General features: G+C 45.3%; 1 protein-coding gene across 1 annotated transcript; it reads right to left on the bottom strand.

Moving 5' to 3' along the window:
- Nucleotides 1-13,468: 13,468 nt before the first annotated feature.
- On the bottom strand, nucleotides 13,469-54,973 carry LOC115458938 (antileukoproteinase-like). Its single transcript, XM_030188797.1, has 4 exons — nucleotides 54,847-54,973; nucleotides 42,405-42,545; nucleotides 18,787-18,924; nucleotides 13,469-14,176 (listed from the first exon to the last, which is right to left on the bottom strand). The coding sequence occupies exons 1-4, from the start codon at nucleotides 54,926-54,928 to the stop codon at nucleotides 14,169-14,171; spliced, it is 369 nt and encodes a 122-aa protein (XP_030044657.1). The 5' UTR covers nucleotides 54,929-54,973; the 3' UTR covers nucleotides 13,469-14,168.
- Nucleotides 54,974-72,089: the final 17,116 nt, after the last annotated feature.

Raw genomic sequence — 72,089 nt, 5'->3', positions numbered from 1 at the left:
GCATGTATCAGCTTGTATTTTAGTCCTTTACAGCTGGGGAAGTGTAGATTGAGAAATTTGCGGGATGATCTTATGGCGTTTCTGGGAGGTAGGTCCACGAGGTTTAGCATGTAGGTTGGGGCGTCTGCGTGAATGATTTTGTGTACAATCGTGCAGACCTTGAACGCGATGCGTTCCTTAAGTGGAAGCCAGTGAAGTTTCTCTCTTAGGGGTTTTGCACTTTCATATTTAGTTTTTCCAAATATGAGTCTGGCGGCCGTATTCTGGGCTGTTTGGAGTTTCCATAGAACATAGGTGTAAATGTATAGTTCGGGATCTAACTAGTTCTTTTGTAACAGAAAGAAGTACATTATAGCTGTTTGAATTATTACTTGTAAGAAACAGGAACAGGAGAAGGGGAGGAGGGGGGGCTTGTAAAACTACTGAGAAAGGGAAAAACTTCAGTCAGGTCCCAGAGCTGAGATAAACTGTTGCATGAGACCAGGAGGCGGGACAAGGACATCTGTGAGATTGCAGGGAACTATGAACAAAGAAACTACAGAGATGAAATTAGGGAGGGGGAAGAGAGTGAGAAGTCCCAGCTGCTGTTAAGCAGAAGACTAGCAGACAGGCAGGTGACCATCAGCCATTGAGAAAAACTTAGGGGCAGACACTTAAATGTAACTATAAAATCTGGGGAATCTTACAGAATGTGTGTGTGTGTAGCTCGCAGTTTAGGGACACACATCCATCCTTGCAAGGATGATTTTTGAACAATAAATTGCTTAATTAAGCCTTGGGTCATCAATCTGATTTTGTGAGTCCTATTTTTGTATAGGTTCTCAAGTTATCTGGGGGCTATTTATAACAACCCCCCCCCCCCCCCCCCATCTATCCCGGTAGTCCACTTTCAGCCCTTCCTTTCCCCACCATCCATCCCATAGGTAGGCATCAGCCGTATCCTACCCCCCACCCTTCCCTGCAGTGTAGCATCAGCCCTGTCCTACCCCCTACCTAACCCCCCCCCCCCCATGGTGTGGCATCTCATCCCCCCAACATGAAGCACATCAGTATTAAATATAAGACTTTTTTTTAATGTCCTGTGCATTGAGGAGCCCAACTCCACCCAGAAACCTGCCTACATTAAATTTAACACTTTTTAAATTTTATTTTAACCGGGGCATTGCATAAACCGTCCTCACCCAAAACCCCACCAGGGCACCAACGTGAAAAATATACAACCTTTTTAAAATTTTAACCTGCACACTCTAAAAATGTATTGTTGGTGGGCTCTTCACTGTGTAGGCGGAAACGGTATATTTTTAATGTTAGTTCTGTATTCTTATATCCCTCTGTTATCCAAAAACAAGTTTCAGTTCAAAGTTATGATTCAATATACCTTTTTTTGACCTAGGCAGTGAAGAGCAGAAGCCCACCAGCAGCCAGCATTACACTGTACACAACGTTAACGTTAAGAACATCTATTTATTTGACCTGGGCTGGGCTTCGGTGGTGGTTCAGACTCAGACAGTGCTCCCTGAGTGCAGTTGTGGGCCCGCAGGGGAGAGCCGAGGCCTGGGCGGAATCAACACAAAAAGGTAGATCTTGAATTGATCCAGCAGCTGGGCAGAGTCCCTTCCCATGAAGCATTGCGGCGCTGTCCCGTGCACGGGGTGGGGGAGGAGCAGACTCCGGAGTGAATAGCGGAATAGTAAGTGCGCCTGCATGCAGCATTAAAATGCCCCCCTCCCCAGGGCCCCCACTAAAAAATAGTGTAGGTGAGGAAGAGGAGGACCGGAGAGCTGATCTTGACCCACCCAGGTCCATCGTAGCTACGCCCCTTATGCACGGTTGTGACTATCTTCAGCAGATAGTGTTAACAGAAAAAGCCTCCTTTTCTAGCTGCTTCTACAACCTCTTCGGTCCCTTCCTGTATGATTCGTCAAATCCTGTTTTGTTAGCAAATTCTGGTGGTGAAGAAAGGGATCAGAGCTGTGAGTAATCCCAAGTAGTTGTGTAATTTTTTTTAAAAACATCCAACGGGTTTTCCTCTCGGGCAATTTTTGCTTCTGCATTTGTCGGCACATTAGTTAATGATTCATCATCTATTAAAGCATGTCATCACCCCATGCAAACAGACTCGGCCTTAAATATTTTGTATGTGTAGGGTAAAAACTAAGAAAAAATGTTTATCACGCGCTTTGAGCGAAACATGTTTTTTTAGTTAAAGCTTAGGTACTTCCTCTTGTCAGTCAAAGCGTGAGCCACTGTGTACATGGTATACTAATAAGCAGATGATCAAAAGCCCTGCGCTGTTCCAAACAGCGCTCTAAAAATTGCACTCAAACAGCCCGTGCCTTCACTGGACCTATGATCAGGAGATAATTGCATGCAAATTTAAGCACGCAATTCTCTCTGAACATGGGGTAGAAGTGCGGGAGGAATCTTCCCACACTTGTTTGACAGGTCTGGGCTATCAAAAGCCCAGACCTGTCAAACACAGGCACTGGAGGTCCATTGGACCACCAGACCCCAACTACCCCACTTCTTCACCCCCCTCTCAGCCCCGCCCAACATTAACCAGCACTTCCAGGAATCTCCAGGCTATTGACCCTCCCACCTTATCCTCTAGTATTTCTAATCTCCTCCCCTCCATCATGTCCTCCGAGTCTGTCGACAAGGCTGTCTCCGCTTACAATGCCACTTTCTCCTCTGCTCTGGACACCCTCGCACCATCCATCTCCCGTCCCACAAGGCGTACTAATCCCCAGCCCTGGTTGACCCCTTGCATCCGTTACCTTCGCTCCTGCGCCCGATCTACTGAACGCCTCTGGAGGAAATCTCACACCTATTCAGATTTCCTTCATTACAAATTCATGCTATCCTCCTTCCAGTCCTCCCTATTCCTTGCCAAACAGGACTACTACACCCAATTGACCAATTCTCTCAGCTCCAACCCTCGTCGTCTCTTCGCCACCCTTAACTCTCTCCTCACAGTGCCCTCCGCTCCCCCCCAAACCCACCCCACTCTCTCCTCAATCACTGGCTGACTACTTCCATGACAAGTTGCAAAAGATCAACCTTGAGTTCACTACCAAGCCACCTCCTCCCCTTCACCCTTCAACCCTCTCCCTCAACCAACCAACCCTGGCCCCATCTCCCTCCTACCCTTCCTCTCCAAAATACTTTGATTTTCTTTTCTCCCAGACCATCCTCGATCCGCTTCAATCCGGTTTTCACCCCCTACACTCAATGACCTGTTCCTCGCCAAATCCAGAGGTCACTACTCCATCCTCATCCTCCTCGATCTCTCCGCCGCTTTTGACACTGTCAATCATGATTTACTTCTTGCCACATTGTCCTCGTTTGGGTTCCAGGGCTCTGTCCTCTCCTGGTTCTCCTCCTATCTCTCCCACCGAACCTTCAGAGTACACTCTCATGGATCTTCTTCCACCCCCATCCCGCTCTCTGTTGGAGTTCCCCAGGGATCTGTCCTTGGACCCCTTCTTTTTTCAATCTACACCTCTTCCTTTGGCTCACTGATCTCATCTCATGGTTTCCAGTATCATCTCTACGCTGATGACACCCAGCTGTATCTCTCCACACCAGACATCACCGCGGAGACCCAGGCCAAGGTATCGGCCTGCTTATCTGACATTGCTGCATGGATATCCAACCGCCACCTGAAACTGAACATGGCCAAGACTGAGCTTATCATCTTTCCACCAAAACCCATTTCTCCTCTTCCTCCGCTCTCGATCTCAGTTGACAACACCCTCATCGTCCCCGTCTCATCTGCCTGTAACCTCGGAGTCATCTTCGACTCCTCCCTCTCCTTCTCTGCGCATATCCAGCAGACAGCCAAGAGCTGTCGCTTCTTCCTCTTTAACATCAGCAAAATTCTCCCTTTCCTCTCTGAGCACACCACCCGAACTCTCATCCACGCTCTCATTACCTCTCGCCTTGACTACTGCAACCTACTCCTCACTGGCCTCACACTTAACCATCTATCCCCCCTTCAATCCGTTCAGAACTCTGCTGCACGTCTTATATTCCACCTGAACTGATATACTCATATCACCCCTCTCCTCAGGTCACTTCACTGGCTTCCGATCAGATACAGCATACAGTTCAAGCTTCTCCTTCTTACCTACAAATGCACTCAGTCTGCAGCCCCTCACTACCTCTCTACCCTCATCTCCCCTTACGTTCCCGCCTGACACCTCCGCTCACAGGACAAATCCCTCCTCTCAGTACCCTTCTCCACCACCGCCAACTCCAGGCTCCGCCCATTCTGCCTCGCCTCACCCTACGCTTGGAATAAACTTCCTGAGCCCTTACGCCAAGCCTCCTCCCTACCCATCTTCAAATCCTTACTCAAAGCCCACCTCTTCAATGTTGCTTTCAGCACCTAACCTTTATACCTTTCAGGAAATCTAGACTGCCCCATTTTGACAACCCCTACTCGACTGACTGTACATTTGTCCTTTAGATTGTAAGCTCTCTGAGCAGGGACTGTCCTTCTATGTTAAATTGTACAGCGCTGCTAGTAGTGCTTTAGAAATGTTAGTTAGTAGTAGTAGTAGTACCCCTGCCCGAGCCAAGCGAAACGAGGGGCTGGAGATCCAGTGAGTATCCAGCCCCCTAACCCCCCCCCCCCCCAGCATCCCACTGATGTCCCTGGTGGCCCAGTGGGCCACAGATAAATCGAGTGGGATGGGGGGGGGGACCGGAGGTCCGCTAGACCTCCAGCACCCTGTTGCTGGGGGAGGGGGATCGGGGTTGTTGCCGGGGTTGCTGCATTGGTGAGAATGGGGGGCTAGCAAGCATGCAAATGCATGCTGGACAGGGCTCACCATTCCTCCCCAATGGTCTGCAAACTCTAACACCAGCTCTGAACTGGCGTAGGGTTTGCCACAGCTGTGAGCCAGTCTCTGGCGCGCTGGTTGCTGATCATGGGGGATGAATAGGTTTAGCATGCATTTACATGCTACTTGCGCTTAGAGCCCTGTTTTGCATGCATTTGCATGCTAGTTGCATTTAGAGCCTGCGAGCGTGTTTCACGGGGCAGTAGCAAACTCAGGCACTAATATGATGCTAATAGTCTCTAGCACCTGCGTTTGGTTCTGATCTTCGGCCCGTAAAGCTTGTGACCTTTTTGTCTCGCAAACCAGAAGTACAGTTGCACGTTTATGAGAGTAAAAGCAGCCTCATTTGTTTGGGAGTAGTTTGAAGGAGATCCATATGTTACCGGTACATAAATAGAGACAGAGAAGTTTCTGGCTTTTTAAAAAAAGTTTTAGTACTATCCAGTCTGCCATACTTCACAGATGACATTTTAGTTTCAACTCAGAAGATGTATGAGTAAAGTGTCTCAAAACACATCGCAAATTAATAAGCTGTATATTTTAGTATGGAAATAGGAAACATAAAGCACAGTTTGACAGAAGTAACATTCAGTAGGATTTGGGGTTTGTTGGGGAGATGTGTTAAGTATACAGAAAAAAGCAACACTGGGCCTTTAAGACTGGGACACTTGAAATTCTTTATTGATGACCCGACACGGGCCATGTTTCGGCGTTACACAACGCCTGCCTCAGGGGTCAAAGAAAAGCTCGATAATATACACGTGGGATAAGTTCAATGCCCCAAGAGTTAATAGAGGATATTCACTAATGGCCACACGGGCGGAAGCGAGGCTCAACAACAAAGCCTTTTCTGTCACATCAATTGGCGCTGGTATTAACACTTGGGGCATTGAACTTATACCACGTGTATATTATCGAGCTTTTCTTTGACCCCTGAGGCAGGCGTTGTGTAACGCCGAAACACGGCCCGTGTCGGGTCATCAATAAAGAATTTCAAGTGTCCCAGTCTTAAAGGCTCAGTGTTGCTTTTTCCTGTATAAAATATATAACTTGGATAGTGAATTAAGCGTCTAGAAAAATGACGCGACAGAGTCTGAAATCAGACTCTTTTCCCCAGGTACTTTTTATATGGTGTTTGTATGAAATTAATACCAAAGCTTAAAAGAAATCAGTGAAGGTGCTAGATGTTTCTGGAATAAAGCCAGGAAAGAGTGGATTATTGCAAAACTGTTTTAACTTGGGACTTTACAGCTTTTGAGTTCAGAACAAAGAATCTCCTTTCAGATAACATCTTTGATTTGGATTTGGACAGTTCATACCTGTGGGACAGCATTTTTGGGAAAGTGGTGAACAGGCCAGTTTTGAGGTTGTTAATACATATTTTTATCAATACCTTTTTCTAAACACTTGAACTGGTATTTTTTCCCCTTAATAAAACGTATACAAGTAAGAAATTCATAAAACTGTTGTTCACATGAATTATATTTTGATTACTTTATTCCCAAACAAGGTCAGATCATAACCAGGGGCGTATCTGGAATCCGGCGGTAGGGGGGGCCAGAGCCAGAGAGGGGGGCACATTTTTGCCTCCCTCCCCCCCCCCTGCCGCCGCCGCCTCTCTCCACCCCCCTCCCCGCCGTCAACCCTCCCCCGCTGCTTACTTTTGCTGGCGGGGGGCCCCAACCCCCGCCAGCCGAGGTCCAACCCGCAGTCTTCAAATTTCGTCTTCCTCCGTGGCCATGCTGCAAGGAAGTAACGCTGCAGTGCTGATTCGCGCGTACAACGTGCTGCGACGTCAGACTCCGAACTGGATTCAACGAATCAGCACTGCAGCGTTACTTCCTTGCAGCATAGCCATGGAGGAAGACGAAATATGAAGACTGCGGGTCGGACCTCGGCTGGTGGGGGTTGGGGCCCCCCGCCAGCAAAAGTAAGCAGCGGGGGAGGGTTGACAGCGGGGAGGGGGGCCAGGGCAAAATCTGCGGGGGCCCAGGCCCCTGTGGCCCCACGCAGATACGCCCCTGATCATAACACTCGTCCAGTGTATATGACTACCATATGAGCCACCTCCTCCTCTTCACTCTTTAACCCACTCCTTCAACCAACCAACCAACCAACCCAGGCCTGCTTCTCCTCCTTCCCTGATATCACCGAAGAGGAAACTGCCCACCTTCTTTCTTCCTCGAAGTGCACCACCTGTTCCTCTGATCCCATCTCCACCAATCTACTTAACACCATCTCTCCTACAGTTAACCCCTCCATCTGTCACATCCTCATCCTCTCTCTCTCCACTGCAACTGTCCCTGACACCTTCAAGCACGCTGTAGTCACACCACTTCTCAAAAAACCATCACTGGACCCCACCTGTCCCTTCAACTACCGCCCCATCTCCCTCCTACTCTTCCCCTCCAAGATACTTGAACGCGCTGTCCATAGTCGCTGCCTCGAGTTTCTCTCCTCTCATGCCATCCTCGATCCGCTTAAATCCAGCTTTCACCCACTTCACTCGACAGAAACGGCACTCTTTAAAGTCTGTAATGACCTGCTCCTTATTAAATCCAAAGGTCACTACTCCATCCTCATCCTCCTCGACTTATCCGCCGCTTTTGACACTGTCAATCATAATTTACTTCTTGACACACTGTCCTCATTCGGGTTCCAAGGCTCTGTCCTCTCCTGGTTCTCCTCTTATCTCTCCCAACGTACCTTCAGAGTATATTCTCATGGATCTTCCTCCACCCCCATCCCACTCTCCGTTGGTGTTCCTCAAGGATCTGTCCTTGGACCCCTTCTTTTCTCAATCTACACCTCTTCCCTGGGCTCGCTGATCTCATCTCATGGCTTCCAATACCATCTTTATGCTGACGATACCCAGCTTTATCTCTCCACACCAGACATCACGGTGGAAACCCAGGCCAAAGTATCGGCCTGCCTATCAGACATCACTGCCTGGATGTCCAATCGTCATCTGAAACGGACCATGGCAAAGACTGAGCTCATTGTTTTTCCGCCCAAACCCTCTTCTCCTCTTCCTCCATTCTCCATTTCTGTTAACAACACCCTCATCCTCCCCGTTTCATCAGCCCGCAACCTGGGAATCATCTTCGACTCCTCCCTCTCCTTCTCTGCCCATATCCAGCAGACAGCCAAGACCTGTCGCTTCTTCCTCTATAATATTAGCAAAATTCGCCCGTTTCTCTCTGAACAGACCACCCGAACCCTCATCCACTCGCTCGTTACCTCCCGCCTTGACTATTGCAACCTACTACTCACCGGCCTCCCACTTAACCATCTATCCCCCCTTCAATCCATTCAGAATTCCGCCACGCGTCTTATCTTCCGCATGGACCGATATACTCACATCACCCCTCTCATCAAGTCACTTCACTGGCTCCCGATCAGATACCGTATACAGTTCAAGCATTTGTACTAACCTACAAATGCACTCAATCTGCTGCCCCTCATTACCTCTCTACCCTCATCTCCCCATACGTTCCTACCTCCGCTCACAGGACAAATCCCTCCTATCAGTACCCTTCTCCACCACTGCCAACTCCAGACTCCGCCCCTTCTGCCTCGCCTCACCCTATGCTTGGAATAAACTTCCCGAGCCCGTACGCCATGCGCCCTCCCTGCCCATCTTCAAATCCCTACTCAAAGCCCACCTCTTCACTATAGCTTTTGGCACATAACCACTTACCTCTATTCAGGTAACCCACACTGCCTCCATTTGATTGACTGCATACCTGTCCTTTAGATTGTAAGCTCTTTTGAGCAGGGACTGTCCTTTCTCGTTTAAAATTGTACAGCGCTGCGTAACCCTGGTAGCGCTTTAGAAATGTTAAGTAGTAGTAAGAGAAAGAAAAAAGTATGTTTGATATTTTGTGAGAAAAATCAGTGAAAAAGAACTCTTGAGTTTACCCGACTGTTGTTCAATGGGAAGAGCTGTAGCAAAAGATGGGGAAACTCGTCCTCCTAATTAGGGCTGCATTTCTGAAGCAGGCTGTTACGTGTTTTCTAAACAGCAGGCAGAATAGTTGTATTAAGAAATAAATTAAAGAATAAAAAGTAATGAAAAGAAACAAGTTACAAAATGAACAAATTTTAGATTACAAATGTTCATCAAAATGCAGCCCTAAATAAAGCATCATGATTAATCCTGTGATTAATGGTGCAATTCAAGGTATGTTATTTATTTGTTTTTCTTCCCACTGCAAGTCAATTAACCCTCCATTGTCCAGAGTCAGAAGCTACTGCAGTGGGGGGGGGGGGGGGGGGAGCATACTTTTCTTCCTTTCCCAAATAAAGATATTACTGATTCCCTTCTATTTCAAGATTAGGGTTGAAATATTATTTTTTTCTCTTTTAGCTGGAAGTTTCCCAAATGTTCTCCATTAAAGGTCACCCCCCCCCCCCTACATTTTTTGGCAAAAAATTAATAATGTAGTGGAGGTGTTGGTGAAATGTCTTAAGCAAAGAAACATTGATAGTTCTGTGTTTGATACACAATTTTATTGGCAGCAAATTATCGCATTGTGTGAAGATTAAAATTTAGAAGAAAGTTCTTTGACACACTTCATTTAGCATCTCTTTGGCAAAAGGCCTCTTCTCAAAAATTGTACAGTGCCTCCTTGAATCTTGTCCCAACCCTGTCATTTTTCTTGAATTGGAACTATGAAACGGCTGCTTTACAATCGTTTTCCTTATCAAGATGAGAATTTGTTATACTAAGCTCTACTTTTAGTGCCTTTTATATGTGACTGTGTTTTGGAATCGGGAGTTATTTGTATATATAACCAAATCGTTCTTTTTTTCACTGGCAGGCTATTGTATTATTCCTTTTAGTCTGAGAATTTGCCTCATGGCTCCAAGCACAAATCAATGAATTTGCTGAAATTCAGCCACAACCCTCTGGTCAGCCAGTCACACTAAGGTGAGCCTTTTCTGATTTGTTTTTCACACAGTTGACATAGACTTGCAATACAAACACCTCCTAGAAACTTAACAAATAGAGAAGCCACACTGGTAAAGAGGAGATTTTACTAATAAAATAACTGACTATGCAACACAGTTTGGATTGGATTAAATATCAGACATTAGTATCTAGCCTGGTGGTTTTGCATCTTTATAGAATATTGTTAGATGTGTTACATCACAACATTGTTTAGAGTTTTCCCCAAATTCATGATCTAGTTTGGTAGAAAAATGTGTGGGGAAGAGGTTGGTATACAGAGCATCCCAGTTTATAAACCCCAGTATCAGTCAGGGCATCCCAGTATATAAACCCCAATATCGGTCAGGTGTAATGTGAGGAACATGGAATGTCCTTAGGACAGCAGACAAGAACTCTTAACCCTAAATAAGCACATAGATGTACATGTGGGAAGGGGGGGCATGGTGCCAGGGTTTGAGCAGATGACTGACACAGCACAGTCACCCAGAGATCTGCTTTGGAGAAGGTCACAGCAATTGTGAGTGACAACTCCTAAATTACTACTACTACTACTAACTAACATTTCTAAAGCGCTACTAGGGTTACGCAGCGCTGTACAATTTAAACATAGAAGGACAGTCCCTGCTCAAAGAGCTTACAATCTAAAAGACAAGAGAACAATCTAAAGACAAGTGTACAATCTAGAGGACGAGTGAACAGTTAGTTAATCTGATAGGGTGGATAGATTGGGGCATTCTATATTTCTCAAGCGGTTAGGCGCCGAAGGCAGCATTGAAGAGGTGAGTTTTAAGCAGAGATTTGAAGATGGGTAGGGAGGGGGCATGGCGTATGGGTAAAGGAAGATTGTTCCAGGCATAGGGTGAGGCAAGGCAGAATGAGCGGAGCCTGGAGTTGGCAGTGGTGGAGAAGGGTACTGAGAGAAGGGCTTTGTCCTGTGAGCAGAGGTTACGGGCGGGAACATAGGGGGAGATGAGGGTGGAGAGGTAGTGAGGAGCCGCAGACTGAGTGCATTTGTAGGTAAGGAGGAGGAGCTTGAATTGTATTCGATATCTGATCGGAAGCCAATGAAGTGATTTGAGGAGAGGGGTGATATGAGTATATCGGTTCTGGCGTAATATAAGACGTGCGGAAGCGTTCTGAACGGATTGAAGGGGGGATAGATGGCTGAGTGGGAGGCCGGTGAGGAGTAAGTTGCAGTAATCAAGGCGAGAGGTAATGAGAGCGTGGACGAGAGTTCGTGTGGTGTGCTCAGAGAGGAAAGGGTGAATTTTGCTGATGTTGAAGAGGAAGAAGTGACAGGTCTTGGCAGTCTGTTGGATATGCGCAGAGAAGGAGAGGGAGGAGTCGAAGATGACTCCGATGTTGCGGGCAGATGGGACGGGGAGGATGAGGGTGTTATCATGTGTGAATGTTTTTGGTTGTTTTGGGGGTCACATTGAGATTGCTATTGTCCTTCAAAGAATCCCACTTCAATAGCCTTAAATGCAGGGTGAACTTTGACATCTTCAGACAGTACAGTAGGTTGCACTACTTTTTTGTGCATAATTTCTACAAACACTGCAAACCATATATGTGAATTTAGGTAAAATAGTGGGATATAAAACTGCAACAGGTTAATCACCAGGTGTAGCCTAATGATGAGAATAGGTGCTTAGTATCTTAACTTTCTGGGTTCAACTTCCACTTTGGTAGCAGGACCTCTTTATCTCCCCGAGCCCATACGCCAGGCCCCCTCCCTGCCCATCTTCAAATCTCTGCTTAAAACCCACCTCTTCAATGTCGCCTTCGGCACCTAACCTCTACACCTCTACCCAGGAAATCTAGTCTGCTCAACTTGACATTTCGTTCTTTAGATTGTAAGCTCCTTTGAGCAGGGACCGTCCTTCTTTGTTTATTTTGTACAGCGCTGCGTAACCCTAGTAGCGCTCTAGAAATGTTAAGTAGTAGTAGTAGTGATGGTCATTGCTTCAAGGCTTCTTGCTTTGCAGCATGTAATAAATGTTGTAGGTTTAAAATTAGCCCTGCTGTCTTTAATAGAAGGGATATGGTGATGGTTTACTATAGAACAGAGGGTAAGTGAGGAAATGCCTTCAGCTGCCTATGGAGAGCTCTGCCCTAGTGGTTGGAGTACCTACCTTTGAACTGAATGTTGTGGGTTCAGTTCCCACTTTTGTAGCAGGACCTCTTTATACCCAGGTTGGTTTGTTGTTCCTTTTTTTATGATCATTGCTTCAAGGCTTCTTGCTCTGCAGCATGTAATAAATGTGGGTTTAAAATTAGCCCTGCTGTCTTTAATGGAATATAATGTATTGTACTATTTTTGGATCTTGCCAGTTACTTCTGACCTGGATTGGCCACTGTTGGAAACAGGATGCTGGGCTTGATGGACCTTTGGTCTTTCCCACTATGGCAATACTTATGTTCTTATGAGAATTCTTTTATACCTCTATATTGCACCATGGTGTGACCTGAGTATTGCATTCAGAATTCTGGGTGCTGTATCTCAGAAAAGATATAGCAAAATTAGAAAAGGTTGATAGAAGAGGAACCAAAATGATAGAGGGGATGGAACGCACTTCGTATGAGGAAAAGCTAAAGAGGTTAGTTCTCTTTAGCTTGGAAAAGAGATGGATGAAGGTAGATATGATTGAGGTCTACAAACGTCTTAGTGGTGTAGAACGAGTAGAAGTGAATCGATTTTTTTTAAATTAATTAATTAATTAATTTAATTAAACAGTACAAAGACTAGGGGACAGTCAAAGTTAAAGAGAATAGAAGGAAAAAGACGGGGGGGGGGAGAATAGTGAGGGGAGAAACCGATCTCCATTGTTGATAGAAAGATAGTATTAGTAGACAAGGAAGGGTAGATATGTCTGAACTGCCAGCAGGCCTTTCTTCAGGGACAGTCCTATCATATCAGAAAGGTGTCCTCTAAAGGAAACGTTTAGAAGTCTATTTTACATTTTGTCAATGTGGTCTGCATTCTAACATAGGGGGGCAGGGAATTCCATACCTGAAAAAATGGAGTCACCTGTTGTGTCATAACCTTCCAGATGGTCCACTTTAAGACTAATGGGCCACAGTTATTGCAGTTATCTTTTTCAATTTCTCTGGCCAACAAGTTTGTGTAACAAAATTTGTGCAGTTAATTAAAACCAAAAAATGGATACCCACACAAATCTTTTGTATACTGAACACATTGGGCTAATATTGAGCCTACAGCACTGATCATTTTTTTTAAATGTGGCCACCTTGGGTAAAAATAATCTGAATGTTCAGCAGGCAGAATCCAGTGTCTGTAGTAGAATTATCCAGTGTTTGCAGTTGTGGCTTTCCTGATAATGACCATGTTCAGCTGCTATCTGGACAGCCAGTTGGCATATTCTAAAGACAATCACTGCTATATGCATAAGTGCCAGGTCCACCCACAGACAGTCCCGACACTTTCCGGAGAGTGTCATGGCAGCCAAAACATTTGGGCTGGTTAGCAGGTCCTGCTATGTTGATAAACCCCTTTGAATGTCAGCCCCATTGTAAATAAAAGCTGGGAAATCTAATTTCTTATACAAAGCTGTGTTTCCTGAAATGGCCAGAAGAGAAGGATAAACACAGTTGTAGATGAACAATATAAATTAAAACAAGTGTCACAATAACCAAACAAGTCATGTCTGATGCATTCATTTTATAAATAATCAAAAGCTTCAGTAAAAAAATACTATTGTGTTGCATTACAGAAAAAAGTAACATGGTAGACAATGTCATTCAGACAATGAAATCTAATAATACATCGTTACAGAGACAGATAAAGAGAGACTGCTAGAGAGAGAGAGAGAGGTAACATGAGAGACTGTAATGTCATTCAAACAATGAAATCTCATTATACACAGAGAGACACTGTGTGCGTGGGAGAGAGAGAGAGAGAGAGATTTAATGTCATTCAAACAATGAAATCTAATGATACACAGAGAGACTGTGTGTGTCTGTGTGTGTGTGTGTGTGTGAGAGAGAGAGAGAGAGAGCGCGCGAGAGAGATTTAATGTCATTCAAACAATGAAATGTCATTATACACAGAGAGACTGTGTGTGTGTGTGTGTGTGTGTGTGTGTGTGTGTGTGTGAGAGAGAGAGAGAGAGAGATTGTAATGTCATTCAAGCAATGACATCTCATTATACATTGTCAGAGAGACAACTAGAGAGAGAGAGAAGTTGCATAGGAGATTGCAACTATATAATTCCTGTGATTTCAATGTGGAAGAAACAGATGAAACATAAAACAGTTGAGTCCATCTTCTGCAGAACCCGACATCAGCAGATATTTCATTCATAATGGACCAAATCAGAAAAGTCTCAAAGAGCAGACTTTTTTTTTTAATTAACTGCATAAAGAAGAAAAAGGACAGTGTTAGAAAACAGGAAAATTCAAAACCCCAGCAGGTCAATAATAAAAAGTGCCAAAAATTATATCCTTCCCCTTCTGAATCACAGGCTCAGTAATTGAAGGGCAATTCCATAATTTGGCACCTACAGTTAGGTAGCTGGAAGGCATGTGGTGGAAACCCATTCTATTAAGAAATTAAGTGCACAATTTCATTTATAGAATACAGTACTAATGCAACAGAGTTTAATATTTACTGTTCGCACGAGTGCCTAAATGTAACAGACACCCAAGTATTTTACAGTAATCTGTAAAGGAATTAAGCGTCTACATTCCTATATAGAATACACTACTAGTATAACCAGGTATTTACACACTTCATATTTAGTGCAAACACTAGTGCCTAAATATCACAAGTACTCAAGTATTTTATAGTATTCTGTAACTGAGTATTTACACACTTAACATTAAGTGTGAGCACTAGTGCCTAAATGTAACAGACACCCAAGTATTTTACAGTAATCTGTAAAGGAATTTTCATGGAGGGAGTAGTGGATGCTTGGAATGCTATCCCGCGGGAGGTGGTGGAAATTAAAACGGTAACGGAATTCAAACATGCATGGGATAAGCATAAAGGAATCCTGTGCAGAAGGAATGGATCCTCAGGAGCTTAGTCAAGATCGGGAGGCGGGGCTGGTGGTTGGGAGGTGGGGATAGTGCTGGGCAGACTTATACGGTCTGTGCCAGAGCCGGTGGTGGGAAGCGGGACTGGTGGTTGGGAGGCAGGGATAGTGCTGGGCAGACTTATACGGTCTGTGCCAGAGCCGGTGGTGGGAGGCAGGGATAGTGCTGGGCAGACTTATACGGTCTGTGCCAGAGCTGGTGTGGGAGGCGGGGCTGGTGGTTGGGAGGCGGGGATAGTGCTGGGCAGACTTATACGGTCTGTGCCCTGAAGAACACAAGTACAAATCAAAGTAGGGTATACACAAAATTAGCACATATGAGTTATCTTGTTGGGCAGACTGGATGGACCGTGCAGGTCTTTTTCTGCCGTCATCTACTATGTTACTATGTTACTACCCGCCTTATTTTTGAAAGAGAAAAACGCCTATAGTGCGACCTAAATCGGGAGATAGACGTTTATCTCGCAAAGGCGCCCCAATCGGTATAATCGAAAGCTGATTTTAGGCGTTTCCAACTGCACTCCGTCGCGGAAGCGAATAAAGTTGACGGGGGCGTGTCGGAGGCGTGGTGGAGGCGGAACTGGGGCGTGGTTATCAGCCGAGGAGAGATGGGCGTCTTTAGCTGATAATCGGGAAAAAAAGGCGTTTTGACCGCGATTTTGGGTCACTTTTTTTTTACCCTTTTTTTTTCACGAACAAGTCCCAAAAAAGTGCCCCAACTGCCCAGATTACCACTGGAGGGAATCGGGGATGACCTCCCCGGACTCTCCCAGTGGTCACTAACTCCCTCCCACCAATAAAACCCCACTTTAAAAACTTTATTACAGCCTGTGTGCCAGCCTCAAATGCCGTACCCACCTCCATGACAGCAGAATGTGTTTCATCCTGTCACAGCCTTTCCCTGGGTCAGATGTGGCTCTCGGGTGCAGTACAGGGTCACATCAGCATTGCATTGTGGTGGGTGTAGGGTATTGGGCTCCGTGATTTCATTAGCTTGTGTTACAGTCTCACGATGTTGGTAGTTGGTAGGCTCTTCTCCGATGGTGCTTTTCCCCCTGCCTACTGGGTCAGAGTGTGCCCTGTTGTGTTTCCTGTTGTAGTCCATGCGGTAGTGGCCATTTTTGTAAGCCAGTTTTAGTTCCCTTTCCTGTGTTAGCCACGTTACAGAACTTAGTTCTTACCTTGAATGTGGCTGAAAGAGGGCATTGTACAGCATTCTGCCAGCTCTGACCTACTGCTCATCTCAGTAGCAGGGAGACTCATTGCCAGTGGGGCACAACCTCTGATCTGCAGTTAACTGTGAGTAAACGTGCTTATTCCAATAAAGGACATTTTCGGAGAGATTAGTCTTCAGGTGTCAACTGGTGTGCCAATGTTATACAGCAGCAACAAGTCCTAGAGGCCTGCGTGTATGCAGGTCCCTGGAGCACTTTTAGTGGGTACCGCAGTGCACTTCAGCCAGGTGGACCCAGGCACATCCCCCCCCCCCCCCACCTGCAACACTTGTGCTGGTAAATGGGAGGCCTCCAAAACCCACTGTACCCACATGTAGGTGCCCCCTTCACGCCTAAGAGCTATGGTAGTGTTGTACATTTGTGGGTAGTGGGTTTTGGGGGAGGGGGGTTGGGTGTTCAGCACCCTTGGTAAGGGAGCTACACATGTGGGAGCTTTTTCTGAAGTCCACCGCACTAACCTAGGGTGCCCAGTTGGTGTCCTGGCATATCAGGGGGGCCAGTGTACTACCAATCCTGGCCCCTCCCACGATCAAATGGCTCGGATTAGGACGTTTTTGATCTGGGCGTTTTTAGTTTCCATTATCGCTAAAAAAAAAACAAACGCCCAGCTCAAAAACGTCCATTTTTTCAAAAATACGGTTCAGCCCGCCCCTTCACGGACCCATTCTCGGAGATAAACACCCATGGAGATAGGCGTTTCCGTTCAATTATGCCCCTCTAAGTCTACATTTCTATATAGAATACAGTACTAGTGTAACCAGGTATTTGCACACTTCATATTTAGTGCAAACACTAGTGCCTAAATATCAGAGATACTCAAGTATTTTATAGTATTCTGTAACTGGGTATTTACACGCTTAACATTAAGTGTGAGCACTAGTGCCTAAATGTGACAGGCACCGTATACATATATAGAATTTGGTCCATCTTGTCTGAATGTTTTCCTGAGGATCCTTTTTCCTGTCACAGAAAGTTGTAGACCATCATTAGAGTACAGCTTCTATTTTTCCACATATTGCCCTATGTATCTGAAACCTTCTGGCTTCAAGCCACTTATTGAATTCCTCTGTTTTACGTAATATTTCCTCTTTTCCCATATGTAGAAATGACTTCGGAAAAAGCTACAATCCAAGCCAAGGGCTTGAGTCTCTCTCCAAGCTTCTGGAACACTCTCTGTGCTCCAAAGTTGCTATTGTTGTCTGGGTCACTTGTCCCCAGGTGGATTACAATATCAGTATTAGATTCTTTACTCTCTTCTCGGATCACATTCAGCATTTGATTGGTACTTCTGGTAGCAGAGGATCCTGGAAGGTATTTCACTCTGTAGGAAGCCTTGAATTGTGGTCCTCAGTTAATGTCTCTTGTAATGTATTGAATATGGGTCTGATACTATGTGTGATACTCTGTATAGATCCTGTGTCACAGGGACAGGGAGTATCTGGAGTATAGAAGTGTCAGACTCCCTCTGCAGACAGGACAGCACAGAGCCAGAACCCGTATAATTAACAGTCTTGATTCAGCAAAACTGGTTGCCACCAGCTGAATTAAAACCAGATATTCAGTACCAGCCCTAAACTCCTACCTGCACTGAACATGACCTGGTGCCTAGTAGAGTCTGAGGCTCAATTTCACACAACTTAGACTTACAACATTCCACAGGTTACTATCAGGCTCATTTTCAAAAGAGAAAAATGTCCAAAAAGTGACATAAGTACATAAGTATTGCCATACCGGGACAGACCAAAGGTCCATCAAGCCCAGCATCCTGTTTCCAACAGTGGCCAATCCAGGTCACAAATACCTGGCAAGATCACAAAAATGTACAAAACATTTTATACTGCTTATCCCAGAAATAGTGGGTTTTCCCCAAGTACATTTAATAATGGTCTATGGACTTTTGCTTTAGGAAGCCGTCCAAACCTTTATAAACTCCGCTAAGCTACTACTACTATTTAGCATTTCTATAGCGCTACAAGGCATACGCAGCACTGCACAAACATAGAAGAAAGACAGTCCCTGCTCAAAGAGCTTACAATCTAATAGAACCGCCTTTACCACATTCTCTGGCAACGAATTCCAGAGTTTAATTAAACGTTGAGTGAAGAAAACTTTTCTCCAATTTTGTTTTAAATTTACTACATTGTAGCTTCATCACATGCCCCCTAGTCCTAGTATTTTTGGAAAGCGTAAACAGACAGTTCATGTCTACCCGTTCAACTCCACTCTTTATTTTATAGACCTCTATGATATCTCCCCTCAGCTTCCTTTTCTCCAAGCTTAAGAGCCCTAGCTGTTTTAGCCTTCCCTCATAGGGAAGTCATCCTTTATCATGTCGTCGCCTTTCTCTGTACTTTTTCTAATTCCACTGTATCTTTTTGAGAGTATCACACACAGTATCTGAATTATAAACATTACATTATACAGGTTCTGGCTCGGTGCTCTCATGACTGCACAGGGAGTCTTACACTTCTATACCCCAGACACCCCCTGTCCCTGTGACACAGGGTCTGTACAGAGTATCACACACAGTATCTGACATATACATTACATTATACAGGTTCTGGCTCGGTGCTGTCCTGTCTGCTCAGGGAGTCTGACACTTCTGTACCCCAGACACTCCCTGTCAATGAGTTATAGGCTCCTATATAGGGGTATCACACATAGCTATAGTATCACTCCTATTATTCAGGTACCTGGCTTTGTGCATTCTTGTCTGCAGAACGGAGTGCAGCATTTCATTTCCCCACCGCAGTCATAATCACTCTGGCAAGTAGGTTCGGGCACATCCGCAGAACACATTGTGCTTGGCACTGGACAGTATCCAGGTTTAACTGTAATAAAGAAGAGTTTTACTCGTTGTGGTTATGGTCACGGGTGGTTCCTCTCGAGGGTTCAAGGCTAAGAAATACATTATTTGTTCAGACTAACCAAGCAGCTGACTTGATACTTTTCTGCAGATTAGTAAAAAGTTATTCTGCACAACCATTCAGTTGAGTCATTTACTGTTTTGATCTACTTAGATTTCAGCAAAGCTTTTGACACCGTTCCCCACAGAAGGCTTTTAAATAAACTGGATGGGCTGCAGATAGGACCTGAAGTGGTGAACTGGATTAGGAACTGGTTGACGGACAGACGCCAGAGGGTGGTGGTGAATAGAGTTCGCTTGAAGGTGGGAAAGATGAGTAGTGGAGTGCCTCAAGGATCGGTGCTGGGGCCGATTCTGTTCAATATATTTGTGAGTGACCTTGCCGAAGGGTTAGAAGGTAAAGTTTGCCTATTTTCAGATGATACTAAGATCTGTAACAGAGTGGACACCCGGAAGGGAGTGGAAAACATGAAAAAGGATCTGAGGAAGCTAGAAGAATGGTCTAAGGTTTGGCAATTAAAATTCAATGCGAAGAAATGCAAAGTGACGCACTTAGGAAATAGACATCCACGGGAGACGTATGTGTTAGGCGGCGAGAGTCTGATAGGTACGGACGGGGAGAGGGATCTTGGGGTGATAGTATCTGAGGATATGAAGGCAACGAAACAGTGTGACAAGGCGGTGGCCGTAGCTAGAAGATTGCTAGGCTGTATAGAGAGAGGTGTGACCAGCAGAAGAAAGGAGGTGTTGATGCCCCTGTATAAGTCGATGGTGAGGTCCCATTTGGAGTATTGTGTTCAGTTTTGGAGGCCGTACCTGGCGAAGGATGTAAAAAGAATCGAAGTGGTGCAAAGAAAAGCTACGAGAATGGTAAGGGATTTGCGTTCCAAGACGTATGAAGAGAGACTTGCTGACCTGAACATGTATGGAGGAAAGGAGAAACAGGGGTGATATGATACAGACGTTCAAATATTTGAAAGGTATTAATCCGCAAATGAACCTTTTCTGGAGATACGAAGGCGGTAGAACGAGAGGACATGAAATGAGATTGAAGGGGGGCAGACTCAAGAAAAATGTCAGGAAGTATTTTTTCACGGAGAGAGTGGTGGATGCTTGGAATGCCCTCCTGCAGGAGGTGGTGGAGATGAAAACGGTAACGGAATTCAAACATGCGTGGGATAAACATAAAGGAATCCTGTTCAGAAGAAATGGATCCTCAGGAGCTTAGCCGAGATTGGATAACAGAGCCGGTAGTGGGAAGCGGGGCTGGTGGTTGGGAGGCGGGGATAGTGGAGGGCAGACTTATACGGTGTGTGCCAGAGCCAATGGTGAGAGGCGGGGATAGTGCTGGGCAGACTTGTATGGTCTGTGCCCTGAAAAAGACAAGTACAAATCAAGGTAAGGTATACACAAAAAAGTGGCCCATTTCTTGAGCAGACTGGATGGACCGTGCAGGTCTTTTTCTGCTGTCATCTACTATGTTGCTATGTTACTATGATTAAAACACCAGCTATGTTGGCCAAAATATAAGTACATTAGTAATGCCACACTGGGAAAAGACCAAGGGTCCATCGAGCCCAGCATCCTGTCCCTGACAGCAGTCAATCCAGGCCAAGGGCACCTGTCAAGCTTCCCAAACATACAAACATTCTATACATGTTATTCCTGGAATTGTGGATTTTTCCCAAGTTTGTTTTTGTTATATTTGTACCCCGCACTTTCCCACTCATGGCAGGCTCAATACGGCTTACATGGGGCAATGGAGGGTTAAGTGACCTGCCCAGAGTCACAAGGAGCTGCCTGTGCCTGAAGTGGGAATTGAATTCAGTTCCTCAGTTCCCCAGGATCAAAGTCCACCACCCTAACCACTAGGCCACTCCTCCACTATGTCCATTTAGTAGTGGTTTATGGACTTGTCGAAACCGTCGAACCCCTTTTTAAGCTCTGCCAAACTAACCACCTTCACCATGTTCTCCGGCAATGAATTCCAGAGTTTAATTATGCGTTGGGTGAAGTAAGATTTTCTACGATTTGTTTTAAATTTACTACACTGTAGTTTCATTGCATGCCCCCTAGTCCTAGTATTTTTGGAAAGCGTGAACAGAAGTTTCACATCCACCTGTTCCACTCCACTCATTATTTTATATACCTCTATCATGTCTCCCCTCAGCCGTCTCTTCTCCAAGCTGAAAAGCCCTAGCCTCCTTAGTCTTTCTTCATAGGGAAGTCGTCCCATCCCCGCTATCATTTTAGTCGCCAGGGTCCAGTTTCTGGCCAGGGCTCAATATCCAGACAGAGCGGCAATATTCATTTTACTACTGGATAGTTTTCCAGTTAAAGTCACAACTTACTTTTTCTATCCTAACATTATCTCAATAGCACCTGGTTCAAATTAGGACCCTTTTTCTACATAGTAACATAACAGATGACGGTCCATCCAGTCTGCCCAACAAGACAAACTCATCACATATGGTATGATGTCATAGTTCATATATATATATATATATATATATATATATATATATTTACTATATATATATATATTGTAAGGAGGAGGTAGAAGGAAGGCAGAGAAGAGCTGATAGGGACAGTAAGCGAGGAAAGGAGAAAAACCCTCAGAGGGGAAAAGGGAGTAGGAGACTGATGAAAAGAGAAGAGAACTACAGAGCCCAGCAACACTTGCAAGGGAGGAGGGCACAAGAGAAACAGTACCACAACTCCCAGCAGGTAGTAGAGTAAGGGGGTGATTGGGAGATGGAGGATAATCAGGGGGAGGAGCAGAACCTGGGAGAGAGGGTGGGGGAAGACTCCATGGAGTGGGAGGAGATTGAACTAGGGGAGGAAAGCGAAAGGAAAGAGGTTGGTGAGGAGCAAATGGAGTTCTTTTGCTCAGGACAAAGAGAGGTTGAAAAGGAAGAGACTGCAGAGAGAGAGAAGCCAGAGATTTGAGGCCACTAAGTGACAATGCCTAGATGCGGTCTGGCTTCACGGAACTGTGGGAATTAATTACCTGAAGGAGGTCAGTCTGATCATTTGTGGGAGGTTGTCAGAGTGTTGGTGTCTGGCAAATGAGGGTGGTGAAAATGCCTCTAACTCCTAGGCAGTAGCAGAGAGGAGCGGAGGAATAGACTGAACCACAGGTTTTCCCAAGTCTTTAGCTAATTCTAAGACTGAACTGTTATTTGTTTGGTGTGTTGGAAAAGTGAAGCAAAGTGCACAGAGACCAACAGCTGTGGTACAGTGATCATACTGTTTTTCCCACTGGTACCGCGGTGGAATAAAGTACTCTGCAGGATAAATTTGGTACTGTGAATAATTATTTTTTGCAAGTGAGCAGAAGCAGTTCCTCTTAGGAGGTGGATTAGCCCCAATTGTGTGGGTGAAGACAGACAGCACGGAGAGGTGCGGGTCGAGAGTGGACAGCACGGAGAGGTGCGGGTCGAGAGCGGACAGCACGGAGAGGTGCTTGCTGACATTTGGTGGCCATGGTGGGATTTACAGTGAACTTCCACGTGAGTGAGGAGAGGCCTCAAGGAAACGGAGGGAGTTCCACAAACAGGCCAGTCGAGTTGCCAGAACGAGGTGGTGGTGTCCTGGAGGTTCCAGAAGCCCGTCGAGGGGGCCAACGCTGACAAAGGCGCAAAATCCTTGGCTATCCGGTGAGCATATTGCAGGGCCGGGAGGGATTTTGCTTATGCATGTGTGGTGCTGCAGGGTGGCAGGCCTATAAAAGCAGCTGCACTTGGATGTTGTTTTTCTTTGGTTTGTCTAGGTGAGAAGAAGACTGGCCACCATGGATCCAAAGGAGATGTTTTCCTTCATGGCCCATCAATTCCAAAAACAACAGGAACTGGCACACAAGCTGATGGAGGACTCCTTGGCTGCCTCGAGGGCTCAGCAACAGCCGCTTCTGGAACTGTGTCAAGAGTTGTTGAAAGGAGGAGCACGGGTACAGGCTGGGCCGACAGTGCCAGAGGGAGCTGCAACTAGAGGAGGACCTTTGCCAGGAGGCATGATGGGAATGAACTGGTTAACCTGGGGTAAGCTGTCTGATAAGGACGACATTGAGGATTACCTGGGGGCATTTGAACGGGTAGCGGTGGCTGCAGCCTGGCCAGGGGAGCAATGGACTATGAGGCTGGCTCCGGCGTTGTCCAGGGAGGCCTTGGCGGCTTTTTGCAGTCTCCCTGCTGTAGAGATTGTGGATTATGCTAAACTGAAACGGGCTATTTTGGACAGGTATGGACTAAGTAAGCAGTCATACCGGCGGAGATTTAGAGAATGGAGGTGGGCAGAGGGGGAGACGGCCAGGGCTTTGGCCCAGAAATTAATGGATTTGGCCACCAAGTGGTTAGCACCAGAAAAAAGCTCAGTGACACAAGTAATGTTAGAGCTGGTGTTGGAGCAGTTTCTGGAGGCCTTACCGGAAGAATTAAAAAGGGATTTGATTAGGCGGGGCTGTGGGTCCTTGGATGAAGCAGTTAAAAGTATGGAATGCTTTCTAGAGTCACAGCATGCGGGTGTGAGAGGGGTGCGGGCGGGGAAAGAAAGTTCTATAACAGGGTCTAGGCCTCTGCAGGCAAAGAGTGTACCGGCTAGTAAGGGAGAAAGGGGAGTGGAGGTCTCGGGGTATGCCGGGGATCGGATTTGCTATAGGTGTGGGCGTAAAGGACACTTAAGGAAAGATTTTAGGGCCAAAGAGGGCTTTACTTCTCACTCTTACAAGCAGGTTACACATCCCTTTTCTCAGGTCGTGGAGGTGAGGGGGTTGAAGGTGGAGGCCCTATTAGACTCGGGAGCTGATCAATCTATGCTTTCAAGGAGGTTATGGTCCCATATAAGTAAGGGAAAGAACGAACAGGGAGGGTCTAGTCCTGGTGAGGTAGCTATTCAATGTATTCATGGGGCTAGTACAAGAGACCCTTTACATTGGGTGACCATAAAAGGACCTATGGGGGCACACCGGATATTAGTAGCGGTGCTTCCTCGGCTGCCTCAGGACCTGATACTGGGGAGGGACTGGGCTCCGTTTTCCCAATATGTGAAGGGGGGAAAAACCTTTGTAACTACCCAGGCTCAGAGTCAAGCTCAGCAGGAGGGTGGGGAGGTTCTCCCTTTGGATCAGGTTTTCCCCTTTCATCCAGAGATTTTAGGTACTCCAGGGAAAAGTAGGAAAGGGGGCCGACAAAAAAAAGGAGCTCAGTAGAGAAGGAGGCAGGCTATGACAGAGGTTGAGGGGGAAGAAGATTTTCCAAGAGACCCGGGGGAGCTCATAGAGCAGTTTCCATCTTTCCCGAGGGAGCAGGAGTCTGATGGTACCTTGCAATATGCATGGAATAGGGCCTGGGGAGGGGAGGGGAGCTCTTTCCTGCACTTTGTGGTGGAGAGGAGGGCTGCTATTTAGAGTTAACTCAATAGCAGGGAAGGGGTGTCAGAAACAGTTGGTGATACCCAAGGGGTTTCGTAGCCTGATAATGAGATTAGCTCATGATCATCCTCTGGGGGGGGGGGGCATAAGGCAACACAGGGTACTCTGGACCAGGTTTTAATAAGGTTCTATTGGCCAGGGGTTTATAAGGAAGTGGAGGGCTACTGCCATTCCTGTGGACTCTGTCAGAAGGTAGCGGAGAGAGGGCCGGAGCGGGCGCCTTTATGTCCCTTGCCGCGCATCGGGGTCCCGTTAGGCCGGCTGGCTATGGATATTGTAGGACCGCTTCCCAAGTACATAAGTACATAAGTACATAAGTAGTGCCATACTGGGAAAGACCAAAGGTCCATCTAGCCCAGCATCCTGTCACCGACAGTGGCCAATCTAGGTCAAGGGCACCTGGCACGCTCCCCAAACGTAAAAACATTCCAGACAAGTTATACCTAAAAATGCGGAATTTTTCCAAGTCCATTTAATAGCGGTCTATGGACTTGTCCTTTAGGAATCTATCTAACCCCTTTTTAAACTCCGTCAAGCTAACCGCCCGTACCACGTTCTCCGGCAATGAATTCCAGAGTCTAATTACACGTTGGGTGAAGAAAAATTTTCTCCGATTCGTTTTAAATTTACCACACTGTAGCTTCAACTCATGCCCTCTAGTCCTAGTATTTTTGGATAGCGTGAACAGTCGCTTCACATCCACCCGATCCATTCCACTCATTATTTTATACACTTCTATCATATCTCCCCTCAGCCGTCTCTTCTCCAAGCTGAAAAGCCCTAGCCTTCTCAGTCTCTCTTCATAGGAAAGTCGTCCCATCCCCACTATCATTTTCGTCGCCCTTCGCTGTACCTTTTCCAATTCTACTATATCTTTTTTGAGATACGGAGACCAGTACTGAACACAATACTCCAGGTGCGGTCGCACCATGGAGCGATACAACGGCATTATAACATCCGCACACCTGGACTCCATACCCTTCCTAATAACACCCAACATTCTATTCGCTTTCCTAGCCGCAGCAGCACACTGAGCAGAAGGTTTCAGCGTATCATCGACGACGACACCCAGATCCCTTTCTTGATCCGTAACTCCTAACGCGGAACCTTGCAAGACGTAGCTATAATTCGGGTTCCTCTTACCCACATGCATCACTTTGCACTTGTCAACATTGAACTTCATCTGCCACTTGCACGCCCATTCTCCCAGTCTCGCAAGGTCCTCCTGTAATCGTTCACATTCCTCCTGCGACTTGACGACCCTGAATAATTTTGTGTCATCGGCGAATTTAATTACCTCACTAGTTATTCCCATCTCTAGGTCATTTATAAATACATTAAAAAGCAACGGACCCAGCACAGACCCCTGCGGGACCCCACTAACTACCCTCCTCCACTGAGAATACTGGCCACTGTTAATATATGGCCTGGCTTTAGATCTACCACTGGAATAGTGATGGGTAAAGCTATGCAGCCTAGAACAACTGAAAAAAATACTGACTAGGCCAAACAGCAAGCAAGTGAATTAATATTTGAGAATCTGAAAAAAGCAGGTCTGAACAATGAGTCCTGATACAAACTGGTACAACTTTTAAATCAAATATAGCACCTGTAATGAAAGATCAGATGAATAAAATGGAGCTTATTAGTTTTGGTATACAATGATACAGAGGTAATACAGAGTTCATGAGATGGTATGAAAGGTATGAAAAGTATGAAAAGTATTGCAGCCGGAAGATGTGAAACTGTTATCTCAACGCTTCCCAAAACATGTTGATAATTAGCAGTAGCTGAGAACGGAAGGAGGTGGGCACATCAGACAGCAGACCGCATGGGAAAGTATGCTCTCAGAAATTGCGAAATATTAGGAGCTAGGTATCTCACCATTCACTTCTATGGAGAAGATAGAGTATAAAAGAGGGGAGATTTTGGCTTAGTTTGAGAGTCCTCTCCAAAGCTTCTGTCAGACGGCGAAGCCCTGTGCGGCTGAAACCAGAATCTGATGTCTGTATTTGTATCAACTTGAAGACTTGTGTTTGGGTAAGAAATAAAATGTACCTATCTATCTAAACCTATCTCTGTCTTTATTTTTATTGATTCTATCTTCTCTTTACCTAACATTTAGTCTACAAGGTAGATCACATACAAGTGACACTCAGTCTTTGCAGAAACTTAGACAGATGTTTAATAAGATTTAGGTGGGAACATAAATGGCCCAGAATATACCTAGATCTAGAAAAACAGAAAGCTGTAGTTATGGGAATTAGTTTTCAATTACGGCTCCTAATGCCACCCCCTTGTGATTGGGTGACAATGGAGGTTAGAGAAACTATACAGAACCTGATATATGAAATAAGTACCTTTAGTCCCCCGTGTGACGGAGTCAGAAAGAGGTCTATAAGAGGAGGGAATTAAAACAGTGGTGAGCCCCGAACGCTGACAGTACTCGCTATCCTTCTTTATCTTCTTTTGAACGCAAGAGGGGATACTTAATTTTGTGCGTTCAAAGGTTCTATGTTTTCTTTCTCTTATCTTTCCCTGCTGTTATTCCTTCATTTTGTTCCTCTTCCTTTTTCTCCTTCTCCCTATCACGGACACTGCCCACTTTAGGGGTATTGGGCACTATTGTTCTGTCCAATTTTCTTGTTCTTACCCCTGTCTTTCTATTTTTTCTGTCTTCTCCCTTTGTTCTTTGCAGGTTCCCTTCTTTAGCACTACACTTGCACACTTTTTCTGACCTCTATCTTACCTTCTTGCTGTCTTCTTGCCCTGCCCTGCGCGGAACTACACCTGCCACCCTAACGCAGTGGGGTTGAATATTTGCGTTTCGGTCTTTCAATATTCTGTTCTGTTTTTCTCACCCTTTTTTTCTTTCTCCTATCCTGTCCATCTCTTTGATTTGCGTGATGTGCGCAAGAGTGTGCTTGTTGTGTGAATGAAGCATAACAACGAATCCAGGCGACTGCGATTTGGAGTTTGCTGTAAGCTTATTTCAATGTTCAAAATCTTTGGATTGGTCTTTATGCTAGCAATTCTCGCTTAACAATCCTTAGAGATTGCGCATTTTCTGCTTCCAATCCCACCCTGTGTTCTGTCTTAATCCCTCCTTTTCAAATCCCTGTTCCCCTGTTCTTATCATGTATTCTGTTCTTTCTTCTTCTGTCGACCTTATTTTCCTCCCCAATCCCTTTTCTTGTTCTCCTTCATCCTAACTTCTTCTACCTATCTCTCCTATTAGTCCCCTGGGTCTAATCCTGCTCTTTTCTCTTCTGTATGTTCCCGTATCGAGGGAATTTCCTTTACTCTAGGAGAACAGCACGCTTTCAGATTGCTCTCCTCTAAAATCCTTCTGGTTTCTCTGTTCTTATAACCACTCCTCAAAACTGACAGCCCCCACCTTTTCACATCTGCTATTGCCTTCACTCTGTGTGTGCGACAGTTATCCACGAGATTCTTTTTACGTCTCGGGACTGTCCCTTTTATTATTCCTCCTCATTTTTTTCCTATTGGAAACAGTAATTACGGTGTTCAGCTTTGTAGCTGCTTACCGTCGTCCAACTGCTGTTTTCCTCTTATCTAATCAGTTCCTTCAGTCTTCTGAACTATGCTTTCTCTCTAACCACTCAGCCCACACCCCCCCTTCCTGTCCACACTTTTCTCGGCTCTTTTTCATAGTGCAGCATGAATAACTGCGTAGTATCTCTTATTCCGTTCTTTTTCCTTTTGCATCTTTGTGTGTGTCTTTGCACTCTGTCTGCCGTCTCTGCTTTTCTTATTTCTCATTTCCACCTGTCAAAATCTTTATTATTTACTGCGTGGTTCAACTGATTGCTCTTTTTCACAGCTGTTCAGTCCTGTGCTCTCACCCCACCCCCATAGCCATTTTCTTTCCTTAAGTCCAATCTGAATCCCTTCCTCCACAACATTTTGTTCTTGTCCCCCTTTTTCTGCCACAATAATCCTCCCTGCCCTCCTCTCTGGTGCTCTACCGACTCCTACACTATATGTCTGCGGTCCGTGTAAAATTTATAAGGGTGTGGCCCGCACGGTACCAATTGGGGTAACTTAATACCTTACATACACCTTTTTGGCTTCTTGTGCAAACCAGAAATCATTTTTTTTTATTTTTTGATTTCCTAGAAAACTTTTCTTTTTCCTTCTCAGTCCCATGTGGTGTGAAGTTTGATTCTCTTTCCGGAACAAAGCTTATTACATTACTAGTAAATATATACTCCCTCTTGGGCTTCGAATCTGCCTTTGTAAATCTATTTAAACTTGCCCGAAGAGTTGTAAGTTCTAAACCCCTTTTTCTCACATTTTTTTTTAATATCCTTATCCAGGCTTCCGAAACTGCCATTTCCCTAACAAGTGCTGTAGTTCACTATCTCAAGGTCATGAGAATCTGGGAAGATTGCCCACTTTAGCTGCCTTATCAGTCCAACACTGCTTTGGCAGAGGAGGCTCTACAGTTCACTTTTAAAAGCTAAGAAAGTGATTTTTTTTTTCTCTCCCCCTTTTCCGTTCGTTTTTTGTCCCTGTTTTATGCTGAAGTGGTACAAGTTAAACAGTCATTTACACAGGTATTCTTTTTAACCCTCTGTCAACTGTATTGTTCTTAAAATCCGTCTAACTAACTCTCTCTCATGTCTTTCAACTCCGGTTTCCCCTCATAATTGTAAAATGACTTATCTTTTCATGCCTCATGCTGCCAAGTCCGTTATACGTGCACCTCTGAGCATGTAAGATTGTACGGATGTATTTCTGCTTTCACTTTTAAAATTATGGCACTGCATTTTAGTCTTACTCTGCATTCTCCTTTTATCAGGGCATACTTTTTTCTCCTCTTTTGTGTCATTTTATTAGGACGTTGTCCCCCACTTTCCAAAATTTTCTGCTCATATTGCTTTGACTTTTGAGCGTTTCTTTCTCTTTTATCTCATTTCCCTTAAACAATAGACCGTCTGAGACTCTAATGCTTTCTCATTCTGTCTCTGAGCCGTGATTTTAACCCCGAGACAGGTTTTTCTTTCTTTTTGTGCTGCAAGTGACAGTTTGATAGACCTTATCGTGCCACACCTTCAAACATACATTACTTGACTTTCCCCTTTAAAAAACCCAGCTTTCTCCTTCTTTGTCCTAGTGTGGTTTCCTGTGATCACATTACAATGCTTCTAGGAAGCCTTAGTCCGGAAACTAAAAATTAACCCTTACTTAACAGAATCAAGCGATATGCTGGTAGTAATGAAATTTAGATTGCCGTTATTTTAAAAAACACAGTAGAAGACATTAGAAATTTTTGCCTTAAAGGAGCTGTCGTATTAAGTGTAGAATTGACAGTTTCAGCTTTCATATGAACACATAATGATTACGGCTGTCTATCTGAGTAAGTAAAGTAATAACGCAGTTAGAATTGTCATACTTTCTCAAACATTAACTCCCTGGTTCCTTACACAATAGTTCCTAAGAACTGCAATACGTTTGATCTGATAAAATCCTATCCTGATTAATTATAACAGCAGAAAGTTTTAATATGAAAAATTAAACTTACAGTTTTTATGTGCTGTATAGTTCTATTTTCAGTAGCCGTAATGTCCAATGCTTGCAGTGAGCAGTAAACTCAAATTAAGCACAGGAAGCACACTTCCCTTCTGGTTTTTATTCTCCTTTTCCTATAACATCCACGTCAACATTAAATCCTTATAACAATTTTCTGTAAACCTCTTTGATGTTCTGGTTCTCCTTAAACTCTCTACAGGATTACTGCTAAATCATATTAAAAGTTTTACTTCCCAGAAGCAGTCTTTTAACCACAATGTTACCCTCTAGATAAGATTCTCGTATGCTTTGGATCTCCGATACTCTGGTTCTAGTTTCTTGTACTCTATTTTAATGGTGTACTCGTTAAAAAGAAATATAAGTTACAGCCCCAGCACCGTACTATCGTGTTAGTTTAATACAAGCCTGCTTATCTTCAGGAAACATTGATTTTTGAACAGTATTATAGATTGTCAGAATTATAAATTGTCCTCATATTTAAGTCCCATTTTAAGGACTATATTATAACGTTATCTACAAGAAATACTACACTTCCTCGCTTGCATTGTGATTTTCGTCCTGGCTTATTTTAAACACTTGTAATAATGAGCTAGGTTATAATATTTCTTGATGAATATTTCCACGTTCTAAGAATGACAATCACTTTTAAATAATATGGTTCTATAATGTATTAAATTGTGTAAGTCTTTATAAAAAGTTTTCTGTTTTTACTCGACAGCATTGTAAACCGGGATCCAACACAGAAAGTCACATAAAATTACAGTGGTTTATTGTTACATTAAGAGCTAGATAATCCCTTGTATAACTTATATGATAGTAGAAGTATTATGTACTATATAGAAGCATTCCTTTACTTTTACCTTAATAGATATGCATATAAAATAAGTTTTACCTTTTTGGTTGAGAAGATGATGGCTGCGTGCCATGATAATACAGCGTTACTTCACTTCTTCAGTTATTTCCTGTTGGTTCTTTATAACCCTGCCTTATCTTTCCTTCTAATGCTGCAGCTGTTCTGTTTGTCATCATTTAGACATACCATTTCAGTCACTGACTAGTATGTATGTTTTATGCCGTATCATTGGAAGTTCTTGGTGTAAGAATCACATGTTTTAATTTATTTTTTTTTTCCCTTTTACCTGTTTATCCACAAAAGCTTCCTCCTTTTCTGAGTGTATGGGTATTAATTTGTCATATTTATGGGTATTAACTTGTCATATTTACACCACGATTCTAGTGTCCTGTTTCAAAATTTATTGAATTATATGCTTCTCTTATATTTTCCTGTTTAGATGCTACTTCCAACCTATCCGGTACCCGCCCCAAAAGCATTTAATATGTATTTAACTTTATTTCATTTATTCTAGGGCTATAGCTCCGGACTACACATGTTATAATGTCTTTGTTAATATACATTTTCTTGCCTTTTGTTGAAATCGGTGTTCCAGTTATATATATGGTTCTCCCCTGTTCCTCTTATTATAGTATGTAGTAGTTTCATGTCTTGTTTAAAGTCTATATTTAGATGCCATATACAGCTCCCAACCTACCCTTACAGCTTATTTTGGCCTTACATTACAAATTAGGTAGGCCCAGTTTTTTCCATATAATATGTACACTTTATTTTTATTTCGTGGCTGGATCCTTAAAGTCTTCTGGATCGGCCGCCGCCCATAAGGTGCCCAAAAGTTTTTTTCCTGTTACAGGCTAAACTCCTTTTAATGATCCACACCCACCCCTCTTTTCCTTTTCTGAAGTATATTTTAGGGACTCTTCCCTGATACATACTATACCCTTACTCTCATTCCTATTTGTGTTACGCTAGAACCATTGGCTTACGTACCGATGCCCGGCGAAAGGTAAGGGGAAGGGCTTACACCCCTCTACGGGGCAAAATTTTTGTCCCTTGGATGGATGACGGTACCTAAATTGTTAGGGATTGGGCCATTAATACCACCCAGTTTTCAGGGTGTGCCCGGCCCCCCAATCTATAACACTTGCCTCTTTTCCAATTAGGCTAGAACCTGTAGCACCGGTACTCCTGAGGGACGCCTCTGTACCGTTTCCTACTAGCTAGTCTAATCAGAGGTCGTAAATTTATAGTTTGATTAATTGAAAACCCAGTGGGAGCTGGTTGAAGCGTTTAGGGTTCTTGTCACAGTTGATGCGTTTTTGATGCGTTTAAGGCTCCTAGCACGTGAAAACTCATTGGGTTACTGCCTTCCGGATTCACTGTACCTTTTTCACGGGTACTTGAATCCCTTGATGGGTGCACTCCCTGATTTAGGGCTCTACCAGTGAGCGTGTATTGTGGCTCCTGGCACCGGGGATGCGTGTATTTTGGCTCCTGGTGGTTGATGAAGCGTTTAGTGGGCTCTTGACTAGAGTGGTTGATGAGGCGCTTATTTGGCTCTTGACCAGAGGCTTACCCTGGAAGGCAGTATTTATACATAGTTGCATACACACTAGCGTATATTCTTATCTTTACCTTTATCTTAATATGAATTATCTATACCTCTCCTCTGTATGTCGACTAGTATGTAGATCTTTATGCCGACTGATCATTTATATTTTAGACCTCCTACACAGAATTTGAGTATAATAGAAGACACGTGAGTATCGCATGCTCTTGTAAACTATTGGCGTACCGCCCATAGCTCTTTTCATAATTCTACTGTATTCTCTGAAACCTTGGTCCTAGGACTGTGTTCAAAATCGGGTTCTATAGCGGCTCTGAAAAAAAATTATTATATAATTTATTTTCACTATTATACAACTATACAACTATCACTGATACTTATTTTGTCCCGTCCTTAACTTATGGCTTCAAACCACTGGTTCTAGGCCTGGGTTTCATGTATATTTGCTCTAGCCCACAGTTATCTACCTACGTTCTAGATCATTGCTGAAATTCCACCATTGGATATTTTAATCAATATGATCACCCTCACACCACCCCCTCCTGGGGAGAGGGTGCTAAACTTTTCCCGAGCTGCAAATCTTTTCCCCCTGCTGAATAGAATGTCAGCTGGTCTTCCTCATACAGAGTATATTACTACTCCCCTGTCTGCAACTGAGCTGAATGACCTTGTTCTGCGACTCCCGAATATTACTAAAGGAGGGAACAAGTGGCTACTAAAACTACAACAGGCCACTCTAGGGACAGCTCTTTCAGTAGGAAATATGAAGGCCATATTGGGCAGGACCGCCCATGCTAGCATCACTGATTTGTTCACACAAGCAGGCTATGCTGAACTTGTGACTGAGAATCAGTATGATAGTGCCCCCTTGACAGTGATTAAAGAAAAATTGTTTCAAGAGATACGTACTTCCTTCCCTGCCCAGAAAGATTTCTCCGTCATCACTTCACAACGATGGGAGGTGGGGTCAGAACTGATTGAAGCTTACCTAATTAGGATGCAGCAGTTGTTTCATGATGAGATTGAGGAAAGATTTGACTCAGACAATGCTCTCCCTGTATTCTATTACTTACTTAAACAGACCTTACCCTCTAAGGTCAGGAAGAACCTAGATAAGACGATAGGTTTACAACACATGGAATGGCCACAGGTTCGGGAACATGTCCTTCACTATTGTAGGCAACAAATTGAGAATAGGCAAAGAGAGGTCCGCCGGGACCAGGTTTTGCACAGGAATCTCACAATGTTGCAGATTGCTGATTTGAAGGCTAAGATGTCCTCTAAGATCAGCCCCTCCACACCTTCTAGTTCTAGCACCCCGTCCACCCTATATTTGCTTTCCTCTCCTCATGGCACTAGGTACCCTGTTATCCTTAGTTCCAGTTCACCTACTACTTGCCCTCGTGTTTACCCTGATTTGCCAGATTATGAAAAACATAACCCCCAATTCAGGTATGCTGACAATCGCAGAGGCCTTAAAGCTGGAAACCAGGATTCCCAATCTAGTCCCTATCGCCGTGCTAGTGTGACATGTTTCCGTTGCCGTCAAATTGGACATTATGCATCTAAATGTCTTCTGCCAGTTCAACATTGGCCCAGAAATCAAAATCGCCCACCCCACCCGTCCATAATGACTAGGCGTATTCCGAACCCGATCTGATTTTGTAGTTCACAGTTACTCATAGTACTCAGCTCCTCATTTAGTATCCAGAAACCATTTCTCTGTATATGTGTTGGTGTGATGTTTCTGTTTCTATTGCAGGTAACATGTTTTTATTTTATATTTCTCCTGGTTTAATTTCAAGTGTATATTTATGGTACCATACAAATGACCTAACTGAGTCAGCAAGTTATTTAGTTGTTTCTATGCATACCTTCCCTGGGGAGTCCTTATCAACTGCAGGGGTGAGCGATCCCCAGAGGATATTCATTTTATGTCTATTTATATATATATACCTGAACTGACTTATTTATGCCATTTTACTTTATACGAGATCCCTTTTAAATAAAAGCTGTATATTGCTCATTGTTAAAATGTTTTCTGCTTTAACTGTTGCGCTGTATAAATTGATGTGACATTCACTTCTTTAATTTTTTTTTTATTAATATAAAGCCTTCATTTTTGAAATCTCTCTATGATATATGTGACATCTGAAAGCTTTTCATTATTTCCTTGTCTAAGAAAGAAGAAATATTTAATAACCATTATCTGTTATATGGAATGAATGCGAGAAATATTCCCTTGAACTGGCCATTTGGGGGAACATTTTGCGCTGATCATACAATTTGTAGTATTCTTGAACAGAGAATTGGTGAAGCTTTCGGACATGAATAAGGAAAATTATGCACTCCACTTTTTAATTCCTTTCTATTTACAACAGGTAATCACAATAACCCCAACTATTGCTTTTTTTATCTGTCTGTCTTTCACTGCGAGTGATTGTGAGACAAACTGGTGTAGATTATTTGGGTGCAACGGTCCTGGAATTTATGCTTTGTGTATTTAACTAACACCTTGCTTCAACTAACTCTTACCACGTGGTGGCTTTGTCTTAAAGCGATATGCTTCTCCCTACTTCTTTGACTGATTGAAAAGGTCAATCAAGTGGCTGCACTTTTTAATGTTTTTTTCTTCCATTTGTCTTTTTCGAGGAACCTTTTTCTTGCATTGCCATCTGAATATGCCTTGCTGCAATTCAGATGTATAATATTTTGTTTTATTTTTATTTTCAATTTCTTTTATTTCTGTATGTAAGCCTATTTTTTTTATATATATTTTATCTTTTTTTTTTGGATTTTTATAATTTTTCATTTTCAATGCTTTGTTTCTTACCAAGCCTCTTTCCTGGCCCCCATTTATACCCACGACCCTCCTCCTAGCATTCTGACTTCTTTCAATAACTTAACCACATAAATTGCACTACTGGTCTGTTTAAGTTTTGCCTTTCCCCAGATGGAGGAGACGACTGCTAGCAAAGAAGAGCTACCCGATAATGTATCTGATCTGAAGGCTATGTTGCACCAAAGAATCGCTAAATTAAAAGACAGATGCACAGACCCCAACATTACCTGGTGTGAGAAACGAGACATTATTCAGCGTGAGTTTCGACAGATGCATCAATTGGTCCATGAGCAAAAGAGATAGGCTCTCCACTTGCTGGAGTTACACAAAGCTTTGGCCTCTACCCTTCTTTCTGAATCATCTAACTCGTAAGTCCTGCTGGCCTCCTGCAGCTGAGGGCTCAACCCTTGGTGAATGGTAGTCATCGTAGGTGAAGATTCCATATCTATTGGCGATAGATTGCGATGCATTGCCCTCCATACATCAATAGTTGAACATTTACCATCATCTCTAAATTCTAATTGTTTTTTTAATCTTCTCTTTTGTTCCATATACTTTACCATTGTTATTTGATCATGCCTTTGTAATAATTACCAATCTGTCTTGCATTTATGTAAATTGGCTTTTCATTATTGAACCCTTCTGGGTTCCCTTTTGCTTTTGCACCTAATTAACACTGTTTTCTCCATGTTGACATTGTCTTTCATGTCTATTCAATTCACACTGATTATGCCCACTAAAATATAGCAATGTATCATTCAGGCATACAGTTATTTTGCTTATTCCTTTGCCAGTCTCTGGCTCTTGATGGACTGATTATGATGGTGTATGCCTAGAATAAAGACATGAAAAGATCCCACTTTGTACACCACAAGTACGTCTTCAAAATCTATCCTGGCCCAAATGATGTTAGATCCCCCAAGGTTGTGGCAATGACCGTTACACCTTGCAAACTACTGGACCACAAGTCTTGGGTCCATGTGAAAGATATACGTGTTTACTCAGCCATAGAACCAGATGTTACCAGTCTAACCATCTCAAGACCGGCCACTTCCTTCAGCAAGCCAGCCTGAAAACCCAGCCCTGTTGGATCTTCCAGAACTCCGTCCAGATTCTTCAACGCCTCCACCGCCTCGACCATGTTCGATGAAAGAAACTTTTGAACTGATACTTAATTTGAGAACTACTGTTGCTGTTTATGGACATTATAGATTCATATTATGTTTTATTTTCAGTTTAGCAGCAATCCTGTCTAGATATTGAAAAGGTTTTATTTTTATTTTCCTATTATTTCCTTAATTGTTCTAATTGTTTTTCCACGAGTTTCCCCGTCATTTCTGTTTATGTAATTTAAATTGAAGTCGATATTGCTCGGATACAAGGGTAACATCAAACCCTAATACTGGCTCTGATATCATAATGTAGATGTAAACTCTGTTAGTATCAACCTGTTATGCAATTGTTTAACTTTGGTGTAGGCTTACTTGAGCTGCATGTCTTTCTGTAGGTTTGACTAAGCTCCAAGAGGGGTAACGGATATATACAATGCTTCCCATACTTCCAGGTCATTATGCATATGTCAAGATCCATGCATGACCTTGGTTAATATAAATTTTCCTAGGATTGACCATTTTTGCTGTATGAGGCAACCTCATACTTGCTATCCACTTATTAGTGCTCATGATTGGATGCCAATGATGAGTACTAGTAAGGTCCAGGCATCCCGACCTGCTTAAGGATTCTGAATACCTACCACCTGAAATTGCTATTACCCGCATACCTATATTTCATGGGATTTTGTAAATGAGCTCATGGATTAGTCCCATTCATAAAAACATTTCTCGCTACAGGTTTGAGTAAGTCTCAACCGAAAACTAAACAAATTGTACCAGTTGATCTTAAGACTCAGATAATTTGATGGCCTCATAGAATACCTTCTGGAACGGATGGTACCAAGGTACGTTAACCCTGGGGTCACCCTATGGGATAGGGTGAAGAGGGGAATGTTAATATATGGCCTGGCTTTAGATCTACCACTGGAATAGTGATGGGTAAAGCTATGCAGCCTAGAACAACTGAAAAAAATACTGACTAGGCCAAACAGCAAGCAAGTGAATTAATATTTGAGAATCTGAAAAAAGCAGGTCTGAACAATGAGTCCTGATACAAACTGGTACAACTTTTAAATCAAATATAGCACCTGTAATGAAAGATCAGATGAATAAAATGGAGCTTATTAGTTTTGGTATACAATGATACAGAGGTAATACAGAGTTCATGAGATGGTATGAAAGGTATGAAAAGTATGAAAAGTATTGCAGCCGGAAGATGTGAAACTGTTATCTCAACGCTTCCCAAAACATGTTGATAATTAGCAGTAGCTGAGAACGGAAGGAGGTGGGCACATCAGACAGCAGACCGCATGGGAAAGTATGCTCTCAGAAATTGCGAAATATTAGGAGCTAGGTATCTCACCATTCACTTCTATGGAGAAGATAGAGTATAAAAGAGGGGAGATTTTGGCTTAGTTTGAGAGTCCTCTCCAAAGCTTCTGTCAGACGGCGAAGCCCTGTGCGGCTGAAACCAGAATCTGATGTCTGTATTTGTATCAACTTGAAGACTTGTGTTTGGGTAAGAAATAAAATGTACCTATCTATCTAAACCTATCTCTGTCTTTATTTTTATTGATTCTATCTTCTCTTTACCTAACATTTAGTCTACAAGGTAGATCACATACAAGTGACACTCAGTCTTTGCAGAAACTTAGACAGATGTTTAATAAGATTTAGGTGGGAACATAAATGGCCCAGAATATACCTAGATCTAGAAAAACAGAAAGCTGTAGTTATGGGAATTAGTTTTCAATTACGGCTCCTAATGCCACCCCCTTGTGATTGGGTGACAATGGAGGTTAGAGAAACTATACAGAACCTGATATATGAAATAAGTACCTTTAGTCCCCCGTGTGACGGAGTCAGAAAGAGGTCTATAAGAGGAGGGAATTAAAACACCACGCAATCCTACTCTCTGCTTCCTATCTTTCAACCAGTTCTTAATCCATAATAATACCCTACCTCCGATTCCATGACTCTGCAATTTCTTCAGGAGTCTTTCGTGCGGCACTTTGTCAAACGCCTTCTGAAAATCCAGATATACAATATCAACCGGCTCCCCATTGTCCACATGTTTGCTTACCCCCTCAAAAAAATGCATTAGATTGGTGAGGCAAGACTTCCCTTCACTAAATCCGTGCTGACTTTGTCTCATCAGTCCATGTTTTTGTATATGCTCTGCAATTTTATTCTTAATAATAGCCTCCACCATCTTGCCCGGCACCGACGTCAGACTCACCGGTCTATAATTTCCCGGATCTCCTCTGGAACCCTTCTTAAAAATCGGAGTAACATTGGCTACCCTCCAGTCTTCCGGTACTACACTCGATTTTAGGGACAGATTGCATATTTCTAACAGTAGCTCCGCAAGTTCATTTTTTAGTTCTATTAAAGTCCCGGAGGGGTTTTGTCTATATTTTAGTGGTGTTAGATATGGCCACTCGTTTCCCGTGGGCTGTGCCTCTGCGTACTGTATCAGCCAAGGCGATTGCCGCTGAGCTTATTCATATTTTTTGTATGGTGGGGTTTCCTCGAGAAGTGCTTACAGATAGAGGCACTAATTTTCTCTCTCGTACATTGACTCAAGTATGGGAGGCTTTTGGCATTTCTCACATTCGTACTGCGGCTTACCATCCTCAGTCCAATGGTCTGGTAGAGAGATTTAATAAGACTCTTAAGACTCTCTTGCGAAGGGGGTTGGGGGGCTGTATAGATGAGTGGGATCGCCTCTTGCCGTTTGTCTTATACACTTGTAGGGAGAGTGTTCAAGCTTCATTAGGAGTTTCTCCTTTTGAATTAATGTACGGGAGGGCTCCTCGGGGGATTTTGGATATTCTGAGAGAACAATGGGTGCCGCCGGATAAAGAAGACTGTACGGTGGTCTCTTATCTTTTTGACCTGAAGGGTAGGTTGCGACGGTTGGGGGGCTACGCTCGGGATAGATTGGGTAAGAGTCAAGAATACCAGAAATCATATTATGATCAGGGAGTGAAAGAGAGAGGGTTTGAAGAAGGGGAGAAGGTCATAATAATGATAGCGGATGCCCCTCATAAATTTGAAAGTAGGTGGAGGGGACCGGTGGTGATTACTAGGAAATTGGGGCCAGTTACGTATGAGGTGATGAATGAGAGGGGGAGAAAGCAAACATATCACGTTAATGTGTTGAAGTTGTGGAGAGAGAGGAAGGTGATGTGGGGAGGGACAAAGGAGTTGGAGGAGAAGGATCTGGGGCCTCAGATCGCGGACATTTTTAAGTCTCTGAAACCTCAGATTGCTGGAGAATTGAAGGAAGGTCAACAGCAGGAACTTAGGGCACTCCTGGATGAATTCCAGGATGTCCTTACGTCCTGCCCGGGGGAGACGCATTTGATGGTGCATGAGATTGTTACAGAGCCCCGCCGGGTGGTTAGGCAGAGGCCCTATAGGCTGTCCCCAGTTAAACAACAGGAGGTGGTGAGACAGGTGAAGGAAATGTTGGAGTATGGCATAATTGAGGAGTCATGTAGCCCTTGGTCAAGTCCGGTGGTGCTGGTGCCGAAGAGGGATGATACTAGGCGGTTTTGCATTGACTTCCGCCAGGTTAATGCCCTGTCTTTTCTGGATGCCAATCCTATGCCGTGCATTGAGGAGTTGTTGGATAGGTTGGGTTCGGCACAGTACCTTTCTACGCTGGACTTGACCAAGGGATATTGGCAGATTCCGTTATCTGCGGAGGCTCGGCCCAAGATGGCATTTTCTACTCCCCTTGGGCTCTTTCAGTTTAAGAGGATGCCGTTTGGGTTGAATTCTGCAGCAGCGTCCTGCCAGTGTTTGTTAGAAAGGATTTTACGTCCTCATCAGAGTTATGCTGCAGCCTATTTAGATGATGTCATCATGCATAGTGAGGATTGGGCTACGCACATGAGGCAGGTCAGAAAGGTGTTAGCGGCTTTTCGGGATGCGGGGCTCACACTTAATCCCCAGAAATGTCACTTCGCGCAGCATGCGGTAAAATATCTGGGTTATAAGGTGGGGGGTGGACAGGTGAGACCCTTGCTGGATAAAGTACAAAGCATTAGGGAATTTTCGTATCCAGCTACTAAAAAAGGGCTTCGAAGTTTTCTTGGTCTAGTCAGGTATTACCGCAGGTTCATTCCTCATTTCGCCTCGCTAGCAGAGCCTTTAACTAACATGTTAAAAGGGAATCGGCCGAATCAGTTGAAATGGGGGGAGGAGGAGGAGAGAGCCTTTCAGTGTTTGCGTTTAGCGCTATGTGAGGAGCCGGTGTTGAAGGCGGTGGAATGGGAAAAACCTTTCATTCTGCAAACTGATGCCTCAGGGGTGGGGTTGGGGGCAGTGCTTTCTCAGATTCATGACGGGGAGGAGCATCCGGTGTTATATTTGAGCCGTAAACTCCTTCCTCATGAAAAAGGGTACGCCACAATTGAGTGGGAGTGTCTGGCCATTAAGTGGGCCACACAAATGTGCCAATACTACTTAGAGGGACGTCCCTTTAGGCTCATTACGGATCATGCCCCCCTGAAATGGTTAATGCAGATGAAGAATGCTAATGCCAGACTTATGCGTTGGTACCTGGCCTTACAACCCTTTCAGTTCCGGGTGGAGCATCGGGCGGGGAAGCTGTTGGGGAATGTAGATATTTTGTCCCGAATGGCCAGTCAGGAGGATGAAGGAGTCAAGCCCCGGGAGGGTAAAAAATTATTAAGTGGGGGGGTATGTAAGGAGGAGGTAGAAGGAAGGCAGAGAAGAGCTGATAGGGATAGTAAGCGAGGAAAGGAGAAAAACCCTCAGAGGGGAAAAGGGAGTAGGAGACTGATGAAAAGAGAAGAGAACTACAGAGCCCAGCAACACTTGCAAGGGAGGAGGGAACAAGAGAAACAGTACCACAACTCCCAGCAGGTAGTAGAGTAAGGGGGTGATTGGGAGATGGAGGATAATCAGGGGGAGGAGCAGAACCTGGGAGAGAGGGTGGGGGAAGACTCCATGGAGTGGGAGGAGATTGAACTAGGGAAGGAAAGCGAAAGGAAAGAGGTTGGTGAGGAGCAAATGGAGTTCTTTTGCTCAGGACAAAGAGAGGTTGAAAAGGAAGAGACTGCAGAGAGAGAGAAGCCAGAGATTTGAGGCCACTAAGTGACAATGCCTAGATGTGGTCTGGCTTCATGGAACTGTGGGAATTAATTACCTGAAGGAGGTCAGTCTGATCATTTGTGGGAGGTTGTCAGAGTGTTGGTGTCTGGCAAATGAGGGTTGTGAAAATGCCTCTAACTCCTAGGCAGTAGCAGAGAGGAGCGGAGGAATAGTGACCACTAGGGGAGTAAGGGGAGGTGATCCCTGATTCCCTCCAGTGGTCATCTGGTCATTTGGGGCACCTCTTGTGTGGAGTAGAGGAGTAGCCTAGTGGTTAGTGCAGCAGACTTTGATCCTGGGGAAGTGGGTTCAATTCCCATTGCAGCTATTCATTATAAAAACAGGTGTAGCTCAAAACATCTAAGTTTTAGTCCTGGACGTTTTTGTTTTGTTCCATTATGGCTGAAAAACGTCTAAGCCTTAGGAACACCCAAGTCCCGCCTTCAACACGCCCATGGCACGCCCCCTTGAGATTTAGACATCCTTCTGATGGACTTCAGAGAAAAACGTCTAAAAAGAGGTTTCGAAAATACTGATTTGGACGTTTTTGTGAGATAAACATCCAAATGCAGACATATCACTTTTTGGACATTTTTCTCTTTTGAAAATGAGCCTGTGAGTCGCTCGTCTTCATAATGGCCTTGTATGTAAGACCCATCATCAGTTCTTACGTTTTCTGTCAGTAAATCAACTTAATTTTAGGAAAATATTCAATTCTTCACTTTACTTTCCAACTGCCATTGTCACTTCAACTTGCTGTTGGCTATTACTATTTGATGTTTCGTAAGAGTTTAAAAATGTGGTTATTCAGCAGGAATATTTTATTTGATAACTGAATGTATTAGTCTATACATTGTAATTCCTGGATTTTTGTTGTTATGCAGAATCTTGGATGTTGTAATCCATATAAAACTGCATAGGTGATTGCAATATAGAAGCTATGTATAACATATGACATACCTGGGTCTTTGCATATATTTACACAGATGTCTCGACAACACTTTTTCTTCTGTGGACAGTCAATATCACAATTACATTCAGGTTTTGCATTTGGGTCTGTGCACATCCTCATAGATGTTGGTGGACAAGAACCATCTTTTTCTGCAACAGAAGTGATTTATTGAATAACTAGGAAAAAAGGCCCGTTTCTGAAACCAATGAAATGGGCGCTAGCAAGGTTTTCCTCGGAATGTGTATGTTTGAGAGAGTGACTGTGTGAGAGAGAGAGAGTGAATGTGCGAGTGTGTGTGTGTGACAGAGAGAGAGTGAGTCTGGGTGCGAGTGCGTATGTGAGAGTGTGTGTGTGAGAATGAGAGTGTGTGCGAGTGCGTATGTGAGACACAGTGAGTGTGAGAGAGAGAAAGTGTGTTTCACACAGATGCAATATGTGTGAGAGAGAAAGTGTATGAGACCGAGAGAGTGTGTGAGAGTGACTGTGTGACACATAGAGAGTGAATGTACAGTGTGAGACATAGAGTGTGTGAGAGACAGTGTGTGAGAGTGAGCGAGAGAAAGACACTGACTGTGAGAGAGAGTGTGTGTGTGTGTATGACAGAGATACCTCCCCCTCCCTCTCTGGTCTCAGGACCCCCCCTCCCTCTCAGGTCTCAGGACCCCCTCCCTCTCTGGTCTCAGGGCCCCCTTCCCCGACCCCCTCCCCCTTTCAGGTCTCAGGATCCCCTCCCCTCTGATCTCAGGATCCCCTCCCCCCTCTGCGTGGTTGGCAGAACCGTGTGAGTGTGTGTGTGTGTGGCAGAGAGAGAGTGAGACTGGGTGCGAGTGGGTCTGTGAGAGAGAGAGTGTGATTCTCCTCTCTCCCCTGCCCTCCCCTGCATCCATGTCCAGCAACTGTCCTCTCTCCCCTGCCTTCCCCTGCATCCATGTCCAGCAACTGTCCTCTGTCCCCTGCCCTCCCCTGCATCCATGTCCAGCAACTTTCCTCTCTCCCCTGCCCTCCTCTCCATCCATTCATGTCCAGCAACTCTCCTCTCTCACCTGCCGTCCTCTGCATCCATGTAAGCAAGTCTCCTCTCTCCCCTGCCCTTCCCTCCATCCATTCATGTCCAGCAACTGTCCTCTCTCCCCTGCCCTCTTCCCCCATCCATGTGCAGCAATTCTCCTCTCTCCCCTGCCCTCCCCTCCATGTCTAGCGATTTCTCCTGTCTCCCCTCCCTCCCATCCATGTCCACCGATTCTCCTCTGCCTTCCCCCCCCCCCGCCCGCCCTCTTCTCCCTCAACAGCCCTCCTTGGCTTCCTTCCGCCCAGCCATAGCTTAAAACTCATTTTACTAACCTGACTGAAGTTGTGACTGCAAAAGAAGCAGAACACAGCCGGCTCGGCTTCAGCTTTCCCCTTCTCTCTCAGTGTCCCACCCTTGCGTAAACAGGAAATGAGGGTGGGACCACAGCTAGGGGTTGTCTGGCTGCCTGACTGAGTGCGGTGCCACTCCATCTTCGCCGTGCTCAGTCGGGGCACAAGGGCTCACATTTCCAGACATAACAGTAAGTCGAAGCCATGAGCTCGCCAGACAAGACTGAGCTGTCCAACCTGGCTCAGGTTCTACATCAGCAGCAGGCTCAGCTAACCCGCTTGTTCAACGTTCTGCAGGATGTCTGCAACCAGCTACTGCACTCCAGCAACAGGTTGCCGTGGCTCCCCCGGGCCCTAGGGTGGAGGCTTTCGCCGCACGGTTGCAGAACCTCCCCGGTTCAATGGCACCCCTTCAGCATGCCGGGGTTTTCTCAACCAGTGCCAGATCCTGTTCGAGCTGCAACCAGAGGCTTTTCCATCCGATAAAGTAAAGGTGACCTACATCATCTCCCTGCTTTCCGGTGCCGCCCTGGCCTGGGCGTCCCCAATATGGGAGCAGCAGAGTCCGGTCCTGGTGGACCTTGATGATTTTTTGCGGCAGTTCTGGATGGTATTCAACGTGCCTGGCCGGCCTTCTTTTGCCTCTGGGGGGCTACTGTGGATTCAGCAGGGCTCCGGGTCAGTCGGGGCGTATGCTGTCTGGTTCCGTACCTTGGCCACAGAACTCCAGTGGAACCAGGAAGCCCTCTCGGCCATTTTCTGGCAGGGGTTGAACGGCCAAATAAAGGACGAATTGGCTGGTAGAGAGATTCCCGCCACCTTGGATGCTCTCATTGCACTCTGCACCAGGGTTGATATCTGGTTCCAGGAGCGAGTCCAGGAGAGGGATACGCAGCCAGCGGTGCAGAGAACCAGGGGCCCCTTCCGTCGCCCAGAGACGCCTAGGTTCCTCGAAGAGGGTTCGGAAGGAGCCGAAGAGGAACGAATGGTAGTGGGGTGGCATCGCTTGTCCAAGCAGGAGAGGGCCCATCGTCTCAGGAATCGGTTATACCTGTACTGTGGGCAGGCCGGCCATTTCTCGGGCACCTGCCCAAATAAGCCTGGGGCGTCGGGAAACACTACGGCCAGAGCCCCGTGAAGGGAGTGGCTCTGGGTCGGCTGTCATCCCTTCCCGACAACCTGCTCTCTGTTCCCGTCCTGCTCCATGGAGAAGGGGTCCAGATCCAGACGCGGGCCTTGCTGGACTCTGGGGCCAGCGGGAACTTCATTGATGCCGAGTTCCTGTTGCAGTTGGGTGGTTCCACGGTGCCTTGCCAACCAGTTCTCAGGGTCACCTCCGTCCAGGGGGACAGTCTTCCCCGGACTATTACCCAGATCACCTCACCTCTGTTTCTGAAGATGGGGGCATTGCATCAGGAGGAGATCCAGTTCCTGGTACTTCCCCGAGCCATTCACCCGGTGATCCTTGGACTACCCTGGCTCCGACTGCACGTTCCGGTTATCAACTGGTCCACCGGGGACCATCGGGCAACTGGGGTTCCTGGTGTTTTCAGCACTGTCTCCAGCCAGTCAAGGCCCCTATACCTCTCTGCTCAGTCCAAGTTTGGAACCCGCAGGAAGGGTTGCCCGAGCTGCCTAAGGACTATCAAGATTTCCGGGATGTGTTCAGTGCTCGGGCAGCGGACACGCTGCCTCCCCATCGGTCTTTCGACTGTGCCATTGATCTACTGCCGGGAACCAACCCACCCGGGGGGCATCTTTACACCTTGTCCCGTGATGAGTCCCGGGCCATGAGGGACTACATCCAGGAGAATCTCCTCAAGGGGTTCATCCGAGCTTCTACTTCCCTTGCAGGGGCCGGATTCTTCTTTGTTTCAAAGAAAGACGGGTCTCTTCGCCCTTGCATTGACTACCGGGGTTTGAATAAAATTACCATCAAGAACCGGTATCCACTTCCACCTATCCCGGAGTTGTTTGACCGCCTGCAAGGGGCCAAGATCTTCACTAAGTTGGACTTACGCGGGGCCTACAACCTGGTGCGGATCCGGGAGGGAGATGAGTGGAAGACGGCATTTAACACCCATGAAGGACACTTTGAATACCGGGTGATGCCATTCGGCCTCTGCAATGCCCCTGCAGTATTTTAGAACTTTGTACATTTCATATTCCATAACACCAGCTGACGTCACTGGACCCATTATGCCATAAACCCAGAGGAAAAAACAAACCTCACAGCTGATCCTCTTCCCCCCCCCCCCCCCTCCGCACAACTGCCTCGCGCAAATAGTTGACCGACAAAAAAAAGCAGAAAAGGCTCAAGACAGCCTGATGGCTGTGACGCGCTAAACAGCCTCCTTCCACAGTTACCGCTCAGCTGGCCTTCGCGTTCAAATAGGGAACAACAGTGACGGCACTGATGCGCTGAACAGCCTCCCTCCACAGTTACTGCTGTGCTGGCCATTGCACTGAAATAGGGAACAACGGTAAGGAGGGAGGGGACCATCGCTAACTTCACTGTTCCCTGTCTTCAAGTCGGACCGAAGAGGGAGGGGGGCGGGGCCTGCACCTCAGAAGGAAGGAGAGCAAGGGAAGGAGGGGGTCATGGAACTCAGTTCGACACACTTACTCTCTGTCACACTGTATCTCTCTGTCACACACAGTCTCACACACACACACACACTCTTTCACTCCCTGTCTCACTCTCACACACACTCTCTCTCGGACATACACAGTCTGTCTCTCTGTCTCACACACACTCTCACTCACACATACACTCTGTCTCAATGACAGCCCCTGTAGTCCTGCCCACACACTCTCTCACATCAGATGGAAGGAGAGCAAGGGAAGGAAGGGGTCATGGAACTCAGTTCGACACACACACTTTCTGTCACACTGTATCTCTCTGTCACACACACAGTCTCTCTCACACACACACTCTTTCATTCTCTGTGTCTCACTCTCACACACACACTCTCTCTCTGGGGTCTGGAACTCCAAAAAAAAAAGGGGTACTTCACCTCGGACCGAAGGGAGGGGGGCCTGCACCTCGGACGGGAGGGGGGGGCTGCACCTTGGAAAAAAAAAAACAAGAAAAACAGAACGGTTGGTGGACATGGGGAGGAAGTTGCTGCACATGGGGATACGACAGGGCAACTCATTAAATGCAATTAACAAGGAAAACAAATGTCATACTCATGAACAATCTTCCTCATTATACACCCTTCACAATTACTCCATCTCATTATAGCACTTTACTATGAACTGTTTGGTTAACAACAATCAACATATGAATATAAAACCTTGCTAGCGCCCGTTTCATTTCTAACAGAAACGGGCCTTTTTTACTAGTAAGTACATAAGTATTGCCATACTGGGAAACACCAAAGGTCCTTCAAGCCCAGCATCCTGTTTCCAACAGTGGCCAATCCAGGTCACAAATACCTGGCAAGATCCCAAAAATGTACAAAACATTTTATACTGCTTATCCCAGAAATAGTGGATTTTTCCCAAGTCCATTTAGTAGCGGTCTATGGACTTTTCCTTTAGGAAGCCGTCCAAACCTTTTTTAAACTCCGCTAAGCTAACCGCCTTTACCACATTCTCTGGCAACGAATTCCAGAGTTTAATTACACATTGAGTGAAGAAATATTTTCTCCGATTTGTTTTAAATTTACTACATTGTAGCTTCATCGCATGCCCCTAGTCCTAGTATTTTTGGAAAGTGTGAACAGACGCTTCACTTCTACCCATTCAACTCCACTCATTATTTTATAGACCTCTATCATATCTCCCCTCAGCCGCCTTTTCTCCAAGCTGAAGAGCCCTAGCCGCTTTAGCCTTTCCTCATAGGGAAGTCATCCCATCCCCTTTATCATTTTCGTCGCCCTTCTCTGCAGCTTTTCTAATTCCACTATTTCTTTTTTGAGATGCGGCGACCAGAATTGAATACAATATTTGAGGTGCAGTCGCACCATGGAGCAATACAAAGGCATTATAACATCCTTATTTTTGTTTTCCATTCCTTTCCTAATAATACCTAACATTCTATTTGCTTTCTTAGCCATAGCAGCACACTGAGCAGAAGGTTTCAACGTATCATCAACGACGACACCTAGATCCCTTTCTTGGTCCGTAACTCCTAACGTGGAACCTTGCATGACGTAGCTATAATTCGAGTTCCTCTTTCCCACATGCATCACTTTGCACTTGCTCACATTAAACGTCATCAGCCATTTAGACACCCAGTCTCCCAGTCTCGTAAGGTCCTCTTTTAATTTTTCACAATCCTCACGTGATTTAAAGACTTTGAATAACTTTGTGTCATCAGCAAATTTAATTACCTCACTAGTTACTCCCATCTCTAGGTCATTTATAAATATGTTAAAAAGCAGCGGTCCCAGCACAGAGCCCTGGGGAACCCCACTAACTACCCTTCTCCATTGAGAATAATGACCATTTAACCCTACTCTCTGTTTTCTATCTTTTAACCAGTCTTTAATCCACAATCCCACTTCAGGCACAGGCAGCTCCTTGTGACTCTGGGCAAGTCACTTAACCCTCCGTTGCCCCATGTAAGCAGCATTGAGCCTGCCATGAGTGGGAAAGCGCGGGGTACAAGTGTAACAAAAAAAAAATAGAACACTACCTCTTATCCTATGACTTTCCAATTTCCTCTGGAGTCTTTCATGAGGTACTTTGTCAAACGCCTTTTGAAAATCCAGATACACAATATCAACCGGCTTACCTTTATCCACATGTTTGTTCACCCCTTCAAAGAAATGTAGTAGATTGGTGAGGCAAGATTTCCCTTCACTAAATCCATGTTGATTTTGTGTCATTAATCCATGCTTTTGAATATGCTCTGTAATTTTGTTCTTAATAATAGTCTGTACCATTTTGCCCGGCACCGACATCAGACTCACCGGTCTATAATTTCCTGGATCTCCTCTGGAACCTTTTTAAAAAATTGGCGTTACATTGGCCACCCTCCAATCTTCCGGTACCACACTCGATTTTAAGGATAAATTACATATTTCTAACAATAGCTCCGCAAGCTCATTTTTCAGTTCTATCAGTACTCTGGGATTAATACCATCCGGTCCAGGAGATTTGCTACTCTTCAGTTTGTAGAACTGCCCCATTACATCCTCCAGGTTTACAAAGAATTCATTAACTTTCTCCGACTCGTCAGCTTTGAATACCATTTCTGGCACCGGTATCCCACCCAAATCTTCCTCGGTGAACACCGAAGCAAAGAATTCGTTTAATTTCTCCGCTACAACTTTGTCTTCCTTGATTGCTCCTTTTACTCCTCGGTCATCTAGCGATCCAACCGATTCTTTTGCCTGCTTCCTGCTTTTAATATACCTAAAAAAAAAAATTTACTATATGTTTTTGCCTCCAACGCAATCTTTTTTTCGAAGTCCCTCCCTTTTGTCAGTTCCTTCCTTTCTACTACTACTACTACTACTACTACTATTTAGCATTTCTATAGCGCTACAAGGCGTACGCAGCGCTGCACAAACATAGAAGAAAGACAGTCCCTGCTCAAAGAGCTTACAATCTAATAGACAAAAAATAACTTTCTAGATTCCCTTCATTATACTTTGTTTCATGTTACTGCTATCTCAGTTAGACTTATCCCTCTCTGAAAGAGACACAGATCCTCATCTCTGAGACACTCACACCCTCCTCTCTAAGAGACTCACCCTGTGTACTAAATTACAAACTCATCCCTCCATGAGAGAGAGACACATCCTCTTCCTTGAGAGACTCACCCAGTGTACTAAGTTACAGGCTCATCCCTCTCTTAAAGAGACACACATCCTCCTCTCTGAGAGACTCACCCAGTGTACTAAACTCATTCCTCCCTAAGAGAGACACACATCCTCCTCCCTGAGAGACTCACCCAGTGTACTAAACTCATTCCTCCCTAAGAGAGACACACATCTTCCTCCCTGAGAGACTCACTCAGTGTACTAAACTCATTCCTCCCTAAGAGAGACACACATCCTCCTCCCTGAGAGACTCACTCAGTGTACTAAGTTACAAACTCATCTCTCTCTTAAAGAGACACACATCTTCTTCTCTGAGAGACTCACCCAGTGTAGTAAGTTACAAACTCATCTCTCTCTTAAAGAGACACACATCCTCCTCTCTGACAGACTCACTCTGTGTACTAAACTCATCCCTCCCTAAGAGAGACACACATCCTCTTCTTTGAGAGACTCACCCATTGTACTAAGTTACAGGCTTGTCCCTCTTTTAGAGAGACACGCATCTTCCTCTCTGAGAGACTCACCCAGTGTACTAAACTCATTCCTCCCTAAGAGAGACACACATCTTCCTCCCTGAGAGACTCACTCAGTGTACTAAACTCATTCCTCCCTAAGAGAGACACACATCCTCCTCCCTGAGAGACTCACCCAGTGTACTAAACTCATTCCTCCCTAAGAGAGACACACATCTTCCTCCCTGAGAGACTCACTCAGTGTACTAAGTTACAAACTCATCTCTCTCTTAAAGAGACACACATCTTCCTCCCTGAGAGACTCACCCAGTGTACTAAACTCATTCCTCCCTAAGAGAGACACACATCTTCCTCCCTGAGAGACTCACTCAGTGTACTAAGTTACAAACTCATCTCTCTCTTAAAGAGACACACATCTTCCTCCCTGAGAGACTCACCCAGTGTACTAAACTCATTCCTCCCTAAGAGAGACACACATCCTCCTCCCTGAGAGACTCACTCAGTGTACTAAGTTACAAACTCATCTCTCTCTTAAAGAGACACACATCTTCTTCTCTGAGAGACTCACCCAGTGTACTAAGTTACAGGCTCATCCCTCTCTTAAAGAGACACACATCCTCCTCCCTGAGAGACTCACCCAGTGTACTAAACTCATCCCTCCCTAAGAGAGACACACATCCTCTTCTTTGAGAGACTCACCCATGGTACTAAGTTACAGGCTTGTCCCTCTTTTAGAGAGACACGCATCTTCCTCTCTGAGAGACTCACCCAGTGTACTAAACTCATTCCTCCCTAAGAGAGACACACATCTTCCTCCCTGAGAGACTCACTCAGTGTACTAAACTCATTCCTCCCTAAGAGAGACACACATCCTCTTCTTTGAGAGACTCACCCATTGTACTAAGTTACAGGCTTGTCCCTCTTTTAGAGAGACACACATCTTCCTCTCTGAGAGACTCACCCAGTGTACTAAACTCATTCCTCCCTAAGAGAGACACACATCCTCCTCCCTGAGAGACTCACTCAGTGTACTAAGTTACAAACTCATCTCTCTCTTAAAGAGACACACATCCTACTCTCTGACAGACTCACTCTGTGTACTAAACTCATCCCTCCCTGAGAGAGACACACATCCTCCTCTCTGAGAGACTCACCCAGTGTACTAAACTCATTCCTCCCTAAGAGAGACACACATCTTCCTCCCTGAGAGACTCACTCAGTGTACTAAGTTACAAACTCATCTCTCTCTTAAAGAGACACACATCTTCCTCCCTGAGAGACTCACCCAGTGTACTAAACTCATTCCTCCCTAAGAGAGACACGCATCTTCCTCTCTGAGAGACTCACCCAGTGTACTAAACTCATTCCTCCCTAAGGGAGACACACATCCTCCTCCCTGAGAGACTCACTCAGTGTACTAAGTTACAAACTCATCTCTCTCTTAAAGAGACACACATCCTACTCTCTGACAGACTCACTCTGTGTACTAAACTCATTCCTCCCTAAGAGAGACACACATTCTCCTCTCTGAGAGACTCACCCAGTGTACTAAACTCATTCCTCCCTAAGAGAGACACACATCCTCCTCCCTGAGAGACTCACCCAGTGTACTAAACTCATTCCTCCCTAAGAGAGACACACATCCTCCTCACTGAGAGACTCACTCAGTGTACTAAGTTACAACTCATCTCCTCTCGTAAGAGAGACACACATCCTCCTCCCTGAGAGACTCACTCAGTGTACTAAACTCATTCCTCCGTAAGAGAGACACACATCCTCCTCTCTGACAGACTCACTCTGTGTACTAAACTCATCCCTCCCTGAGAGAGACACCCATCCTCTTCTTTGAGAGACTCACCCAGTGTACTAAGTTACAAGGCTCAGTCTCTCGTTTAGAGAGACACACATCCTTCCTCTCTGAGAGACTCACCCAGTGTACTAAACTCATTCCTCCCTAAGAGAGACACACATCTTCCTCTCTGAGAGACTCACCCAGTGTACTAAACTCATTCCTCCCTAAGAGAGACACACATCTTCCTCCCTGAGAGACTCACTCAGTGTACTAAGTTACAAACTCATCTCTCTCTTAAAGGGACACACATCTTCCTCCCTGAGAGACTCACCCAGTGTACTAAACTCATTCCTCCCTAAGAGAGACACACATCTTCCTCCCTGAGAGACTCACTCAGTGTACTAAGTTACAAACTCATCTCTCTCTTAAAGAGACACACATCTTCCTCCCTGAGAGACTCACCCAGTGTACTAAACTCATTCCTCCCTAAGAGAGACACACATCTTCCTCTCTGAGAGACTCACCCAGTGTACTAAGTTACAGGCTCATCCCTCTCTTAAAGAGACACACATTCTCCTCTCTGACAGACTCACTCTGTGTACTAAAGTCATCCCTTCCTGAGAGAGACACCCATCCTCTTCTTTGAGAGACTCACCCAGTGTACTAAACTCATTCCTCCCTAAGAGCGACACACATCTTCCTCCCTGAGAGACTCACCCAGTGTACTAAACTCATTCCTCCCTAAGAGAGACACACATCTTCCTCCCTGAGAGACTCACCCAGTGTACTAAACTCATTCCTCCCTAAGAGAGACACACATCCTCCTCCCTGAGAGACTCACTCAGTGTACTAAGTTACAAACTCATCTCTCTCTTAAAGAGACACACATCTTCTTCTCTGAGAGACTCACCCAGTGTAGTAAGTTACAACTCATCTCTCTCTTAAAGAGACACACATCCTCCTCTCTGACAGACTCACTCTGTGTACTAAACTCATCCCTCCCTAAGAGAGACACACATCCTCTTCTTTGAGAGACTCACCCATTGTACTAAGTTACAGGCTTGTCCCTCTTTTAGAGAGACACGCATCTTCCTCTCTGAGAGACTCACCCAGTGTACTAAACTCATTCCTCCCTAAGAGAGACACACATCTTCCTCCCTGAGAGACTCACTCAGTGTACTAAACTCATTCCTCCCTAAGAGAGACACACATCCTCCTCCCTGAGAGACTCACCCAGTGTACTAAACTCATTCCTCCCTAAGGGAGACACACATCCTCCTCCCTGAGAGACTCACCCAGTGTACTAAACTCATTCCTCCCTAAGAGAGACACACATCTTCCTCCCTGAGAGACTCACTCAGTGTACTAAGTTACAAACTCATCTCTCTCTTAAAGAGACACACATCTTCCTCCCTGAGAGACTCACCCAGTGTACTAAACTCATTCCTCCCTAAGAGAGACACGCATCTTCCTCTCTGAGAGACTCACCCAGTGTACTAAACTCATTCCTCCCTAAGAGAGACACACATCTTCCTCCCTGAGAGACTCACTCAGTGTACTAAGTTACAAACTCATCTCTCTCTTAAAGAGACACACATCTTCCTCCCTGAGAGACTCACCCAGTGTCCTAAACTCATTCCTCCCTAAGAGAGACACGCATCTTCCTCTCTGAGAGACTCACCCAGTGTACTAAACTCATTCCTCCCTAAGAGAGACACACATCTTCCTCCCTGAGAGACTCACTCAGTGTACTAAGTTACAAACTCATCTCTCTCTTAAAGAGACACACATCTTCCTCCCTGAGAGACTCACCCAGTGTACTAAACTCATTCCTCCCTAGAGAGACACGCATCTTCCTCTCTGAGAGACTCACCCAGTGTACTAAACTCATTCCTCCCTAAGAGAGACACACATCTTCCTCCCTGAGAGACTCACTCAGTGTACTAAGTTACAAACTCATCTCTCTCTTAAAGAGACACACATCTTCCTCCCTGAGAGACTCACCCAGTGTACTAAACTCATTCCTCCCTAAGAGAGACACACATCTTCCTCCCTGAGAGACTCACCCAGTGTACTAAACTCATTCCTCCCTAAGAGAGACACACATCTTCCTCCCTGAGAGACTCACTCAGTGTACTAAACTCATTCCTCCCTAGAGAGACACACATCCTCCTCCCTGAGAGACTCACTCAGTGTACTAAACTCATTCCTCCCTAAGAGAGACACACATCTTCCTCCCTGAGAGACTCACTCCAGTGTACTAAGTACAACTCATCTCTCTCTTAAAGAGACACACATCTTCCTCCCTGAGAGACTCACCCAGTGTACTAAACTCATTCCTCCCTAAGAGAGACACGCATCTTCCTCTCTGAGAGACTCACCCAGTGTACTAAACTCATTCCTCCCTAAGAGAGACACACATCCTCCTCCCTGAGAGACTCACTCAGTGTACTAAGTTACAAACTCATCTCTCTCTTAAAGAGACACACATCTTCCTCCCTGAGAGACTCACCCAGTGTACTAAACTCATTCCTCCCTAAGAGAGACACGCATCTTCCTCTCTGAGAGACTCACCCAGTGTACTAAACTCATTCCTCCCTAAGAGAGACACACATCTTCCTCCCTGAGAGACTCACTCAGTGTACTAAGTTACAAACTCATCTCTCTCTTAAAGAGACACACATCTTCCTCCCTGAGAGACTCACCCAGTGTACTAAACTCATTCCTCCCTAAGAGAGACACGCATCTTCCTCTCTGAGAGACTCACCCAGTGTACTAAACTCATTCCTCCCTAAGAGAGACACACATCCTCCTCCCTGAGAGACTCACCCAGTGTACTAAACTCATTCCTCCCTAAAAGAGACACACATCCTCCTCCCTGAGAGACTCACCCAGTGTACTAAACTCATTCCTTCCTAAGAGAGAGACACATCCTCCTCCCTGACAGACTCACTCAGTGTACTGAAACTCATCCGTTCCTGCCTGAGAGTCTCATCCTGCTGTCTGAGATTATTTATTCAGAAATTGTTCCTTGAATTTCTTTTCTTACCTAATTTGCACTGGGCATTTACAAGTGAATACATCCAGGGAGTGAGGAGGACAATGAGAAAGATGCCAGCTCTTGTCTTCATGGTGCTGCTTGGATCTTTACCTGAGTCCCTAGCTCTGACCAGGTGGGGATTTATACTGACACAGGATGGGCAGGAATAGCAGAGGCAGGTTAGTTTAGTATAAAATTATCACATTGCATCTGCTTTCCTTAATCTGTCTCCACCTAACACACAGGACAATGATGTACTGAACTGCTGAGGATCCACCCATACAGGTCCTTTGTTGTGAAATATCATAGTTCTGCAAGCAGGTCAGGAAAAGACAGAGTTGACCACATTTCTTCATTATCCAGCAGGTTTAGCTGTACACTGGGGCTCAAAGATGAAATCTTGACTTGTTCTGTGTAAATTCATCAATAACAACATTTCTTCATAGATCTCCCAATGAACCATCTTTCTTCCTTTCTCTACCCCAGTATTTCTTTACCCCAGGTGCATCACTCTGGTCTTCTTGGCATTAAATTTTAAGTCAAAGAAATTTTACTTGCCAAAACCTTGACCATTCTTCTAACATTTGGAGATCCCTTCTCATGGTTGATAATACGTTGACATGCTCTGCTCAGTGTGTTGCGGCGGCTAAGAAAGCATGCGATAAAGCTACAACGTAGTAAATTTAATACAAATCGGATAAAATTTTAGGGGCTGGACAGCTTCTTAAAGGAAAAGTCCATAGGCCATTATTAAATTGAGTTGGAAAAATCCACTCCTTATTTTTGGGATAAGCATCATAAAATGTATTGAGCTTTTCTGAGATCTTGCCAGGTATTTGTGACCGGGATTGGCCACTGTTGGAAACAGGATACTGGGCTTAATGGACCTTTGGTCTGTCCCAGTGTGGCAATACTTATATACTTATGCATAAGGTGCTTGATGACTTGGGGCAAAATCATTTTACAGATGCCTTTGTATCTGGTTGTAGTACAATGCAGAAACTGGAGAACATAAGAACATAAGCGTAGCCATCTGGGTCAGACCAATGGTCCATCTAACCCAGTATCCTGTTTCCAACAGTGGCCAATCCTGGTCACAAATACCTGGCAGAAATCCAAATTGGGCCAACATTCCATACTACAAATCCAAGTGCAAGCAGTTGCTTCCCATGTGTGTATCAATAGCAGAATTTGGACTTTTCCAACAGGAATTTGTCCAAACTTTTTCAAATTCCAAATAGGATAACCGCTGCTAGGGTTAGGGGTTAGGGTTGGGGTTTAGGGTTAGGGTCAGGGGTTAGGGTTAGGTTAGGTTTAGGGTTAGGGTTAATGGGTTAGGGTGTAGGGTTAGGGTTGGTGTTAGGGGTAGGGTTAGGGTTAGGGTTACAGTTAGGGGTTAGGGTTTAGGGGTGAGGGTTAGGGGTTGGGGTTAGGATTAGTGGTTAGGGTTAGGCTTAGGCTAGGTAGAAGCAAGGTTCAGGACTGAAGCTCTAGTAGCTGACAGACAAACACAGACAGAGAGCACAGCAAGACTGAAGCTTCAGTGACTAACAAACACAGGCAGATAGCAGAGCAATGGCTGAAGCTCCAGTAACTGAGAAACACAGACAGCTAGCAGAGTAATAGCTGAAGCTCCAGTGACTGACAAACACAGGCAGAAAGCAGAGCAAAGGCTGAAGCTCCAGTAACTGAGAAACATAGATAGCAGATTACAGAAGGACTGGAAGTCCACAGACACCACAAGCAGAAGGGCAAGAGCCCAGAGCAAGGTTAAGAAACAAAGACTACAGAAGGACTGGAAGTCCACAAACACCACAAGCAGAAGGGCAAGAGCCCAAAGCAAGGTTAAGAAACAGTGCAACAACACACTGGCTAGCCTGACAACCTTTTGGATCAATGCAAAGGCCCTGAATGCCAGAACACCACTTCCTTATCAAGGTCCTGACTGATGATGTCATGATTACTGGACTCAGGCAGAAAGCATACTGAAGAGCAGAGAGGCTCAACACACACAGGTGCAGTGTAGTAGAGCAATTAGAGCTACACTGGAAGCAACCAGCACATAGAGACAGAACCAAGTCAGGAAGAGCAGACAGAAACCAGCTCAGAAGCTGCCCACTGGAAATAAGGTGAGGCTGAGAGGGGTCACGACCACAATCATGACAGCGGGTTCAGTTGATCTGATCAACGGTTGCTGGTGCTGCAGGGCTGGCCATGTGATGCTGCTGCCAACGCCACTGGTGGAGGGGCACCTGTCCAGGAGAGGCACCACTGATATTGCAGCATAGGGACCAACAGGCTTGGCTCCTGTCCTATTCCTCCAGCCTGCATCCTCTGCCCCTGCTTGCTTGCTTGCATCATCTGCCCCAGCCTTCACTCAGCCTTGATCATCAACTCCGGCCTCTGCTCCTCAGCTCCAGCCTCCATCCAAACTGCATCATCTGCTCCTTCCTCTACTTCTCCGTCCCTCCGTCCTTTGTTCCTACCTGCATCCTCCGTCCTCTGATCCTGCCTACATCATCTGCCCCAGCCTGCATTCAACCTTAATCACCAGCTCCAACCTCTGCTCTTCAGCTCCAGCCTGCATCCAACCTGCATCATCTGCTCCTACCTCTACGTCCTACTCGTCTTCAGCCTCATCTGCTCCAGCCTTCGGTCCTTCTGCTCTAGCCTGTTCCAGTCCCGCTCGTCTTCAGCCTCATCTGCTCCAGCCTTCGGTCCTTCTGCTCCAGCCTGTTCCAGCCCTGCTCATCTTCAGCCTCATCTGCTCCAGCCTTCGATCCTACTGTTCCAGCCTGTTGCAGTCCTGCTCGTCTTCAGTCTCATCTGCTCCAGCCTTTCGGTCCTATTGTTCCAGTCCTACTCGTCTTCTGCCTCATCTGCTCCAGCCTTCGGTCCTACTGTTCCTGTCCTGCTAATCTTCAGCCTCATCTGCTCCAGTCTTTGATCCTACTGTTCTAGCCTATTCCAGTCCTACTAGTCTTCAGCCTCATCTGCTTTAGCCTTTGGTCCTTATGCTCCAGCCTGTTCCAGTCCTGCTCATCTTCAGCCTCATCTGCTCCAACCTTCGATCCTACTGTTCCAGCCTGTTCCAGTCCTGCTCGTCTTTAGCCTCATGTGCTCCAGCCTTTTGGTCCTACTGTTCCAGCCTGTTCCAGTCCTACTCATCTTCAGCTTCATCTGCTCCAGCCTTCGGTCCTACTGTTCCTGTCCTCCTCATCTTCAGCCTCATCTACTCCAGCCTACTGTTCCAGCCTGTTCCAGTCCTGCTCATCTTCAGCCTCATCTGCTCCAGCCTTTGGTCCTACTGTTCCAATCCTGCTCGTCTTCAGCCTCATCTGCACCTAAAATCCAATTGCTATTCCTGCCTAGCACCTGAAAGTACCCTCATACTTTTTATGGCCCCTATACACATTTTCTTCATAGCCCTGTCCCTCCCCAATTTTTTCCCTCACCCCCTATCACTGTCCAGTACAGGAACTCACTTCCCATCCATTGATTTCATCACCTCACCTTCTTTTTTACCCCCTTCCTCCTTCTCAGCTTTTAATCTTCATCTCTTTCTTCTCTCCATTGTGCCTTCCCCATTCTACCTAAGTACCTCTCGCCTTCGACGCCTTCGTGGTCACACCTCTCCTACTCTCCTCCGCTCTCTTTTACTCCTTCTCTTACTCTCAGCTGGTGATATCAATCCCAATCCTGGTCCTCCTCTTCTGCCTTCTTCCTACCTATGCAGGCCACATCGTAACATCTCTAATCTCATCTCTATTCCTCTTCTTGCCCCTTCCTCCTTACCCTTCTCTTGCGGCTTATGGAATGCCCGCTCCATCTGCAATAAACTTCCCTACATTCATGACCTCTTCATTTCTCGTTCCCTCCATCTACTAGTCTTAACTGAAACTTGGCTCTCCCCTGACGACTCTACTTCTGTTGCGGCCTTTTGCCATGGTGGTTATCTTTTTTCTCATACCCCTCGCACTACCAGCCGCAGCGGTGGCGTGGGATTGCTGCTCTCTCCCTCATGCAGATTCCAACCTTCCACCCCAATCTCACTGCTTTTTGTCCTTTGAAGACCATTCCATCCGCCTTTTCACTCCTCTGCCTCTCCGACTAGCTACTACTACTACTACTACTTATCATTTCTATAGCGCTACTAGACGTATGCAGTGCTGTACACTTGAACATGAAGAGACAGCCCTGCTCGACAGAGCTTACAATCTAATTAGGACAGACAAACAGGACAAACAAGAGATAAGGGAATATTAAGGTGAGGATGATAAAATAAGGGTTCTGAACAAGTGAATAAGGGTTAGGAGTTAAAAGCAGCATCAAAAAGGTGGGCTTTTAGCTTAGATTTCAAGACGGCCAGAGATGGAGCTTGACGTACCAGCTCAGGAAGTCTATTCCAGGCATATGGTGCAGCAAGATAAAAGGAACGGAGTCTGGAGTTAGTGGTGGAGGAGAAGGGTGCAGATAAGAGAGATTTACCCAGTGAACGGAGTTCCCAGGGAGGAATGTAGGAAGAGATGAGAATGGAGAGGTACTGAGGAGCTGCAGAGTGAATGCACTTATAGGTCAGTTAGAGGAGTTTGAACTGTATGCGGAAACAGATAGGAAGCCAGTGAAGTGACTTAAGGAGAGGGCTAATATGAGCATAATGACCCTGGCGGAATATTAGTCTTGCAGCAGATAGCTGTCATTTATCGACCCCCTGATAAATATATTTCATCCTTTCTCACTGACTTTGACGCCTGGCTCTCCTTCTTCCACGAACCTACATCCCCCTCCATCATCCTTGGTGACTTCAACATCCACGCTGATGATTCCTCTGACTCTTATGCTTCCCAATTTCTTGCCTTAACGTCCTCATTCAATCTTCAGTTAGGCTCCTCTGCACCCACTCACCAAAATGGTCACTGTCTCGACCTTATCCTCTCCTCTAACTGCTTTCCCTCCAACTTCTGTTCCTCAGATCTCGCCCTTTCTGACCATCACCTATTAACCTTCACACTTAAGCACCCTCCTTCTCTGTCCCACCCAATCTCAACTCCCACATCTAGGAATCTTCAGGCTATTGACCCCCTTACTTTATCCTCTTATGTCTCTAACCTTTTGTCTACCACCATTCTATCTAAATCTGTCAATGAAGCCGTTTCCTCCTATGATACTATTCTGTCTTCTGCACTGGACACTCTTGCCCCTCCCATGCCCTGTCCTTCTAGGCGTACCAAACCCCAACCTTGGCTGACCTCTAAAATCCGCTACTATCGTTCCTGTGCCCGCTCTGCTGAACGTTCTTGGCTTAAATCCCGCTCCCTTGCTGACTTCATTCATTTCAAATTCACACTTAACTCCTTTTAGTCTGCCCTTTCACTTGCCAAACAGGATTACTTCACCCAATTGACAAATTCCCTTGGCTCCAACCCTCGACTTCTCTTTGCTACACTGAACTCTCTTCTCAAAGTACCTCCATCCCCAATTCCCCCATCTCTTTCTCCTCAGTCCCTAGCTGAGCACTTCCACGATAAAATCCGTAAGATTAACCTTGAAATTTCATCCAAATCCTCCCCACCTCTCTCCCCCTTAGTCCTCACCCCCTACACTCCTTCTTCTCCTTCTCCTTCTTTTTCCTCCTTCTACTGAGGAAACTGCCCTTCTTCTTTGCTCCTCCAAATGTACTACCTATTCCTCTGATCCCATCCCCACTTATCTACTTAACACTCTCTCTCCCACTATCATCCCAGTCATCTGTCACATCCTTAATCTTTCACTCTCCACTGCAGCTGTTCCTACGGCCTTCAAACATGCTGTTGTTCACACCTTAAAAAACCCTCACTTGACCCTACCTGTCCCTCCAACTATCGCCCCATCTTCCTTCTCCCTTTCCTCTCCAAATTACTTGAACGTGTCGTCCACCGCCGTTGTCTTGACTTTCTTTCTTCGCAAACTATTCTTGACCCACTCCAATCTGGTTTTCGCCCTCTTCACTCTACTGAAACTGCACTTACCGAAGTCTCTAATGACCTACTACTGGCTAAATCCAGAGGTCTGTATTCTATCCTTATCCTTCTTGACCTATCTGCTGCTTTTGACACTGTTGACCACACTATACTCCTCGAGACGCTGTCCTCGCTTGGATTCCAGGGCCCTGTTCTTTCCTTGTTCTCCTCTTACCTCTCGCTTCATTCTTTCAGTGTTCACTCTGGTGGATCCTCTTCAACTTCCATCCCGCTTTCTGTTGGTGTGCCTCAGGGTTCTGTCCTTGGACCCCTCCTTTTCACCATGTATACCTCTTCCCTTGGTACCCTGATTTCATCCCATGGCTTTCAATACCATCTTTACGCTGATGACTCTCAGATCTACCTCTCCACCCCTCAAATCTCAACCTCAATCCAGGACAAAATTTCAGCCTGCTTGTCCGACATTGCTGCTTGGATGTCTCAACACCATCTAAAGCTAAACATGACCAAAACTGAACTTCTCATTTTCCCCCCTAAACCCACCTCTCCTCTTCCCCCTTTCGCTATCTCTGTTAATGGCTCTCACATCTTCCCTGTCTCCGCCGCTCGTAACCTTTGAGTCATCTTTGATTCTTCTCTCTCCTTCTCTGCACATATTCATCAGATCGCCAAAACCTGTCGTTTCTTTATCTACAACATTAGCAAAATTCGTCCCTTCCTTTCTGAGACTGGGAGACTGGGCGGCTAAATGGCAGATGACGTTTAATGTAAGCAAGTGCAAGGTGATGCATGTGGGAAAAAAGAACCTTAATTATAGCTACGTCATGCAAGGCTCCACTTTAGGAGTTACGGACCAAGAAAGGGATCTGGGTGTCGTCGTCGATAATACACTGAAACCTTCTGCCCAGTGTGCTGCTGCGGCTCGGAAAGCGAATAGAATGTTGGGTATTATTAGGAAAGGTATGGAAAACAGGTGTAAGGATGTTATAATGCCGTTATATCGCTCCATGGTGTGACCGCACCTTGAGTATTGTGTTAATTCTGGTCGCCGCATCTCAAGAAAGATATAGTGGAATTGGAAAAGGTGCAGCGAAGGGCGACGAAAATGGTAGCGGGGATGGGACGACTTCCCTATGAAGAAAGACTAAGGAGGCTAGGGCTTTTCAGCTTGGAGAAGAGACGGCTGAGGGGAGACATGATAGAGGTATATAAAATAATGAGTGGAGTGGAACAGCTGGATGTGAAGCATCTGTTCACGCTTTCCAAAAATACTAGGACTAGGGGGCATGCGATGAAACTACAGGGTAGTAAATTTAAAACAAATCGGAGAAAATCTTTCTTCACCCAACGCGTAATTAAACTCTGGAATTCGTTGCTGGAGAATGTTGTGAAGACGGTTAGCTTGGCAGAGTTTAAAAAGGGGTTAGATGGTTTCCTAAAGGACAAGTCCATAAACCACTACTAAATGGACTTGGGAAAAATCCACAATTCCAGGAATAACATGTATAGAATGTTTGTACGTTTGGGAAGTTTGCCAGGTGCCCTTGGCCTGGATTGGCCGCTGTCGTGGACAGGATGCTGGGCTTGATGGACCCTTGGTCTTTTCCCAGTGTGGCATTACTTATGTACTTATGAATACGCTACCAGAACCCTTATCCACACCCTTGTCACCTCTCACTTGGACTATTGCAATTTACTTCTCACTGGTCTTCCACTCAGCCATCTCTCTCTTCTCCAATCTGTCCAAAATTCTGCGGCATGACTTATTTTCCGCCAGAATCGTTTTACCCACACTAGCCCACTCCTCAAGTCACTTCGGTGGCTCCCTGGCCGATTCCGCATACAGTTTAAACTTCTTGTACTGACCTTTAAATGCAGCCCCCCATTACCTCTCCACTCTCATCTCTCCCTACATTCCTTCCCGTGAACTCCGTTCACTGGTCAAATCTCTCTTGTCGTCCCCCTTCTTCTGCTAACTCCAGGCTTCGCTCCTTTTCTCTCGTGGCACTTTATGCCTGGAATAAACTTCCTGAACCTACATGTCTAGCTCCATCTCTACCTGTTTTCAAATCTATGCTAAAAACCCACCTTTTCACTGCTGCTTTTAGCTCTTAGCCAATACTCAATTGCCCTCCCCTTGTGCCTTCCTTCCTTCTCACCAGGGCTGTGCCAACCCGGTAAGCGGGGTAAGCACCCCAGGGGGGCGCCTGCCTTCAAGGGCGCCCGTCGAGTTGTGTTTAAAAATTTTAAAAATAAACCTTAGCGCATTGGCAAGTCGGCGCCTATGCGCATGCACTGCTACCTTCTCGCGCGCAACGCTGCTGCTAACATACTGCCGACATGAGCGCTGTCCGCCGGGAAGGGAACAAACAACACAGAGCTGCTGAGGCCCTCAGCTAACAGCGGAGGAGGGAGGAGGACAAAGAACACTCACACAAAGACGTAACTTCCTGTTTGGGAGGAAGGAGCGGACAGAGGAGGAAAGAACCGGCAGAGGCAGCAGTGGCGAGCAAAGGGCTATGGCCCTGCATGCGGCTTAATTTTTGTTGCAGTCAAGTTGGGGAGGCAACAGTGTGAACAAGGAAATGGAACTCAAAACGTTGAAAGGCCAGCTACTGTTGTATCCATCTTTTGCCTCTTTTGTCTCTTCCTTTCCTCCGCTCTGCTCCACACAGCCGTTAACTTCAAAGCAAGCAAATCTAGGAGGAGCTGCTCCATCACGTTGTTGATTTTAGTTGTTGGTATTTGAGCTTCTTTTTTTACTTATATTTTTAAGCATGCCGGCTTGTTCAGCATAGGGATGTGTATACAAGGAAGTACTGGTTTAATGGGTTAGAGTACTGCTTTGTTCTAAATCATGTCATTTGGAGGGGCTGGTTATAGGGACTCCTTGTAGAGATGTTCCAGGAAACTTCTAGCCCAATGACCCATCTTTATGGGGTTACAGTGCTCTCCTTTGGTCCTAGTTTCCTATGAATAGGGTGAAGGCTTCGTATAGGATTTCCCTCTCTTGTCTTAGGTACACCTTGCCCTAATGACCCCTTACTGCAGGGTCCAGAATACCTCTCCCTGGGAACATTTAATATCTTTTTTCCCTGTGCCTACATCAAAAGATTATGCATGTCTGGAAACTTGCTCCTTTTGTTTTGTGGATTGCAGTGGTATATTATAAAAATACACTTGCCTTTTCTATTACTACTATTTCACAGAGAGGTATTGAATAATGAGGGAAGGGCATCCTTCATAAGTTCTGTCCACTCAGTCTAAATATGCTAACATTGTCCAGTTCAGCACACTATTAGCCGCCAAGTCCAAATCTGTTGGCTCAGGCTGCTTACTGCTGAATATTCCATCATTGTTTCATTATTGCTACTAAGTATTACATATTAAGGCATTTGCTTTAAACTTTGTTTTAATTCGTTTATTTAGTCCTTACATACATATGGTTTTGCTTTTTAAACCCAATGGTGAATGAATCCTAAGGGCGGTTGAACAATTAAGTATAAACTGTTGTTTCTGACTTTACATGTTTTGGACTGCTTTGGGTCCTGCTGATCTGTACATCTGCTGTCTAGAATTTTGGAAGATGGAAATGAGAAAATAACAAGTTTTGGATTATTCAGTAGAAGTTGTTTTGCAATGTGTGTATGGATGCCTGTTCTGGTGTGTGCATGTGAGAATATTTGAATAGCTGTCTATACTTATGGCTATGATTTCTGAACAAGTGGTATCACTAAAGGACAGACTTAAATCCCAGTTGGTATATACGTTAATCTCAACTTTGTCAAATGTTTCAGACATGTCTATGTACTTGCTCCAATTATATAACTGAATTCTATGGTGATGGCACAAGGAAAGCAAGTTTGATCCAGTGAAGACTAACTCAAAATAACCTGTTCCTTAGTTGGGCTCTAGTATTACCATAATGAAAATGTGACCATACCATGCCTCTGTGGTATGCATGACTAGGGATACAACTACTACTACTATAAATCACTTCTATAGCGCTACCAGTCGTACGCAGCGCTTTACAATTGAACATGAAGAAGAAAGACAGTCCCTGCTCAAAAGAGCTTACAATCTAAATCAGGACAAACACGGGGGGGGGGGGGGGTGGCGCCAACTGATAGTCTGCAACGGAGCACCAGAGACCATAGGCACGGCCCTGCTTCTCACCCATTACTTCCCTCACCTGTAACTGTCTTGTCTGTATTATTTAGATTGTAAGCTCTTTTGAGCAGGGACTGTCTCTTTGTGTCAGGTGTTCAGTGCTGCGTGCGTCTGGTAGCGCTATACAAATGCTAATAATAATTTTTTTAAAATAAAACAAAAAAAGGTGAATGTAGTCTAAGACTATTTCTTTTTTGGTGATGGTGGGGGATATTGGGTTGTGTTCATTTAGCACCCCCAATTGTTTTGAAGGTTGGCTCTTATGCATCTGGACTATGACTTCTTTCCTTCTGCAAACCCACAGGTTGCCAGTTCTTAACCAGGGACTCTTTTTCACTCCACACTGGTCTGTGGCAGGGGAATTCTGAACAGCCAAAAGACCATGTGCAAAAACATGATAATACTTTTTATCACCCAATATGTCACTAATCCCTTTGCTGCACCATCTTGCTTCATTTTGTTTCCCCGTGACCTCCAGGACCACTCCCCCCAGTGACCTTCTCCCAGGGCTCTATCCTCTCAGTAACCCCATACAGCAGGGGGGTTACATTTAGGTGAGAACAATATATGTTTCATGAATTCTTTTAGAGTGAAATATTTGGGGAAAAAAACCACATTCTGTGCTATGACAGACCCTGTGAAGAGAGCTGCGCAGCTGGAGAAAAGGGGACAGTGGCTTTAGAAGGGTCAAATCCATTTCTAAAAAGTTGAGCCTATTAAGAGGGTTTCTGTCTCAGGGCCAATGCTTACAACCTCTGCGCTAAAGCCAACAGCACAGAGTCCATACCGCTGGAACAGCGCAGAAAACTAGCTCTCTAATGCTCAAAGGAAATGGTATTTAAATTATATGCATGCTATAAAAGCAAAAGAATGGGGTGGGGGGGGGGGGGGAATACGCTTGGCGCATATAAGCGCAGCTCTTGTTCAGGTGTGCCAGGCAAACCCAAAAGTGAAGCAGAAATTAGCATCTCTCTCCTGCGCGTTTAAATATAAATGTAAATTTTATTTTTATTTGGAAGGCTTATATTAAGTACAGAAAACAGGTGCCATTGTGTGCTTACACTTTCAGGTTTACCTCTGACTTGTGCACACTTCTTTCTCAGTACTGGCACTTGTGGGCTTCCACGGGCTTTCTTCCACTTCAAAAATAAATCAAAAATGGCAGATTTTAAACTGAAAATCAAGAGACACTCTTCAAACTCCCCCACTCCCAGCAGTAAGACTGGAGTTTGTGCCTTGTTCTCCAATCATTACAAGGGTACAGCTAATCACCTCATTAACATCCGTCTGACTATATTTAAATACAATTTGCGGCCCTCTCTGGCACACATGTTGATTCCTGCATTAAAGCTCTCTGTATATTCTAAAATGCACGCTATTCTAGCGCTAACTGGCTTAATGCCAGCAGTCATCCTATATAATAATTTGCACTATGAAGCTGCCTGGTCTGTGCCTTGCTTCTGATTGGCTGTGCTGGGACTGAAGCCTCGGATGACGTTATCCAGAGAGCCCAAGCAACAAAAGTGTGGGCCCAGGCAGCTTCATCGAATGTTCATGGAAAATAAAAAGAAAAGGAAAAAAGGACAAAAACCTACCGAGACTGCCTCCCTCCGAAACCACCCTCCCGAAATCACCAACCTCCCTACCCCCCCCCCCCCCCAGACTGCCATCCTCCCGAAATCGCCAACTTCACTACCCCCCTCCTCCTCTTACCGGGGTCCTGGCGGCACCAGTGAAGGGCGAGCAGGCTCGCCAAGTCTGCTGCCTTCCCTTCTCTTCACTGTCAGCTCTGACTCTGGTGGTCCCGCCCTTGCGGAAACAGGAAATGAGGGCGGGACCAGAGTCAGAGCTGACAGCGAAGAGAAGGGAAGGCAGCAGACTCGGCGAGCCTGCTCGCTCTTCACTGCTGCCGCCGGGACCCCGGTAAGAGGGGGGAGGGGAGAGTAGCAGAGGGGGGTTGGCAATTTTGGAGAGGCGGTGACGTGCAAGTAGGGGGATGGGCGGGGCCAGGGGAGGGCGCGGGTGGAGGTATCGCAAGGACGTGTGTGAGACTGAAAGAGGGGGGTCTGGAACTCAGGGAAGGAGGAAGGGGGTCTGGAACTCGGAGGGGGAAGGGAGGGAGGAAGGGGGAAGGGAGGGAGGGGGTATGGAACTCAGAGAGGAGAGGGAAGGAGGGGGTCTGGAACTCGGAGAGGGAAGGGAGGGAGGGGGTCTGGAACTCGGAGGGGGTATGGGGGTCTGGAATTCGGAGGGGGGATGGGGATGGGGGAAGGGAGGGAGGGGGGACTGGAACTCAGAGGACAGGGGAGGGGGGCCTGGAACTCAGAGGGGGAAGGGAACGTACCACCTGTTAAATAAATTAAAAAAAAACCCACAATCAGGCCCTTACAGAACACCTGGAAACTTATGGACAAAGTGGTGAGTTGCAGGGGAGTGGGAGAGGGGAGGGAGGACGCCATGGAAATCGGAGGGGAGGAAAGGGGGCTGTGGGACTTGGAGGGGACAGAGGGAGAGAGCGAGGGAGGTGGGGATAACCTTGCTAGCGCCCGTTTCATTTCATACAGAAACGGACCTTTTTTACTAGTAAGTACTTAAGTATTGCCATACTGGGACAGACCACAGGTCCACCAAGCCCAGCATCCTGTTTCCAACAGTGGCCAATCCAGGTCACAAGTACCTGGCAAGATCCCAAAACAGTATAATACATTTTATGCTTCTTATCCCAGAAATAAGCAGTGGATTTTCCCAAGTCCATTTTAATAATGGCTTATGGACTTTTATCTTAGGAAGCTATCCAAACCTTTTTAAACCCCACTAAGCTAACTGCTTTTACTACATTCTCTGGCAACAAATTCCAGAGTTTAGTTACACATTGAATGAAGAAATATTTTCTCCTATTTGTTTTAAATTTACCACTTTGTAGCTTGATTGCGTGTCCCCTACTCCTAGTATTTTTGGAAAGAGTAAACAATTGAGTCACGTCTACCCATTGAACTCCACTCCTTATTTTATAGACCTCTATCATATCTCCCCTCAGACATCTTTTCTCCAAGCTGAAGAGCCCTAGTCGCTTTGGCCTTTCCTCATAGGGAAGTTGTCCCATCCCCTTTATCGTTTTCATCACTCTTCTCTGTACCTTTTCCAATTCCACTGTATCTTTTTTGAGATGTGGTGACCAGAACTGCACACAGTTCTGAGCAGTAGATCAGAATTACGGAGCAGGGAGGTGTTCCAAGACAGGAGGACAGACGTGCCAGAGATGTGGGGCCCTTAGGAGAGCAGGGCCCTGTGCGACCGCCTCTGTCGCCCCTGCCTAAGACTGGCCCTGGTGGGAAGGATTTCGCAGGGAACTGAATTATCTTTTTGGGGTAGATAGGGACAGGAATACTGGTGTTACGCTTAGGTAAATCTATACAAAACAAAAAGGACAACACCAGAAAAGTAGCTAATCCACTACAAAATTCATTTTTTTGAAAGGAGAAAACCCCTCAGAACCTATCGGACAAGACGTCCTAGGTTACAACATACCTCAATATGGCTGTTGATAGTTTCTATCATAGGGGTTGTTATAGTCTCCTAATTTTTAAGTGCGTGCTCTATACTGTGTTTTAAGATTATAAGCACAACTTGAACTGAAATCTAACAAGACTTAATAGAAAGCACCAGAGAGTATCAGTCAACACTTAGCTTTTAGTCCGACAGCGCCACCGTTTCACTTCCATGTGGCTTCTTCAGGGTCTTAGTGTTGCTGCTTTCAATTATCTAAAAACTAGTAAGAAATGCCCGTTTCTGGAAAAAATGAAACGGGCGCTAGCAGGGTAATCCCCCCCCCCCCCCCCCCCCGTCCTCCCTCGCGAGTTGCAGACACCCCCTCCGTGCCTCCGTTCCGAGTTGCACACCTCTCCTCTTCCTCCCTTCGTCCCTCAGTGACGTTGCGAGGGCCGCCCCGCCCTGAACGTCATCGCGTTTTGACGCGAGGGCCGCCAGGCCCTCAACATCATCGCGTTTTGACGCGAGGGCGGAGCTACAGTGACTGGAGCCTGCAGGCCAAACCGGATATCTCGGGCGCCTCAAGTTTCCGGCATGAGGCTTCAAAGTGCCTTTTATATATATAGATGTAAAGATTCACTCATTAATTTTAAAATACAATTTGTAAGGGATAAATCTTGAACATAGGTTCACTTACTTTCAGTTCTATACTTGGTGCAATATGAAGTTTGGGGCTTCGGCTCTAGATAAAGGAATTGCAGCCATTTTTGACCCGCTATATTTCTGAGGTCCGCCAAAGTGAAAAAAATAAGTAAAAGAAAAAGGAGTACAATGGATAAGACATATGGAATTTAGAATTATTTTATTATCAGTGACAGAAGTTGAATGGGAATTATAACTGACATTTGAGTGCGCTGGGCAGTCTATGTTACTCTGCAGCATGGAGCTTTCTTCTCCAAACGTACAGCAGAGAATATTGGGAGGGGTGCTCAGCTACCCACAGAGCGGGTGCCTAGGGTCAAACAGTGGACAGAATTGAGGTGGAATCCGTTAATGAGAGTATAAGTGTTCCACTTCCTACATGGCCTGAAAACATTAAAACACAGCAAATAGCGGCCAGATATCCCCTTTTACAACAGTGGAAGCTAAAGTTCAAGGTGAATAGACCCTTTATAGATGGTTCCCTAGACACAGAATGGGACACATGCCTTAAAGAGATTTCACTGCAAAATTCATCTTACAGAAAAGCTGAGGGCTAGGTCTAGAGTAATGATGGCACAGAGGCAGCATTCTGACCTAGAACTTATGAGGTCATAGCTGTTGTCCAGGGAGACTCAGCTTGTCCTGCTGCTCATTACATTTATTGGTTTCAGAGCGAGAGTAGGATCTGTATCTTTCTCTAGCTATAGTCGGCATTGAGTGCCTGTGATTTTTTACATTTTAGTCCAGCAGAAATAGTTCTCTGAGGACACCCTGGAAGGGAATATTACCATATATAAGACCCGAATTCAATTGAATCTCTCTGGGTAAGTGACGTTTGCTCTGTTCTTTGGTGACTTAAAACATTGGGATAGAATAAAAAACAGTTTGAATTTCTTAAAACAAACTTTATTAACTTGTTTAAATAATGTAAACCTCTTTTCCCCATAGTTTTAAACCTAAGACTTTCTTTCTTCCAGAGGCTTGTGTTCTGTCCTCTGACAGCCTGGCACTAGTTTATAACAAGTTCCTAAAATGTGTGTAATGCTTTTACTGTTATTCTCATTTCTAAGGACTATGATTGCTGCAGTTCTCACTCTGCAAAGATACGTGAGCAAGGCATTGTGTGTAATGTAGTTCACAAGCAATACAACCACACTTGCTTGGCTGTATAAGAACTGTTACCACTGGTTGTGAGGCTGCCCAGACCTCCTCGTTCTCTCTCTCTCCCAAGCTTGGCTCTTTTGTCTTCCTGCTATCATTTCCTGGTCATTCTTACTATCTCTGTCCTGAAAGGTCAGCCAGGTATGACCTTTCCCTCCATTCGAGAGCTGTCCTCTTGCACCTCCCTTGCCACCCGGTGGCAGGCTCTGTCCCTATTGGTCTTTACCTGCCCCTCCCTGAGCCTTTGTGAGGTTTCGTCCTTTTTGTCCCCCTCGCCATGAGGCATTTCATCATCTTGCTACAGACATGGGGCATGCACCATCTTGGCCCAGACAGCTATGTCCTGCTGAAACTCCCTGCAACGAATTTGTTTTTTTACCTTGAAAATATCTACTCCTTAATGAGATATCGCACATTAGTCACCCCAGCTTTGAACCATTTCTACCTGTTCAACTATCTTCTTCTCCGCTGCAATAAAGCTACCTCTCCTCAGATCTCCACCTCCAACAGCTCCCAGAACTGCGGAGTCTCTGTGCCTGAGGCAGCACATCTGACCATCTGACTGTGAGTAAATTTATGGTGTGATTTATTCAATAAAAGAGGCTTCATAAAATAATAGAGACTCCAGGTTGTGACTGGTGTGCCAAGGTTATACTCTAAGATATCATGACTTTACAGTAATAAGTCTATGAGATGCTTAAACAGCTTGAACTTAACTGTTACAGCCTAGAGCATTACAGATAACCTAGTTCAATCTGCTTTCCCCACCCGCCCATCTCTTAATTTATAATCAGTTATTCTAATTAGGAGAACAAAGAGAGGAGGTTTATCAGTACAGAGTAGTTTCAGCTGCAAATGATTGTCTTAAACAATTTACACTAAATAAACATACAATATACCTTATAATCTTAAGGCTCTTATATTAAGTCTAATATCCCTGTTATATATGTGCTGGTGAAGATGTTAATAAACCTACACTGTTCAATGTTTAAGGAAATACATGTAGAACTTTATTAAGGAAGGACTAGATTCTTATTTCTTGTACAGATTGAGTTTATTTACAATACTAAATACAGCACTCAGTATAGGGATCTTATCCAAGGGAAATGTGCCACAAAATAAATGTTGCTAGAATTCCTGAATTATTAATTATGCTGGATCGGTATGAACTCACTCTGGTTGAGGTCCAGATGTAGTCTTTCTTGTGGTGAAGAGAGGGTCACTTGACGTTGATCCTTGCTAGAAGAAAAAGGTCTTCTTTTTTCAGAATGGAGCATGGAGGAGGTCTTCTGTTGGGTGCAGATGAGAGTCCTGCAATGATGATAATATGATAATGATAAATTGGTCTTAGACAGGGCCACCGATGGGGGGGGGGCAGGGGAAGCAAAATACCCATTGGGCTGGGCCTCCAAGAGGGGCCCAGTGCTGGGGTCTTTCTCTCTCCTGTTCCTGACAGGACCTGGGTGATCACATCCCGATAGGAGCAGATGAGAGAAAACTCTGACACCGGGCCCCCTTTGAAGGCTGGGGAGGACCTGGAGCATCAGAACACAGCAGGACCTCTGGTTGGACCAACAGAAGAGATCTTCCTCCAACAATGCTCTTCACTGTGCCACATTGCCTGCCAAGCGACTGCTTTTCCTCCTCAGGCCGCACATGCTCGGTTTTGACCAAAGAGAGAGTCCAGCCCAAGAGGAAGTGAAGCCTGCTTTTATTATTCTTGTTGGGCCATAGAACCAAGTTAGTGAGTTTGGACACATGTAGAGATAA

Source organism: Microcaecilia unicolor, unplaced genomic scaffold (genome assembly GCF_901765095.1).
Source record: "Microcaecilia unicolor unplaced genomic scaffold, aMicUni1.1, whole genome shotgun sequence".
Classification (NCBI taxonomy): Eukaryota; Metazoa; Chordata; class Amphibia; order Gymnophiona; family Siphonopidae; genus Microcaecilia; species Microcaecilia unicolor.
This window is presented reverse-complemented; position numbering and strand designations above follow the sequence as displayed.

What these genes read in the sequence shown, in the direction of transcription:
- LOC115458938 (XM_030188797.1), bottom strand. Translation starts at nt 54,928, where the DNA reads ATGAAGACAAGAGCTGGCATCTTTCTCATTGTCCTCCTCACTCCCTGG. An exon ending in AAATGCCCAGTGCAAATTAG is followed by an intron (nt 42,546 to 54,846) that starts GTAAGAAAAGAA and finishes CTTCTGTTGCAG; the next exon opens with AAAAAGATGGTTCTTGTCCA. An exon ending in AAATATATGCAAAGACCCAG is followed by an intron (nt 18,925 to 42,404) that starts GTATGTCATATG and finishes TCTTTATTACAG; the next exon opens with TTAAACCTGGATACTGTCCA.